General features: G+C 32.5%; 4 protein-coding genes and 2 long non-coding RNA genes across 6 annotated transcripts; 4 read left to right on the top strand and 2 right to left on the bottom strand.

Moving 5' to 3' along the window:
* Positions 1 to 22,691: 22,691 nt before the first annotated feature.
* Positions 22,692 to 24,471, top strand: LOC112422465 (uncharacterized). The gene is made up of 4 exons (XR_005646738.1): positions 22,692 to 23,212; positions 23,407 to 23,568; positions 23,844 to 24,008; positions 24,105 to 24,471. It is a non-coding gene; the product is annotated as an uncharacterized lncRNA (long non-coding RNA).
* Positions 24,472 to 26,614: 2,143 nt separating this feature from the next.
* LOC11443706 (uncharacterized) lies at positions 26,615 to 30,124 on the bottom strand. Its single transcript, XM_024785598.2, has 2 exons — positions 29,944 to 30,124; positions 26,615 to 27,083 (listed from the first exon to the last, which is right to left on the bottom strand). The coding sequence occupies exons 1-2, from the start codon at positions 30,033 to 30,035 to the stop codon at positions 26,879 to 26,881; spliced, it is 297 nt and encodes a 98-aa protein (XP_024641366.1). The 5' UTR covers positions 30,036 to 30,124; the 3' UTR covers positions 26,615 to 26,878.
* Positions 30,125 to 31,009: 885 nt separating this feature from the next.
* LOC25496570 (glycine-rich cell wall structural protein 1) lies at positions 31,010 to 36,824 on the top strand. The gene is made up of 3 exons (XM_013596956.3): positions 31,010 to 31,275; positions 34,615 to 34,789; positions 36,285 to 36,824. Exons 1-3 carry the CDS (start codon positions 31,140 to 31,142, stop codon positions 36,376 to 36,378), a joined length of 405 nt encoding a protein of 134 aa, XP_013452410.1. The 5' UTR covers positions 31,010 to 31,139; the 3' UTR covers positions 36,379 to 36,824.
* Positions 36,825 to 37,433: 609 nt separating this feature from the next.
* LOC25496571 (chlorophyll a-b binding protein CP26, chloroplastic) lies at positions 37,434 to 40,956 on the top strand. Its single transcript, XM_013596957.3, has 6 exons — positions 37,434 to 37,732; positions 38,467 to 38,551; positions 38,668 to 38,718; positions 39,380 to 39,500; positions 39,925 to 40,059; positions 40,575 to 40,956. The coding sequence occupies exons 1-6, from the start codon at positions 37,516 to 37,518 to the stop codon at positions 40,833 to 40,835; spliced, it is 870 nt and encodes a 289-aa protein (XP_013452411.1). The 5' UTR covers positions 37,434 to 37,515; the 3' UTR covers positions 40,836 to 40,956.
* Positions 40,957 to 41,512: 556 nt separating this feature from the next.
* On the bottom strand, positions 41,513 to 46,034 carry LOC25496572 (WPP domain-associated protein). Its single transcript, XM_024786484.2, has 5 exons — positions 45,552 to 46,034; positions 45,324 to 45,512; positions 42,911 to 44,703; positions 42,486 to 42,612; positions 41,513 to 41,843 (listed from the first exon to the last, which is right to left on the bottom strand). The coding sequence occupies exons 1-5, from the start codon at positions 46,032 to 46,034 to the stop codon at positions 41,694 to 41,696; spliced, it is 2,742 nt and encodes a 913-aa protein (XP_024642252.1). The 3' UTR covers positions 41,513 to 41,693.
* Positions 46,035 to 51,797: 5,763 nt separating this feature from the next.
* On the top strand, positions 51,798 to 52,948 carry LOC120576149 (uncharacterized). Its single transcript, XR_005642248.1, has 3 exons — positions 51,798 to 51,882; positions 51,963 to 52,068; positions 52,563 to 52,948. It is a non-coding gene; the product is annotated as an uncharacterized lncRNA (long non-coding RNA).
* Positions 52,949 to 72,089: the final 19,141 nt, after the last annotated feature.

Raw genomic sequence — 72,089 nt, 5'->3', positions numbered from 1 at the left:
AGGACCCAAAAAACATTTTTGGGAAGAAAGTAGAGGGTGAAAATACTCTTTCTTTTGAAGTTAATCAATAAGACTACGTAATACTATTTCTTTCAAGTTTGCTGAAGTTAATCAACAAGACTACATAATATCTTGTTAGATGATTTTTTATTGTTTGTCAACTATCAAATAGAGCAATTGATTAATGATACATGGACCTCAATTCATAATATGAACTATATATGTATCTGGTTGATCATTGGAAAACAAAAAATTAATGAAAAACTATAATTGTGATTGTATTTATAATTGTGATTATTGTTTAGCGTTCAATGTTTTGGTTCTATGTGGAGTGGACGACCGTAATATATAAATGAGACATCTTTATTAATGTTTTTTCTAGATTCGGTATCTGAACCAACGACAAATATAACTTAAAACTAAAGAACATAAGACTCTTAAAAGCTCCAAACTTGCACCATTTTGATTAAGTTTAAATAATACAATGTGGTTGTTTCATATTCTACATTTGAGGGAATTTATTTCCAGGACTGTTTGGATATTTGTTGTCTGGCTATTTCCTAACTTCTAGTTGGAAACTGATTCGATTATTGTATAGTTTGCATTCAAGTCCCTGTATTTGCTTAGACATATGAACTTCATTCTTTCTAATATCTTTAGAGAAGGAAATTGTTTTGCTGATAAATTAGCAAATTTTGGATTATCTACCAACTCTTAAGTATGAATGAATGACGTACCATCTCAATGTAAAATAGACTATGTCAGAAATAGAATAGGCTTACATTGTTTTAGATTTGTAAACTCTTGAAAGGTTTTTGGTTTATGTCCTCTTTCTTTTTGTTGTTTCGTTTTGGTGGTATATATAGGTGATGCTCCATGCATAATCAAATTATAAAAAAAAAAAAAAATCCTCTTTTCTCAATTTTTTTATATGTATGGGTTTAATATCTAAGTAATATTTTTTGTATAATTTATAAGTCATTTTATAAACCTCACTAAGTTCAATTAGTAATTGTTATATTATTTTGGTCAGTATTTAAAAAAAATTAAGTTAGGTTTAAAAATATTTATTTAATTTGTGATTATTTAAGAAATATAATATTTGAAATTTATTTGAAAAACCAATTGCAAAATGAAGGGTCAGAACCACGAAACAAAAATTCAAATTGATGAGTTAGTTACAATATATTTGTATGTCAAACACCCATTTTTCAATGAAATTTCCCATTCTCTTATTGCAACAACTGAGGTACAGTTGTTCTCTTTTCCATCTTCCTTTTTTTTCTTATAAGTATAAAAATGGAGTTGTCGCGTCCTAACCGAAGTTCATTAAAATAGGGAAAAAATCGAAAAACCCCTTTAAAAAGAAAAAATGGCCCTTAAAAGCTAAATTTTAGATTCATAAGCTGTTTATGCTTAGAGAAGGATTTAGCACCCTACAACATTTGTTAAAAATGGTTATCTCTAATTAATTGTGCAAGATTTATTAACTTTAAAAATATTTATTTCTCGTTTTTATTAAATGGGAATAAAAATTAAACTGTAAATTAAAACATTGTTTTTTAAATGAAGAGACAAATAAGTTTTTTTCATTATTTTTTTTTTTTGAAGGAAGTTTTTTTCATTATTGTGCTTGACAAAAGTGGTTTCTCATTTTCATTTGTCAAAAATAAAAGTGGTTTCTTTCTCTTACGTGTCTCCTGTTGCAATTGAGAATTCAAGTTATTTAGAATAAAATACTTATGTGTTGGTTGATTTTAAAGAAAAAAAAATATTGTTTTGATAAATGTGATTAAAAGGGTTTTTTTTTATCAAATACAAAAATAAAATTGCAATAATGGGAGAATGCTCAACAAGGGTCTTTTCAAGACTTACATTTTACCGAATTTAAAACAAAATAGACTAACATATCGTGTTCCAAATCAGTGGACAAGTTCAACCTTCCCATTTATATTGTAACCATATAGACAAAAAACTCATTTTCGCGACAAGGGTCATTCCAATACTTCCTAATTACCGAATTTAAAAATAAATATTTTCAAATATCATGTTTTACATAAAGATTGAGGGACAAGTACAAACTTCTCATTTGTCAAACTTGTAGACTAAAATCTCATTTTGGCAACAAGGGTCATTCCAATACTTTCATTTTACCGAATTTAAACAAAATAGGTACAAATATCATGTTTCGCATCAAAGGACAAGTTCAACCTTCAAATTTATCAAATATTTAACCATATAGGACAAAATCTCATTTTCACGACAAAGGTCATTCCAATATTTTTATTTAACAGAATACAAACCAAATAGGTTCACATCATGTTTTAAATCACGAGACATGTTCAACCTTCCCATTTATCTAACTTTGTAACCATATAGGCTAAAATCACGTTTTCGCGACAAGGGTCATCCCAATACTTTATATTTACCGAATTTAAAACCAAATAGGTTCAAATATCTTGTTACTCATCAAAGAACATCGAGGGACAAATTCAACCTTCATATTTATCAAACTATTAACCATATAGAGTACAATTTCATTTTTCGCGACAAGGGTCTTTTCAAGACTTACATTTTACCGAATTTAAAACAAAATAGGCTAATATATCATGTTCCAAATCAGTGGACAAGTTCAACCTTCCCATTTATCAAACATTGTAACCATATAGACTAAAAACTCATTTTCGGGACAAGGGTCATTCCAATATTTATATTTAACCGAATACAAACCAAATAGGTTCACATCATGTTTTAAATCACGGGACACGTTCAACCTTCCCATTTATCTAACTTTGTAACCATATAGGCTAAAATCACGTTTTCGCGACAAGGCAATACTATATTAACCAAATTTAAAAGGAAATAGAAGTAAGATGGTAGCATGAGATTGTGTATTGACTATCGACAGTTGAACAAGGTGACAATAAAGAATAGGTATCCACTTCCGAGAATTGATGATTTGATGGATCAGTTAGTGGGTGCAAAAGTTTTCAGCAAGATAGATTTGAGATCTGGTTATCACCAGATTAAAGTAGAAGATGAAGATATGCAGAAGACAGCTTTCAGAACGCGTTATGGACATTATGAGTACAAAGTTATGCCTTTCGGTGTTACAAATGCACCTGGAGTATTTATGGAGTACATGAATCGCATCTTTCATGCATTTTTGGATCGGTTCGTGGTTGTTTTTATTGATGATATTTTGATTTACTCCAAGTCTAAAGAAGAACATGCTGAGCATTTGAAGCTGGTTTTGCAAGTGTTGAAAGAGAAGAAGCTTTATGCGAAATTGTCTAAGTGTGAATTCTGGTTGAAAGAAGTGAGCTTTCTTGGACATGTTATTTCTGGTAGTGGTATTGCAGTAGATCCGTCTAAAGTTGAAGCGGTATTGCAATGGGAGACTCCTAAGTCGGTTACTGAGATTAGAAGCTTCTTGGGATTGGCTGGCTATTACAGAAGATTTATAGAAGGATTTTCCAAGTTAGCACTTCCGCTAACGCAGTTGACTTGTAAAGGTAAAGCCTTTGTGTGGGATGTTCAATGTGAGAACAGTTTCAGCGAATTGAAGAAGCGACTAACGACAGCTCCGGTTTTGACTTTGCCAAAGTCAGATGAACCTTTTGTGGTATATTGTGATGCGTCCAAGCTGTGTTTAGGTGGTGTGCTTATGCAAGATGGAAAAGTAGTAGCTTATGCTTCGAGATAGTTGAGAATTCATGAGAAGAATTACCCTACGCACGATTTAGAGTTGGCTGCTGTAGTCTTTGTATTGAAGATATGGAGACATTACTGAAGGTGAGAAAAACACAAGAATGGGGGGTTGAATTGTGTTTTCTTTTTCTCAAGATAAATTCTTCTTCTGAGATCACTTCAGAAGCTGTTTGAAAACGCTTCTGATGTGATGACACTTCAGAAGCAATTGACTTGCTTCTGATGTGCAGTTCAGAATAGGATAAGCAGCGGAATAAAACAGAGTAAGAGAGAAGAAAGAAAGACACAGGCAATTATACTGGTTCCTTCCACAAACCGGAAGTAGTCCAGTCCCCCTTGCACTTCCAAGGAGAGTTTCACTAAGTTTAATCACAACTGATTACAACTGCTCAATACTACACCTAGTATGAGACTTCAAACTGCTCAAGCACGCAGGCAAGAGACTTCATTTGCTCAAGTACTAAAGCAAGAGACTTCCTATGCTCAAGCACTAAAGCAAGAGACTTCTATTCAAACAGAATTACACAGAAAATTGTTTGAGTTTGAACACTTGAAATACAATCAGTGGTGTTCACAATACAATGCAAATGAAAGACTCTCTAGACTTAAGAATTTCTAAGATATATCAAATGAACACAGAAATTCTAAGTGCTTTTATGTGAAACAAAATTGGCAGAGTTTGGGCGCTTTTTACTTGTTGTCTCTTATTTGATCTTCAAGTCTTCACTCCTTTATATAGAGGTGTGAAAGAGTCGTTGAGATCTTTAAGCACGTCAATAGAGTCTTTGTGAAACCTTGATCAATCACCAATGATCTTTTGCCTGATTTGGATGTTGTCCTATGAAGGATCACGTTCAAATCCATTCCTATCTTGAAGGAACATTGCTGCAGGCAGAGCTGTTTTTCTTGTCTTGTAGCGTAGACAAAAACAGAGTAGTGGAGGTAGTGGTTGTACACTTTGTACTTTGTCAACTCTCTTTGAAGGACAAGCATCCAATGCTTTTCAAATGAACCGTTGCCACCTTTCCTTTAGTCTTTCACTATCTTAGAAGAGGTTGAATCCAATAAACAACTATTTGAAACTTTAGGTTGCATCTTCTGATGTACTGTACGTAGCTTCTGGTGATACATAGCTTCTGATGAACTTGCTTCTGATGAACTTTGCTTCTGATGACGTCATCACTTCAGAGGCACTTTGTCTTCAGGAGCACTTCATAACTTCAGACGCAGTTCTCTTCAGATGCTTTAGGCTTCTCTTTATGTTTATATTCTTGCTCTTTATTTGTTCTTTCAGGATCAATTTATGATATCATATTTTGTGTATAGTCCTGTATACTTTGAACAAATATTAGCGTATCCAATTGACAATTTTTAATACTTTGTTATCTTCAAAACTATTAAGGGTTATTATTGCTAAACACATTTTGTTCCAACAATTACTTGTATGGTTCGAGATTTGAGGTGTTTAGTGATCATAAGAGTTTGAAGTATCTGTTCGATCAGAAGGAATTGAATATGAGGCAGCGTAGATGGCTTGAATTGCTGAAGGACTATGATTTTGAGTTGAGCTATCATCCGGGTAAAGCTAATGTTGTTGCAGATGCTTTGAGTAGGAAGACCTTACATATGTTCGCTATGATGGTAAAGGAGTTCGAGTTGCTTGAACAGTTCAGAGATTTGAGTTTAGTTTGTGAAATGTCATCTGAAAGTGTGAAGCTAGGAATGCTGAAGATTGATAATGAATTTCTGAAGAGTATTAAAGAAGCGCAAAAGGTTGATGTTAAGTTTGTGGACTTGTTGGTTGCTAGTAATCAGACTGAAGGCAGTGATTTTAAAATCGATGATCAAGGTGTGTTGAGGTTTCGAGGTAGGATTTTTATTCCAGACGATGATGAGATGAAGAAAATGATTCTTGAAGAGAGTCATAGAAGTAACTTGAGTATTCATCCGGGAGCTACGAAGATGTATCATGATCTAAAGAAGTTATTTTGGTGGTCCGGATTGAAACGCGACGTTGCACAGTTTGTGTATTCTTGTTTGATTTGTCAGAAATCGAAGGTTGAGCATCAGAAACCTGCTGGTATGATGGTGTCTTTAGATGTGCCAGAATGGAAATGGGATAGTATATCCATGGATTTTGTGACGAGTTTGCCGAATACTCCTAAAGGGAATGACGCGATTTGGGTGATTGTTGATAGATTGACGAAGTCGGCTCATTTTCTTCCGATTAATATTAGTTATCCTGTTTCTCAGTTGGCAGAGATCTATATTCGTGATATTGTGAAGTTGCATGGTGTTCCTTCGAGCATTGTGTCAGATAGAGATCCAAGATTTACTTCTAGATTTTGGAAAAGTTTGCAAGAGGCTTTAGACTTTAGGTTCTAAGTTGAGGTTGAGGTTCTAAGTTTAGGTTCTAGATTTACTTCTGGTTTTATATGATTTTATGAGGAGTTGTGACTTATTTTATTGTTTAATAAAATAAGATTTGAAAATAAAATAAATATTGAGTTTAGGGGCTGTTTTGAGATTTTAGAGAGTTTTGGGGGAGAAAGAGAAATAAGATAAGATAATTGGAGGAAATATAAATAGGGAAACCAAGTTTAGAAAAAACATTGTACGTACGATCAGTTTTTGGAGAAAAGGGAGAAAAAGCCAAGAGAAGGGAGAAGACCTAGGAAATCTGCGATTTCATTCTATAAGGTAAGGGTGAGACTAACTTTGCAATTCTATTAAGTCTGTGAATCAACGGTTACATTTAACATGAATTAGGATGAGTTTAAGAGGAATCGGAAATTAGGTCAAATTGGTAGAATTGATGATTAATCGGTGAAAACTTGTTAGAATGATGTAGAAATTGTTCCTAGACCTTAGATAATGATTAAGATGAATTTCGGAATCAAGATTAGGCTTTAAACCATGAGCGTTGATGATTTTTAGGTGGAACTGCACTTCTGCCCGTAGCGACATTCATCGCTCGCCTCCTGAGCTATGATTCTCGCCACGGCGAGTGATGAACTTCATCGCTCGCCACGCAAGTAACTTTTCCCCGCCTCGCGAGTTGCACGTCGCAGCTCGCCATAGCGAGCAGATGAACTTGCCTAGTGAGCTTGACCAAAGAGCATCCAAGATTTCGTAATTTTGACTTTTGAGTTGAACCTTAGATGCTTTTGAGTGCCTGAACATGTCTAATAATGATTAGGAAAGAATGTAGGATGAGATTGAACCTGGAATGAAACTTGTGGGATTCTGACCTGAACTCGCCACGGCGAGCAAAGGCTCTCACCTCGCGAGTGACCCAGAAACAGAGTGCCTTGTTAGATTTTGCGACCTTTGTTGCACGAGTTGTCGAGAGTTGAACCTTGGGATAACATTAAGACTTAATGATGATGTTAATTATAATCTGTGAAGCTGTTTAAGATGTGTTGATGTTGATTATGATGTGATATAACGTTTTATGCATTACTTGAAGAATGTTTGAATATTAAAGATGTTGATAAATTGCAATTGATATTATTATGTCATGTTGTTTTTGTATACTGCCTATGTTGTTGTTGTTATTTAACTAAGCTGCATGAGTTGGTCTAAGTTGATGAAGATGATGATGTTCCAAATTATTGGATTAATATAAGAGGTTGTTGAATTAAGATGTTTAAGAGGTCGAGTCCATGCATTAGCATTTCATTGTTGGGGGCTTGACGCCCTGGAGCTTTGTACTCACCACGTTGGAGCTTTAGCTCAAATTAGCGATGGGGGCTTGATGCCCTGGAAGTATATTAATACTCAAATAGCGATGGGGGCTTGATGCCCTGTATTGGTACCACATGCATATAAGAGGTCTAAGTTGCATAGTTGCATTGTCGAGTCGAAAATGATAAGTTGTGAAGTTGTGATTATTATGAATGAAGTGATTTATGATATATTATTATCAATGATGAATAATAAGATGTTTTTACGTTGTTAAATATAATTGTTGAATTATATTCTTAATATTATTGTTTTGTGAAATCTCACCCCTTCTGCTTGGAAATGTTGCTCTTCGTATGAGTAACTTGCAGGTGATCCCGAGTAGGTTGTTGTTTTTGCTGTCGTAAGTGGCCTTCCTCACTGAGTCTTAGGTTGCTCTGATACGTAACGGGATGGGGTCTTTGATTGCATGCTTCTATTCCTTTACGTATTGACTTTTTGAATTATGATTAAGTGATTGAATTGAATTTATGATGTGTTTTGATGAGACATGCGTGCCAAGACTTTATTTAATGATGATGAACTTATCCGCTGTGAGTTTTGATATAACTATGTTGAAAGATAATTTGTTAATTATCTCATATATGATTTTAAGAAGTGTGATATCCTGTTTCATGATGTTTTACTCTAATATTCGAAATGAAATTTTTATGTTGGGAAAAGGGGGTGTTACAACAAGGGTCATCTCATTACTTTCTATTTACTGAATTTAAAACAAAATAGGGTCAAATACTATGTTAAGCATCAAAGGACATCAAGGGACAAATTCAACGGTCATAAAGGCACATTGTCATACTTCCAATTTACCGAATTTAGAATTAACTATGCTTAAACATCAAGTTTCACATCAACTGACATCGAGCGGCAAGTTCAACCTTCCCATTTATCAAACTTCTAACTATCTACGCTAAAATCCAATTTTTGCGTCAAGGGCAGATTTTGTTAATGATCCAAAAGACAATTTAAACATTATAATAGAAAACAAAACTCATACTTCCAATTTATAGTTTAAAATCATCTATGCTCAAATATCACATTTTTGTGTCAAGTGTCATCGATTCAAAATATAAACTTTCCTATTTATCAAATTTATAATAAACTAGGTTTAAATCATTTTCGGGTTGAGGATCATTGAGACACGTTCTCATACTTCCAGATTACCGAAATCCAAACAAACTCGGCTTAAAATCATGTTTTGCATCAAGGGACATGGAGGTAAATATCATTTTTGTAACCACATAGGCTAAAATCTCATTTTCGCGACAAGGGTCATTTCGATACTTTCATTTTACAAAATTTAAAAGCAGATAGGTTCAAATATCAAGTTTTCAATCAAAGGACATCAAGGGACAACTTCAACCTTCATATTTATCAAATCTAAATTGTAACTATATAGGCTAAAATCTCGTTTTCGCGACAAGGAACATTCCAATACTTTCATTTTACCGAATACGAAACCAAATAGGTTCACATATCATGCTTCGCATCAGGGGACATGTTCAACCTTCATATTTATGAAACTTCTAACAATATAAGCTAAAATCTCGTTTTTACGACAAGGATCATCTCATTACTTTCTATTTATCGAATTTAAAACCAAATAGGTTCAAATATTATGTTACACATCAAAGGACATCGAAGGACAAATTCAACCTTCATATTTATCAAACATCTAACCATATAGGCTAATATCTCATTTTTGCGATAAAGGTCATTCCAATACTTTCATTTTACCGAATACAAAACCAAATAGGTTCACATATCATATTTCTCATCAAGGGACATCGAGGGACAAGTTCAACCTTTATCAAACTTCAAACCATATAGGCTAAAATCTCATTTTCGCATCATGTTTCACATCAAGGGACAAGTTCAAACTTCCCATTTACCAAACTTGTAGGCATATAGACCAAAATCACGTTTTTGCGACAAGGGTCATTCCAATACTTTCATTTTACCGAATACAAAACCAAATAGGTTCACATATCATATTTCGCATCAAGGGACATCGAGGGACAAGTTCAACCTTTATCAAACTTCAAACCATATAGGCTAAAATCTCATTTTCGCATCGTGTTTCACATCTAGGAACAAGTTCAAACTTCCCATTTACCAAACTTGTAGGCATATAGACCAAAATCTCATTTTTGCGACAAGGGTCATTCCAATACTTTCATTTTACCGAATATAAAACCAAATAGGTTCACATATCATATTTCGCATCAAGGGACATCGAGGGACAAGTTCAACCTTTATCAAACTTCAAACCATATAGGCTAAAATCTCATTTGCGCATCATGTTTCACATCAAGGGACAAGTTCAAACTTCCTAGTTACCAAATTTGTAGGCATATAGACCAAAATCTCATTTTTGCGACAAGGGTCATTCCAATAAGATCTAATGTCTCACTTAAGACCCTCATTTTTAAGTGAGATCCATATTTTTTTAATATTAAAATTTAAATGTAATGATATAAATTTATTTACGGTTGATTAACGAGTCTCATTTTAAAAAATTGTGTGAAATGTTGAGTTGAAGTGATCGAGTGTTTACTAAGTATTACTATAAAAAATTTATAAATGAGTGTCGTGTACACGTAATACCAATTTAATTCAGTACACAAAAATGGACGTCTCTCTGTTGTGGATGTTCTAAGTATATTTAATTCACTATTGTTTATTTAAAAAAGCACTTCACTGTTTTGTTTATGAATAACATTACTTTTTTTTTTCTCCTACAAAAAATAACAGTACTTTGCAATGTGTATTTTTTTATCTGTCCGATTCTAAGATAAATTTATTTTTTTTTAAGTTTTTTTTTTCTGGCACAATCCTAAGATAAATTTATTTTTTTATTAATTAAGAGTACATTGGAAGAAAAAAAATGTTGAAGCTTATATTTATATTAGAAATCGTAACTATTGTCTCTAAGAAAAAATTGTCCGTAAATAAGAGTATTATTTTAGTTTGCTAGATACAGTTGCTAGACCCACTTAAAAACATGTCACATGATTGACTCAAAAAAAAAAAAATTTGCAACATGTTCGTTTTCAAAAAGCAAAATCAATTACGGTTGTAATATTCAAGTGTGTCAAGTAGTCTTAAGTCGATGGTTGTTATTCATGCGTCCATGATGGACAAATTCAAGCATAGTTCCATTCTAAACGTCGACCAAAGGTATATCTTAACGAAGAGGAAAAAGTAAGTCTTTTTAAAAACAAAATATTATATTTATTGGAGGTTCTTTTTCTGTTCACCAATTAGATACTCAGAAGTCATATCTACACCTAACTTTTTTAAATTTTTAATTTGTATAGCACATATATGGAAAGAATACATTTTTAGAAAAATGTATAACCCATGTGCAATCTTTAAACATATTCATTCAAACCACTAACTTTTTTCTTTCTCAATGCTTTTAGAAAGAGCTGGTTATGCTTATCTTACAATAGAAAAAGAGGTATTAGATGGAAAAAGAAAACTTATGTGCTTTTGTTTCATAGTTTCTACTCTTAGCTGCTTGCATAATTATTGCTTCTTATAGCTCCCCAAACTCGACCATATCAACTGCTAACAAACAAACAAACCAAAAAAATGTTAAATATTAAAACAAAACTAAAATTAATTGAAACAAGCACCTTACGATAAAACTCATCCTAGATATTTCTATGTGGAGTCTTCCTACAGTAGTATAAATAAGGCTCATCATCAAGTGTGTAGGATAGTCAAGCATTGAAGCATTCAAATAAAAATATATTTCTTTGAGAATATTAGAGAATTTCTCTATTTTCTCTACCTTTCATTTTGTCCCTGAGCAAGAATTGACACCAAAGCTGGTTACGATACCTCGGAGTCGAGTTTTAGCGAAAAAATCAACGGAAAGTGAGTTTTCAAGTGAGCAAGGAGTTGCATGTGGAAAACTTCACTTTGCAGCCATTTTGTTCGCGAAACTAACACTGTCATTTTGTTTGGGAAGTGAAGAAAACCCTTGGTTAACAAGTCTTCACCACCAACAAAACCACCACTCACCACCACAATCTTCACTAAATAGTTTGTTGAACTACCATCGTTAAAATGCCACCTCGAAGACAAAATGAAAGAAGTTTGCAAGAGATGGAGATGGAAGAAATGAGGCGACAAATTCAACAACTGCAAGAGACCATCAATGCCCAACAAGCCCTTTTGGAAGCACAACGAATAAGATTTGATGATGGCTCTGGTAGTGACTCTTCATCATCTAGAAGCATTCGCTCACACCGACGTCAACTTCGGATGAATGATATCAAAATAGACATAGCCTTAGATTGTGTGAATCGTAAAGTAGTCACCATCTTTAATGGGGAGATACATGATATTTTTGAAGAAGAAAAAGAAGAAATTCAAGAATCGTTTGAAGGAGGGTCGTTGGGAGAACGAATTTACGATGAATAATATGTTGGTGCTGACATTTGTGAAGTGTTTTGAAGAAGAGGGAAATATATATCCAATATATGATGATGAACATGGTCCCGATGACATTCATGAAGTCTTTGACAAAGAGGAGCATGACAAACCAATATATGATGAAGAATATATTCTTGTTGAATATGGTAAATCTTGGGAGGTTAAAAAAAGCTTGCAAACAACAGCAGCCAAAGAAGAACCATGGCTAGGATATGATATCTTTCAAACTCATTGCACCTCTCAAGACATGGCTTGTAACGACATCATCGATAGCACAAGATGTGAAAACATTGCATCAAACTATATAATAATTCCTATTATCGCATAGAATGTTGAATTATTTGCCATTATGACAGCAGGTTTGCTTTGCATTTAATGCTTGATGATAAGTGAGACTTAAAAGCTATTTTTTTTCGCAAAGGAATGCAAATGCAGACTAACATAAAGTAAAAACACTTTTCAACTTTCAAACATATCTCTATAAACAATCTCCATAAATAGTGGAAGACGCCTTGCTTTGAAGCATTGGTGTCCAACTGCATTTGTGGTGAGTTTCTCCATTCTATTAAAAAGATTCCAGTTTTTCTTTCTTTAAAGCATTATTTTTCTATACAATCTGTCAAAAAAAGAAGAAAACTTTTACTTAAAATACTTAATTCATATGAACATGTTTATAACTAAATCTGCTGAGAACAAAAATTTCTCAACATGGGCTAAATCTGCATTTATATTGTTGTATGTAAATGTTAAAACTGTTGATTCAATTGCTCCTACAATGAAATTTGTACTAAACATGTTCAATTGTTTGAATGAACTGCATGTACCATGAAAGATTAGATATGAGCTCTTACCAAGAAATGAATTGCTCTTTCTACGACTTACAAATATGAAAGAATCGGTGAGATTGTTTACAACTTCTAACTACAATATTTAACGTATTTAACATAAGCGTTAGAGCCTCTCATAGTTGATCATGTACACAACTTAAATTGAAATTCAAATTCAAGAAATTAAAGTTTAAAGTTCGATTTTTTTCTCTATAAATCACTAAATTATACAAAACTTAAAACTCAAAAGAGTAGTGGATAACATGATTTAGTCCACCCAAATAAACAAGATTTAGTCGCCAATTTATTCATAGCCTGGATTAAATGTCAAACAGAAGGGTATGGAAGCCAACTATTAAACAAAGAGACAAACTATTCAAGAAGAAAACACAAGCATTAAATGCCTTGTAGCAAATATGAACATATTTAAAAGAAAACAGTCTAACGTATCACTAAAATAGAATTTCATGTTTCAATGTTAAATTCCAAGAGGAGATTAGAGTTTAAGATTGAAATTGGGAATGTGTGATAAATACATAAATGAGTAACCAAATAAATTAGAATAAGGATAAAGGTCTCATAAAATTTTGAAGATTAATTTTTTTGAAAACTGTCCACAAAAGAAGAATCATTTTTTAAACAAAATAACATTTTATTTAATATAGGGTTAATTATAAAATAAAATTGAACACTATTTATAACTCTTAACTACCATGTAATGGTTTTTAATTTAGGTTCATAAATTCCTACATGGATTTATTCCTTCAATCTAAAACCAAACAATCCCATAAAGATCTAAGATTAACAAATTCAAACCCTTTTCTTATTAATCCATAAGACAAGATAGCACGTTAAGCATCAACAATGTATCGATCTGAGATTTTATTAGAAAAAGCTAGCAAGGGGACAGAATCACGTGTCAATTTGAGAAACGGAAAAAGACGTCAATTATTTTAATGGATATTGACATTATCGAAATGCACATGTCTATTGTTGTTGCATCAAAAGATGACAAAAAGAAGAAATGCATCATATGATGGTTGGATTCAATTTGCATTTGATAACGTTTTGCATAAGGGAGACAAAATTTGTTGCAGTCTTCAGTTTGCTTTGAATAACTTATTTATTGAGATATCTATAACAACTTCGTAGAGTTGGAATAAAAATTAAAATATTAGGCGTTTTAGTGGATGTTTGTCTATCGTTTTTATGCTTACTTTTTAACTTAAAGTATTATGCAATATAAATAGAAGTTGGTGTAACATGTCCTTTGTTTTTTTAGCTTGCTTGGAAGACTTGTCGGTTATTGGGATAAATCTTTTACAACTTTTAGCGAGTTTAACGTGTTTGTGTGTTGTTATGGTTTTTTATCTTCACACAACTACTATTAATCAATGATATTTATCATGAATTGACGACAACAATAAATAACCTAATTATGACATAATTTTTACCACGTTATGAATTAGTTTGTCATTGTCGTTTTCAACTTTAATTAAAAATTAATTTCGCATTTGTAATCAAACTAAGGACATATGCAAGTGCTCCGAGCCGTGCGTTGCACAGGTGAGGACACTAGTTACTAAACAATCAAAACCAAAATGAAGCAGGTACCAAAACAAAGAGGAAAAACAGAACACAAAAAACTGCAGACTTATAACAATTGCCACAGCCGCAGGTAGTGCCAAAACTAATTCCTCAATACAGTGATTAAACAAACAGCAACAAGCAAAATTCAAGAGGACAAGCAAAACTCACAAGGTGCTAGCAATTTAACAAAGATATTACATCAAATACGCACCACAAAGCAAGCTTACCTTTACTATAGATGTTTACAAATAGGCTGTGTTTGGTAACACAAAAAAGCTAGCTTATAGTTTGTTGGATTAGCTTATAAGCTCGTTAGATGAAAATGTGACGTGTTTGGTAACAAGCTTTTTTTATGAGCTTATAGCGTTTTTTGAAAAGCTATTTCAAGTAGCTTTTTAGCTTATAGCTGGTAGCTTTTTATATTTTCTTCCAACTTTAACCCTATTAATTTAAATTAATTATTTTTTTAATTAAACAACTACTCATGTTCATCTTTATAACCGCTCCATTTTTTCCCTTAAAAAAAATGCCAAGTAGTTTTTTTTAAGGAGCACTTTATATATATATATATATATATATATATATATATATATATATATATATTAAGGAAATGCTTTATACCTTGTAATAATTAACCTGCCGTACACCACACAAAAAATAACTAGCCTATTTTTTTAAAGGAAAAAATAACTAGTCTTTTTGTATGTTATAAAATTTTATATATTCTAACTCACTATTTGTTTCCACCTTTCTCTTAATTTTGGGATACATTAAGTAGAGATCAAAATTGTCGGTGATTTTTTTTTTTTTTAGGATTAAAGGTCGAAGAATTTTTTTATGGAGACTAAGACCAAAAGTTTGAATATTTATAGGGACCAAAAACATATTTAACTATAAATAAAAATATTAAAAAATAAATACATTATAAAAAAAATGTGTGTGTCTATATGTATATTAAAAAAAAAAACATGTTCTTTTATGTCATTTTATACTTATCAGCCACTTCAACAGCTAATTTTATCAAATACATTATTTTTAATAAGCAGGCTTTTCAGCTATAAGCTATCAGCTAGCTTATAGCTTATTTTTACCAAACAGAACCATAGTATCCCAGTTGATGATATATCAAACATTATTTCTCGTGGCAACAATAATATTCACCAAACAGCCGCTCCTTATAATCTCCCAGATTTTACAAAAACACTTGCATCACCGAAGGAATTATAAGCATCATCACCACATAAAGACACAAAATAATCCACTGTCATAACTATTCAAGAATAACATAAAATTAAGATTTATATGAAACCAAATCCATTGATGGAAACAAATTTGAAAACCAGAACAAGCGTTTTAGAGTTACATATAAATCTTAAATAAGTACAAAGTATCATTAGATTGACTACAAATATTAAAATAAGCTAAAAAACAATAATAGGATATCCTATAATCTAAAGAAAAGCCAAGTAGCCAATGTGAGGTAACTTCCATTGCATCATGACTGTGATCTTGTTGAAAATCGCTATTATTTTCCGATAATTTCCTGCGCACAGTTGTAACAATCCCTCCTTTGAACAAACAATCTCTTGACCAATTATCATACCATTTGTTCTTGATTTACCCATGCGAAAGCTAAAACCTATACTATACTCTTGGCATATCTTACGTAGTAATTCTTTACATCTTCAATTGATGCAAAGTCCATTCCTTCAAAGGGCTCTGAGGGGATCTCTGATGATAGTCTATCATTGAGAGGATCTGCATCGAGAGCAATTTCAAGGATATTGTCGTCACAGCCAGGCATAGTGGTATTTTCATGCATATCTGTCATCTCTTGATCTACTAGCAGTACACACAATCATGTTATGTAAAAGTGTAATGACATCAGAATTCTTACCTACCAACATATCTATAATTAAAATAGCGGTTTCACTTGAAAAGAGAGAAAATAAAAACCACATAATATGCCATTATAAATGTGTATTATACTTGCACAGAATAACAATCACGCCACATGTTATAAATATCAACAAGAAAAATATTCTACTTAAATAACTAAGAAAAACCAGTAGAATAGAGTTTCAAAGAATTGATAAGACTTTGTACATAAACAATTCTAACTTGAATCGCTTCAAATATCTAAAAGCTTACCGAAAAGGCGGAAACCCGTAGAATAAAGGTGCAGAGAATTGCTGAGCCTTTTGGAGTAAAGTCCTTAATGATAATACAAAGGTTGCAGTTGCCAAATAAAGATCATAACCGTAACTGTAGAGGAAGGGCGTGTGAGATATGATGTTAAGCAACAACCAAGGACGTGATAAAGATGATTTTTGAGGTTTTATTTTATTTTTTATTCAATTAATTTCATTAAACTGATGTGGCAGAATGCTGCAATACTATTGGATGAGTGTGTAAAGAGTCTAAAAAAAATAAGGACCTTAATTGTTAAGCATCAAAGGACATCGAGGGACAAATTCAACAGTCATAAAGGCACATTGTCATACTTCCAATTTACCGAATTTAGAATTAACTATGCTTAAACATCAAGTTTCACATCAACTGACATCGAGCGACAAGCTCAACCTTCCTATTTATCAAACTTCTAACTATCTACGTTAAAATTCAATATTTTCCGTCAAGGGCAGATTTTGTTAATGATCCAAAAGACAATTTAAACATTATAATAGAAAACAAAACTCATACTTCCAATTTATAGTTTAAAAACGTCTATGCTCAAATATCACATTTTTGTGTCAAGTGTCATCGATTCAAAATATAAACTTTCCTATTTATCAAATTTATAATAAACTAGGTTTAAATCATTTTCGGGTTGAGGATCATTGAGACACGTTCTCTGTAACGCCCACTTTCGTTTAATCGTTTATTTAATCGAGTTTAGGCAATTATATTATAATTATATAGTATATGCATGATTTTGTTATGTTTTGGTGATTCACGATGAATTTAGTGATTTGATTGATGACGTGATAAGTTATGAGTTTTGGAGGATTTGATTATGATATGAGATTTATTTTATTGTTAAATAGAATAAAGATTTGAAAATAATATAAAATATTTAGTTGAGGGCTGTTTTGATATTTTAGATAGTTTTGGGGGTGAAAGTGAGATAAGATAAGTAATTAGGAAGAGATATAAATAGGAGAAGACCTAATATTTTAGAAACTCATTGTACGTGAAAACTTTTGAAAAAGGGAGAAAAGCTTAGAAGGGAGAAGAGCATAGAGAGGGCTGCGATTTCTTCATAACCAGGTAAGGGTGAGACTAATAATTCAATAATGTTAATTACTGTAATTCTGATGATTAGTTGACAAAGTTAGGATTGATTTAGAGAAGTTTTGGAATTAGGTCAAAACCCTAAAAATTGATGATCAAACGGTAAAACTTGTTAGATTGATGAAAGAACCGTCCTTTAACCTTAGAATATGTTTAGGATGAATTCTGGAATCAAAACCACGCTTTGAACCATGTTGTGTGATGGATTTTTGAGAAAAACCCTAGTCTGCCCGTGCTTCTGTTCATCACTCGCCACGGCGAGGGATGATCCTCGCCTCGCGAGTGATGAACTTCATCGCTCGCCACGCGAGCCCCCCTTCCCTTCGCCTCGCGAGTTGTTTGGTGCAACTCGCCATGGCGAGCAACCCTTCCTCGCCTCGCGAGCTTAGGCAGAGTGCATGTCATATTTCGTGTTTCGACCTTTTTAGTTGAATCTTGTATGCCTTTGAGTACCTGAACATACCTAGTATTGATTAGGAATGAATGTAGGATCAGAGGGAACCCAGAACAACCTTAGTTTGGGAGTTGAGTGGTACTCGCCATGGCGAGTAAGTACTCTCGCCTCGCGAGTACAACCAGGATGAATTTGTTTATGTGTTTATGCGATCTGTGTCGCACTTGTTGATCAAGAGTGAACCCCTAACTGGTAATGAGACCTAGTGATGTCGTTTAATGCAGACTGTAGAGTTGTCTAAGTTATATTAATATTAATTGAATATGAACTATTGCATTGTATATTCATGCAAGATAAGAAGATGTGATAATGATACAAATTATGTGCTTGATATAACGATATCATCTTGTTATGTGACCTGTTTATGCTGCTTCCATTATTTAACTAAGTGCATAATTATATGATGAAGTTTAGCTCCAAATTATTGGATGCATGTTGATAAGTGATTACGATGTTTTGTTCATATGTGTCCATGCATAGCATATCATTGAGCTTAGTCCTCACCACGAATATTAGGAGTTTTGTCCTCCGCACGTTTTATAGGAGCTTTGTCCTCCGCACGATTAAAGTATATTAATACTTATGATGACGATTGGTACCACATGCATATAAGGAGTCTAGGAGCATTGTCACATTGTCATGATTAAGATGCCTTGTTGGTAATGAATGAATATGTGATTACGTGATAAGTGTTTATTGATTATGTTACGTTGTTCATAATGAATTGGATATATGATTACGTGATAACTGTTTAGCATTTATGCAAAGTTAATAATGGAATGATTATGATGTTAATGTTAATTATGATTCAAATGACTTTGATTAGCATTATTTTGTTATGAAATCTCACCCCTTCTGCTTGAAAATGTTGTCCTTCGTATGGGTAACTTGCAGGTGATCGTGCTTAGTGTGCAGTTGCTTCTGTGAGTGGCCTTGCCTCACTGTGTCGTCTAGGTCGCTCTGATACGTAACGGGATGGGGTTTATGTTTATGCATGCTTCATTCTCTTACGTGACTATTATGTTATTTTTATAATGTTATGGATTACAATATGAACATGTTTGATGGGGCCTGCGTGCCAAAACGTTTTATGAATTATGACTATGATATAATTTCCGCTGCAATGTTTAAGATATTGGTTAAAATTATTATTTAACTGTTTTGGATTATGTTTTATGTGATATCCCGTTGATTATGATGCTTACTCTAATAAATGTTTTTAAGAATTTTTATGTTGGGAAAACGGAGTGTTACATTCTCATACTTCCAGATTACCAAAATCCAAATAAACTCGGCTTAAAAATCATGTTTCGCATCAAGGGACATAGAAGTACAAGTTCAAACTTCTCATTTATCATTTTTGTAACCACATAGGCTAAAATCTCATTTTCCCGACAAGGGTCATTTCGATACTTTCATTTTACCAAATTTAAAACCAGATAGGTTCAAATATCATGTTTTCAATCAAAGGACATCAAGGGACAACTTCAACCTTCATATTTATCAAATTAAAATTGTAACTAGGCTTAAATATGTATTTGATCCCTGCAATTAGGGATCGTTTAAAAATTGGTTCCTGTATTCGCTAATCCTTGCAAACCAGCCTTGCAATCATTAATCATTTAAAATTTCGTCCATGAGTCCAGTTAATAACTGCCACGTCATCAAATTAGCAAAATGGCATGGGAATGGACAAAAATGCCCTTACCCATTTCTTCTTCTTCCCTTCCCTTATTCTTTTCTAAAACCCAGTCCATGTTTCAAGCTTCACATTTTTTTTTTTTCGAAAATAAAATTCCTCCTTCTTTGAGATTGTCACAAAAATTCTGCTCAATTCTTTAATAAAGTAATGAAGTAATTTTGTTTTCTTCAACAAAACAACACCGCATCACACCAAGTTGTTACACATCAAACAAACCCAAAGCACAAAACACAAATGAAATAACTTAGATCCACAAGCCAATAGCCTCTTTATTATCAGAGCCATATTGCCAACACTACTATCGTTCCTCTTCTGTATCGCCTTTTGCTTTATGGGTGATCCATTAACCGTCCAATCTCCGACGAGCGCTTTTGAATGGATCTGGACGTTGATTTTGATTCGTGCGGTTTTTCCGGCAAGTTCATGGTGGGAGGGGTTGAGGAGGTTACCGCCGACAGTGAAAAAGATTACGTAGTTTAAAAAGGTTACCCCCACTTTCCTTCATCACGATGATGACACTCATCACCACCGTTTTCACCACTCACCACCACCGCGGAGTTGCTACGAGAACAAGGTGCACTGTTAACTTTCTGGGTCACCGGAGTTCCGGTGATGAAGTTGTTAGGCAACATGAAAGAAGGATTGGGATTTAGAGAAGAAGAAGAAGAAGAAATGGGTAACAAGATGAGAAGAGAAGGGAAGGGAAGGACATTTTTATCCATTCCCATGTCATTTTGCTAATTTAATGACGTGGCAGTAATTAACTGGGTTCAGGGACGAAATTTTAAATGATTAACGATTGCAAGGCTGGTTTGCAAGGATTAGTGAATACAGGGATCAATTTTTAAACGACCCATAATTGCAGGAATTAAATACATATTTAAGCCTTGCAACTATATAGGCTAAAATCTCGTTTTCGCGACAAGGAACATTCCAATACTTTCATTTTACCGAATACGAAATCAAATAGGTTCACATATCATGTTTCGCATCAAGGGACATGTTCAACCTTCATATTTATGAAACTTGTAACAATATAAGCTAAAATCTCGTTTTTGCGACAAGGATCATCTCATTACTTTCTATTTATCAAATTTAAAACCAAATAGGTTCAAATATTATGTTACACATCAAAGGACATCGAGGGACAAATTCAACCTTCATATTTATCAAACATCTAACCATATAGGCTAAAATCTCATTTTTGCGACAAGGGTCATTCCAATACTTTCATTTTACCGAATACAAAACCAAATAGGTTCACATATCATATTTCGCATCAAGGGACATCGAGGGACAAGTTCAACCTTTATCAAACATCAAACCATATAGGCTAAAATCTCATTTTTCGCATCATGTTTCACATTAAGGGACAAGTTCAAACTTCCCATTTATCAAACTTGTAGGCATATAGACCAAAATCTCGTTTTCGCGACAAGTGTCATTCCAATACTTTCATTTTACCGAATACAAAAACAAATAGGTTCACATATTATGTTTCGCATCAAGGGACATCAAGAGACAAGTTCAAACTTCCGATTTATCAAACTTGTAGGCATATATACCAAAAACTCATTTTCACGACAAGGGTCATTCCAATACTTTCATTTTTTCGAATTTAAAACAAAATAGGTTCACATACCATGTTTCAAATCAAGGGACAAGTTCAATCTTTCAATTTAACAAAACATGTAACCATTCTTGTTTTCGGGACAAGGGTCATTCCAATAATTTCTAATTACCGAATTTAAAACCAAATATGTTCAAATATCATGGTTCACATAATGATTAAGGGACAAGTACAAACATCTCATTTATCAAACTTGTAACCTTTCAGGCTAAAATCTCTTTTTTACCAAATTTAAAACCAAATAGGTTCAAATATATGTTTTCAATCAAAGGACATCAAGGGACAAGTTCAACCTTCATATTTATCAAATCAAAATTATAACCATATAGGCTAAAATCTGGTTTTCGCGACAAAGAACGTTCCTATACTTTCATTTTACCGAATACGAAACCAAATAGGTTCACATATCATGTTTCGCATAAAGGGACATGCTCAACCTTCATATTTATCAAACTTGTAACCATATAAGCTAAAACCTCGTTTTTGCGATAAGGATCATCCCATTACTTTCAGTTTACCAAATTTAAAACCAAATAGGTCAAATATTATGTTACGCATCAAAGGACATCGAGGGACAAATTCAAACTTCATACTTATCAAACTTCTAACCATATAGACTACAATCTCATTTTTCGCGACAAGGGTCATTTCACGACTTTCATTTTACCGAATTTAAAACAAAATAGGCTCAAATATAATATTTCAAATTAAGGGACAAGTTCAATCTTCCATTTATCAGCTTGGGCTAAATACATTAGTTGGGCTTCAACACAAAGCAGATCAGTTCAGCTAATATGCAAAACAAGAATCAGAAACAAATATGGAAAGTCCTAAAATGTTGGAACATCTTTAGGATCGTCCAAAACAATAACAAATATTTCTTAAAATATAAATATTACTTTAGAAATATTCCACAGCTGATTCTGTAAAGATATGTGCGTTGCTTGATCAATAAGATAAGGAAATATTGTTTCCTTAAACAATAAAGGGCGCGCGTAAAAGTAGGCATGAACCCAGACACACTGAACCGTTCCAGGATCTTGGAACATCACATCCAACATCTTATAGAGATGCCTAAACACATGTTGGAACATTGATTTCAACTTACACACATAAGGATATTTGTTTTAGCAATAATGCAGACAATACAAATACCCAACAGTCTCTAAATCATGTTGGCTACGCAATCTTCTCCTTGAGTTACATTGTCCCATTTACAAAGCCACCATGGTTTATTGTTGCGACAACGCCAGTGCAATATATCTCTATGGTAACCCGGTCCAACATCAAAAAACAAAACATATTGAGTTGGATATTCATTTCGTTCGCGAAAAGGTGGCTCGTGGCCAAATCCGAGTTCTGCACGTACCATCACGATATCAAATTGCAGATATTTTCACAACTGGTCTTCCCTTGATATTGTTCCAAGATTTCCGTGACAGCCTAAACATTATCAATTATGTTTATTGTATATTCATTAGACATTATTATTTGACTTGTCAAATATGTAATTATATTGAATAGGCATTATTGAATATTCATTAGGCATTATTAGTTTCTATATTAGAATCAGAAACAATTGTATATGTATAATTCTCATCATCAATTATAATCAGGGAATTACATTCTTACAGGGTTTTCTGCGATGATTATCCCTCAATTCTCATCTTAGGGTTTGTGGTTTCAGTTAATATTTTCTCCATTCATATTGCGTTCATGGTGATTTGCGAAGATTTCATCTGGTTTTCTAACCTTGGTAATGTGATTCACCTTCATTGATGCTTGTTGATGGGGACTGAGCTTTGAATTCTGCTAAGGTTTTGTTTCAATTTGTTCTACTTTTTTTTTTGAACCACAATGATATTGTGAGATTATTAAATTTGATAATTATGATGCTTGCTTAAGGTGTTATTGTGTTGAGTATGAAGTGTTTGATGATTTTACTAAATGAAATTTGACTATGTTTTTCAATTTTTTGCCTAATTTGAATGTCATTGTGTTGCGTATGAAGTGTTTGATAATTTGACTCAAGAGAAGATGCACGGAAGATGCACTTTACAAGAGAACCCAGACTAGCAATCACTTGTACGGAACCTCCTCAACTGTCATCTTCCCCTCTTTTTGCGCCGTCGCTCGCCATTTCTTCCTCTCTGTTGATCGAGTTCAACTTCAAGTATGTATTTTTTTTTTTCATTTCTGGTTTTCTTTTGGAGACCAAATCTATTATTATCAATTTCTAAGATTGTTGTGGCATAGAAAATCGAATTAAAATGAATTAAAATCAAGGTTTATTGTGTTTAGAATTTTGATTGGAAGTGTAGTTTGGTGTTTAGATTATCATGTATGTATTTAAACTTGACACACGTATTCTCATGTAATTTGGTGATTGTATTCTCATGCATATGTTTAGATTCAATAAGTGCTTAGTATTTTTATAATAATTTATAGGAATAAGAAGCAAAATTATGACCCTATCAATTTTGAAACACTTGAAGAGGATGATGAAGATTGGGTGTTGGAGGATTCACCACCATTCTTAACTTTTGAAGATTTGGAAGCACTACGCAAAGATCTTTCTACTATGACAATCCAATCTATTTCAAATGAGATTTGGTATGATGTTAGTTATTGTGATTACATTTTCTTTATTTAAAATTATTACTATATAAGTTAGTTGTGAATAATATCTCTAAATCAATGTTATTGTAGATCAATTTAATTTGGATGAAGATGTTGCAGCTGGAGAAACCATGGAACAGCAGCATACTGATAGCATAATAATCTACGAATTAAACATGGTATAGCTCTAGCATTAGTCCTACAAGATCGAAGTGTATCAGAGTAGGAGATAAAACGGGGTTTTAAATGCATAATTGTGTCGACATATTTCTTCGACCATCATATAACTTTCACCCTCCAAACCATAACCGTAAAGTTTCTCTTTCGTAGGAAAAACTAATAGATTACCATTCATAACCATAAACCCTCTAACATTAGGATTTGTCTCATTCAATCCCAATGCTCTTACTCTCACTTTTAATACCTTTTTCCACAAACCTGACTCACAGTCTTTTGAAAATCAAACAGTGAAAACAAAATTTCTTAATTTCACCAAACAAATAGAACTATTGGAACTACTCTTTTTGCCCCAATTGAATATGCCCATGTTACACATAATATGACAACCTTTTACAACTTCCCTTGGCAACTTAAGCATAGTTGAGATTCTCATTCTCTAGATTATAAGACATTACATATGGCTTATAAAAAGGACTAGATTTTGCAAAGTCAGAAGCGCAATTTGAGATAAAATGAAGACATCCCTTGTGAAATACAGGCATGTCAAATTTCATGTTCGAAAAACTATTTTTCATTGTTGTCCACACACCTTCTTTGTTGTGATAAACACTACATGTATAAGAAGTTGGTGACCACACACCTGAGTTTTCCAAAAGAAACACCTTGTAGTCATCTAAATAGCAATCTAACATGAGGTTTATATCAGCAAAACTATGATTTCTTTGAAATGACTCAGGGGTAGGAAGTGAAGACCAGGACTTTGTAACTGGATTACATATTACAATTTCAATCGAATCATGATCATTAATGGTGTGACCAACAACTAGATCATTACTATAAGCTAAGACACAAACTGAAATTTTAAAAGTCATTAAAATCATTCAAAGTCTTTTAAAATCCATAAGACTTTTTATATTAAAATCATTCAAAGTCTTTTATACTACTAGACCATTACTAGAAGCTAAGACACAAACTGAAGTCTTAAAAGACGATGCTTTGAGTTTCCTATCAAATTCAGTTTGTGTCTTAGCTTCTAGTAATGGTCTAGTTGTTGGTCACACCATTAATGATCATGATTTGATTGAGTTTGGAAAATGTAATCCAGTTACAAAGTCTTGGTCTTCACTTCCCACCCGTTAGTCATTTCAAAGAAACCATAGTTTTGCTGATATAAACCTCATTTTAGATTGCTCTTTAGATGACTACAAGATGTTTCTTTTGAAAACTCAGGTGTGTGGTCACTAACTTCTTATACATGTGGTGTTTATCACAGCAAAGAAGGTGTGTGGACAACAATGAAAAAATAGTTGTTCACCTGGTGGTAGGAACATGGAATTTGACATGCATGTATTTCACAAGGGATGTCTTCATTTTATCTCAGATTGCACTTCTTACTTTGCAAAATCTAGGCCTTTTTATAAGCCATATATAATGTCTTATAATCTAGAGAATGGAATCTCAACTATGCTTAGGTTGCCAAGGGAAGCTGTAAAAGGTTGTCATATTATGTGTAACATGGGCATATTCAACTGGGGGGTAAAAAGAGAAGTTTCAATAGTTCTATTTGTTTGGTGAAATTAAGAAATTATGTTTTCACTGTTTGGTTTTTAAAAGACTATGAGTCAGGTTCGTGGAAAAAGGTATTGACAGTGAGGGTAAGAGCATTGAGATTGAATGAGACAAATCCTAATGTTAGAGGGTTTATGTTTATGAATGGTAATCTCTTAGTTTTTGCTATGGAAGAGAAACTTTAAAGTTATGGTTTGGAGGGTGAAAATTTTATGATGGTCGAATAAATATGTCGACACAATTATGCATTTAAACTCCGTTTTATCTCCTACTCTGATACACTTCGATCTTGTGGAACTAATACTAGAGCTATGCCTTGTTAGGAATTGATGTTGCTGCAAAATTGGATGGAGTCCAAATCATAAACCGTTGCAATTACATATGGTGCCATGTTTAATTCATAGATAATTGTTGAAACCATTGTACAATAATATCCTAAAGATAACAAATTTAATAACTATTTACTACTGTTTATAAATGACAAATATGTTTTGTAAAAAAAATGACAAATATGAATTCATACATATAAACAACTTCAGCACCCAAATTTATCAGGAGCTGCACATGATATAACTCATAATATGAATTGTCAAATTATCATCGAACAAATAAAATTTGTGACACTGAGCGAGTCCAATTCTGCTGGAGTCTTGGCTATACATGTTAATCTCTACGATATGTCAGTTCATTGGTAACAATTCAAGTTTCATCACAGATAGTTGTAATTTTCTAAAATGACTATTAGTGCATGTTTGATATTAGACTGGGTTAGTCAGAATCATAATGATTCATCATGATTATGATAAACCTTCCATAATACCAAAAACACTTTTAATTGTAGATATATATATTTTTTAAATACAACATACGCGCTAACGTTTCCGTGAACCTACCTTAGTTAGTATGAACAAGTGCTGAGGCTCGAACCTTGAACACCCCACTTATTCACCTTAAAAATGATAGATCTGTAAAGAAATTGACACAAGAATAATGTATTAATGTGTGATACATTCTAAACAAAATAACATAGTTGAAGTAACGCACATATGCCAAGTCAGATCATGAAAGTCCTACTATTTCATTCATTAGGGGAAACATTATGCCACATTTAAGAATTATTCAAAGAGATAGTGCTTGTTCACAGCAACAGACACATCCCAAGTACAACTCATCCCTTTAGGAAACACAACCAAGTCACCAGCACCAAATTCAACTGACTCATTTGCTCCATTTGGTGTTACCTTAACTTCTCCTTCTAGAAGATAACATGTCTCTTTGGAATCATAAGTCCATGGGAATTTGCTTGGAGGACAACCCCATCTGTTACATCAGCCACCACTTAGAGAAAAATAATTTTATGAAGAGAGAAAAGTAAGAAGAGTAACATGCAAAAAAATAGAGTAAATGTATAATTTTATACCATTAAAATAAAACAAGAAAATGTACATTTTACTAGTTTATTCATCACTCTTGCTTGATTAGTATTATTAAATACACTTTGTTATCCATAATAATACAAGGTAAAATGAGTTTAAACTACACGTTGAAAAAAAACCATTGAACCTCTTCTGCAATAGATTTTGAGAGGTAGCAAAACACTTTCACCAAGAGATTTTGAACTAATAAACCATAATGAGCACATGAGTAAGTTATTAATTGTATATTATACCTCTAAACATGTATGGAGTACTGAGATAGACACGAGAATAACACTAACATGTAGACACCGATAATAATAGTGATTGAGTGTAATCACATGCATCAATGTCTTGCAGGTGTCAAACATTAACACGTCTCAAACACCAGACATACCTTCAATATCATTAAAAACAATAAAAAATAGACATAACTTCAATAAAACATACCGGTGGTAGTTGACTTGTTTATCATAATATAGTTCCTGATTTAGTTTAAAATCCTAGGAGAACATTTTGAGAAGAGAAGTGTTTAAAACACTATACTATTCTGATACTATTATCATCTTTATCATCAACTATTAGTGGAACAAAATACTTGTTAACTATCAAATAACATTAACTTTTTTCCTCATTGGATGATATTTAGAAATTGGATCAGCAGCCAAGTCAAATTGAGGACAAATTAATATGACGATTCTTGCCGTGTATTCTTATGTCTGTTATATTTGCATTGACAAATTAGTATGATACATAATGCAATCAAGACAGAATTATATTTGCATTGAAATTATATCATTTGTTACTCAATGTTGAATATATGCAGATTCTAAAATAAGTATCATTTCGATCAAATGCTTTGATCAATCAGACTATTTAAGTGGTTCCAATACCTTTTTGTTTTGGTAGGCATTTTCGCAAATTTATCAACCAAATGAGTTTGCGGTTTGCTCAATCAGACTGTTCAAACACCATCACAACGGCGATGGCTCACTTAAATCTAAAGTTTCAATACAAAGTCTTATCACTAAATGCACGCATCTAAGAGAGTGAGAAACTTGAAGTTTGCTTTGCCTATGTTGTCAAAACAAACATTAGTCATATTACATAGAAATATCATAAACAACTACAACTCAAGTGTTTAGTTTTCAATCTTAACTCCACAAATTGAGAAAATAAGAAGGCAGAGATTGAGCTATGCTCGAGTAAGCGTATTTTGTAAAATTATTGTATTTTAAAAGCAGGTCTGATATAAAACCTGGAGAGAAAAAAAATTCAACTTTTAATCTGTTTTAGTCAAATCAAAGTTGAAGGCAAACACAATTCTAATTTCAAAATAACCAAACGTCGAGATATTTACCAAAATCACATTCGACACGAGAAAACTCAAGTTTGACACTCGTTATTGTGTATCCAAACATGCAATATGGTGTTAAGAAAGAGTCTAATCAATTCTTATTTTTGAAAGAAGGGACTGTGCAATGATTCAATATGTTCACATGATAATATTGCCCTTAAACTTTAGCAAGTAAGCCTATGTTTGGTTCCACGGCCGACACCCCGGAATGCCATCTGGTTTGTGACTACAAATTAGTTATGTTTGGCTTCCGGTCCTAAAATTGATTCTAGCCTCAAGCTCAATTATACTCTAAAGGTTAGATTTCTAGATTTGGTGGTGATAAAATATCAATTCTCAAATTAATTAAAAGTGAAAGATACTTTACACACTCAAAAACAATTTTGATCCAAACATAAATTTGTAAAAATCATTGTGAATGTATCTAAAACATAAATCACTTTACATTCAACTTCCTCGTAATCAAAATAAATTTTACAAATCAATTCATTCAAAACCAATTTTCATCACTGCAGAATCAAGCACACACAAAGTTATGAAAAACACATACCGGTCTGTCTCATAGGTCATTCTTAAAAGTTTAGCAACAGAATGAAACCAACCTCACAAAAATATAGCTTGAATTTTCAGTTGTTTCAAAATCTATAATATCATAAACTAACTAAATAGTAAGCATCCAAAATGTTTTTTTGTTGTACGTAGACAAAGTGGTTAGCATCACCTAAAAACTCACACACAACAACAGATAATGTCCAACCTAACAATCTTGACATTGTCAGTTGAATTAGGCCTTACAGACAACATCCAAAACGTTTTTTTTTTTTTTTAAAAAAAAAAAAAAATTGTGTTTAATGTTCATAAAGCTAGTATCTTTCTATGCTTGACAATCCAATTCAAAAAGATTACTTGTGAAGATTAAATGTTTATAAGTGGGGAGGCAATCCTCACATCACAAACCGGTTTGTGGGGTTATGTTAGGCCTAACGACAAATTCTATGATTGTATCAGAGCCTCTCCAAGATCTATTGGATCACCTACTATCAGGTATCCGGGGCCACACCATTTATATCCAAACAACAATCTCAATAGTGTTAAATAAATGTTTATAAGTGGGGCAACCCTCACCTCTCAAGTCGGTTTTGTGAGGTTGTGTTAAACTTAACCACATATTCTAAGATCAACCAAAAACATACCAGAGTCGAGAGAGTGTTGCTAGCATTACTCTCTTTTAAACATAGTAAAGCTCGTTTTTTTAGTGAAAAAACAACAAAATCTAGGTACACAAATTCACATCAAATCAAATGATAGTAAAGCTCATTTTTTTAGTGAAAAAACAACAAAATCTTCAACAAAAAAAAAATACAAAATTAATGTAAAATGTGTAGAAGAAAGAGAATAGAGGATATACTTGGACCATTGCCTAACACCAAGTTGAGTGAGTTTTTCTTCAGAAGGGTTTTTTTCAATCTTGATGCCCAGTTTCTCTGTCACGTTACTCATACTTTCTTCTCTTAATCAAGTAAAATTAAGGAGATGAAGGAAGCGTTTTGGTTTGATGGTTAAAACTGAGAATCTTCGAGAGGGTGAACTGAAGAACATAAAAAGTTTAAGTGTGAAGACCATTTTGTCCTTTCAAAAAAATAAACATATTTTACCATCTTTTATACATTTTCTTTTAAATAAAACGAAAACACAAGATTAATTTTATGCAGTCACTAGAAATAGTTTATCATTTTTTTGAGAGAATGCATGTAGTTTATCATAAAGACCACAAAATCTAAAATATAAATTTTTGCTTATAATAATGAATGGAGAATGTATATGTAGGGTACAATTTTTTTTTTAAATCACAAAAAATATACTTTACGTATTTGTGAAAACATTTTATGCCGAAGGGACATACAAATTAACTCCTTTGATAAAAGATGAATGTTATTTGAACAACCATTTTACTTGATAATTTGTAAGACAATTAAAATATACAAAAAAATGTAGAAGTATTAACATAAATATTAAAGCAATAGAGAGAAAAAATAAAATCACAATATACGTACGTATAGAAGAGAAAGTTATCATAAAATTTTTCATAAAATAGTTGTTACTCCCTCCGTCCCTTAATAAATGACCTAGTTGACAATATGCATTATTGACTTGATATACTTTGACCATACTTTTCTACTAATTCACAAAGATAAATAATATCATGTAAGATGTTGTTGGATTCGTCTCGATGAGTATTTTTAAAATATTAAATTTTTATAATTTTTTTTAGTAGAGAATTGAAGATATTAAAGATAAAACATATGCATTGGTATGTATGTCAGAGGCAACTAGGTCATTTATTTAGGGACGGAGGAAGTAATTATTATTTCTCTAACACGACTCACAAAAAACATATATTACCATTAAAAAACCATGAAATATTTATTTTGACTAGGAGTATATAGTTGTAAATGCCACACGACTTATGAGTATTTGGTACTGTGGCAGTGTCCCAATCAAACCAATCAAACAAGAGAACTTTTCTCACAAAAGGGTCATCGAAAATTTGAAACTTTCGTTGATTACCTTAAAAAACAAACAGAGAAATTGAAAGAAAGAAAGATGAGAAACGGTGATGATGAGAAGGGTTTGCTGTGGAAGCTTCCGGTGTTGAAATCCAACAATTTAGGGAAAGTGGGACCTGGATTCGGTATTGGTGCTGGCTGTGGCCTTGGTTTTGGCATCGGTCTTCTTGGAGGTACACTTCAATTCTAGTAATCATTGAAAGTTTCATGTTTTCAATGACCTTTTTGTTAAAAAAGTTTTCTTGTTTGATTATAGTTGGTTTTAGTGATGAATGAAAGTTTCAATTTTTCAATGACCCTTTTGTATGAAATTCTTGTTTGGTATAGTTCATTATAGTAATCAAAGAAAGTTTTAATTTTTGAAGGACCCTTTTGTTAGACTAGGAAGGAAGCATTGACACTGATACCGCACACAACACTCACACTGACATGTCGACACCATTACTAGTTTAAGCAAATGACATAATTGAATGTAATCATAAGTGTCGACATGTATAATGTCTGTGTTCGCCGGCTTCGATCAGAAGTGCCGGTGCTCCAGAGTTGCTAGCAAATTGATTATAGTTCAATTTTTCAATGACCCTTTTGTGTGAATAAATTTTTTTGTTTGATTATAGTTTGTTTTAGTGATGAATGAAAGTTTCAATTTTTCAATGTTCCTTTTGTATGAAAACTTTTCTTGTTTGATTATAAGCTTCAATTTTTCACTGACCCTTTTGTTAGAAAAGTTTCATTGTTTGATAATTATAGTTGATTCTAGTGATGAATGAAAGTTTCGATATTTCTACACCCTTTTGTAAGAAAAGTTTTCATGTTTGGTTATCCTTAACTCTAGTAATCAAAGAAAAATCCCTCAAAAAAAAAAGTATTCAAAGAAAGTTTCATTTTTTCAATGATCCTTTTGTTAGACTTTGAAGCACATACATCACATAGGACAGCACCAACATTGACATGTTGACACCATTAGTAATTTAAGAGAGTGACATAATTGAATGCAATCACAAGTGTTGGTGTCTGACACGGAAACATGTTGGATAGTGGACACACCTTCAATTAGAAGTGCCGACACTTAAGAGTTGTTAGAAAAGTTTTATGGTTTGATTATCGTTGTTTCTAGCAATCAACGAATGTTTCAAATTTTCAATGACTCTTTTGTTAGAAAAGTTTATTGTTTGATTATAGTTGGTTCTAGTGATCAAAGTTTCAATTTTTCAATGACCCTTTTGAAAGAAAAGTTTAATTGTTTGGTTATTGTTTAATTATAGTAATGAACGGAAGTGTCAATTTTTCAATGACCCTTTTGTCAGACTAAGAAGCACTGACACTGACACCACATACGACACACCGACATGTTGACACCATTAGTAATTTGAGAAAATGACATAATCAAATGTAATCACAAGTTTCGGTGATGTGTTGGAGTCGGACACACCTTTGATCAAAAGTGTCGGTGCTTCAGAGTTTTTAGAAAAAATTTCTTGTTTGATTATAGTTAATTCTATTTTGTAAAAGAAGTTTTTTTGATTGATTATAGTTTTTTTTTTTTTTTTTTTGAGGGATTGTTTGATTATAGTTTATTCTAGTAATCAATTAAAGTTTCAATTTTTCAATGACCCATTTGTTAGAAAAATTTTGCTTTATCATAGTTCATTCTAGTAATCAATTAAAGTTTCAAATTTTCAATGACCCTTTTGCTGTAAGAAAAGTTCTTGTTTGATTATAAATATGCATTATGTAGTATTTGTTTTGTTGGTTGAGTAGAATGGATAGTTGATTTGACTGTTACAGTGCTGAAAGAAAGATTGAGATATAGATATGTAGTTTAGCTATTGATTGATTGATTGAGTGATACTGTTGAGTTTTAAGTGTGTTGAATGCTTTACCCCAATGCTTATTTGCTTGAATATGGTATGGCTATTGCTTAGTTGTTTAATAGTTCTATTTAGTTAGATCAGTGTTGTCAAAGATTGGTCTTGGTGGATTGCAGTGGTGGATGTTTTGACAACTGCCATGGCCAATTTAGGAAGGATTGCAGAGCCATGACTTTTATGGCGGATATTTTGCTTTCCGCCATTGCCCATCATCCACATTTCATAACACTGATTTAAATTGGGGCGAGTCATATAATCATGTAGATCAGTGTTGTGAATTTTGTGTTTTTGACGGGGGTTTGACAAGCCGTAATATGTGAAATTGTGTGAATTTGGGGTTTCCCTGATTGATTAAGATTCCACGCATTAAATGTGCTAAACTATAATGTCACATTTCTATTGCTTGAATATGGCATGGCTATTGCTTATTTGATAGTTCTTTTTAGTTTGGGAGAGGGAGTAAAATTGGGGGAAGTTGATTGTCTTCAGTTATGCTATCACTCTGTTGAGGATTTGTGCATGTTATGACTGTGTTTCTAACTGGTTTTGGAAAGTTCGATTGTGAGCCTTCCTTAAGTGGAGGAATGAACGAAATGACGTGACTGCGTGAATGTGGGGGGTACCCTGACAATAGGGAATCATGTCCGAAATTGGGAGATAATTATTTTTTATTGATGAATCAATCAATAGGCAGTTATAACATTTTGGGGTAATGGGGGCAGTTTTGATTGTGAGTTTGCTGGTTTTATTGGAAAATTTGTCCTTGAAATGGTGTATATGCGTCCTTGCCTTGTTCTGGTTTGAAGGTTATTAAGTGTTGGCAATGCAAGTTATGTAATGTAAGAAATTTCGTGAGGATATTTTCAGTGAAATCTATGTTAGTCTTTGCTTGGTGTCTTTTTGTTCCCTCTTAAACAAAAGAAAGTCTTGGATCCTATGTATCTGTCTTCACTTTTCATAAATGTCATCTTGAAATTTCATTTGTACTTACAGTAGTTAATAATAGTATCATTCAATTCATATCTCAATCTGCATCAAAGGAAGAGGCAATCAATACTGTTTACAAGTTGAATCTTAAATCAGTTTTGTACCTGAATCGTTGGATAAGTTCTGATTATCTCTGTTGAATAGCATGAATTGCGATTATGATGTGAATCCCACAGTTTGATTCTGTCATGGCCAGGTTCTGCAACCCAGTTTCAAAAAGGCCTTTTAGGGGTTTTTTTTTGCAATTATTTTTCTTAAATGTGACAAACAGAAAATATCTCTAAATACTTCCATACAAGTCTGCAATGAATCAACAGGCCAGCAAGGTGAATGACTCTAATTATGATGAATTGAAACACAACAGTTCATATATTTTGAACGTGTTTCACTCTTTTTGCGTGCTAAGCTTTGAACATATCTTGTGATTTTTAATTTGTCCATCAATTTTGAATTGTGATGCTATGTTTGGTTTGTCTATTTGCTTTGTTGTGATAAACCTTATTACTACGTTAGAATGTTTAATATTTGCTATGCACATAGTATCAAGTTATACTTAGATACTACGACAAATATTTTAAACTGTGTTCTATCTCTATGGATATTTTGTAGTGTTTGCTTGAGAAATTCTCATGCAAAATACTTTAATGATTTCAGGAGTGGGTTTTGGCCCTGGAATTCCTGGCTTACAAGTTGGTTTTGGGTTTGGTGCTGGATGTGGTGTTGGCTTAGGATTTGGTTATGGCGTGGGAAAGGGAATTGCACAAGATGAGTATAGAAGGTACTCAAATGTTGGAAATCCTTTTCGTGGTTCTGGAAGAATTATTAATGAGTAAGTAAATTGCCTCCCTTTCCTTATTTTTTATGCCTTTTCTTAATGTGAATAAGCTCATTTGGTTGCTTCCAACAAACCTTTCTATTTTGTTTGTTGGTCCTTCTACTTTCTTTGTTTGGATAAACCACTTAATTAAGCGTTTATGTTAGTTTATATGTATAAGCTATTTCTATGTCAAAAGAAAATAAAGTCAATTTTAAATTTCTTTAAATTTAATACAATTGATATCTTTAAATTTCTAGAAACATTCATTTGTACAATTATTTTGGTTTAGTTTGCTGCTCAATGGATGTGGTTAGATTCATATTTAGTTATTAAAGTTGAGACCAACGAATTATATATTTTTTTGAAATACCAGCGAATTATATTTAAAAATTATGAGATGGCCATTTATAAATTTTAATGTATCCGTTGTGGTTTAGTCGTTGCATCGAGAAACCTGAAGATCTCATGATTTTATGTAATTAGAGACTGAAACATGCAGGTTCAACTTACCTCCATATAGCATTCCTCCATCTACTCCTTTCCAATGCATGGATAAATGATACGTGGCAAATATAAATCCAAAGGTTGATATTAAAAGGTTAAAACAGAGGCCATTTCATCTAATTCCTCTCATCATCTTCTTCGTTGATACAACAATATACCCATCTAGTTTCTTCCTCTCCCTTTTCCTTTCGCCGGCGCCGGCGACGGCGCCGCCCTTCTCGGTTCATCCCATTGGCAGGGATCTTCCTCCCTTTTTCTATACACACCACCGCGCACAACCCCACATCTCCGTCGTTATCGTTCTCCCGACGGCGTGACGGTGACTGTTCTATCTTCTTCCTCTCGTCGTTTCCATGGCTATGTTTATTTCAAATCTGGAAAAACATCAAGAATAGACCGTGTTATCTTACTTTTGAAATCATTTTTTGTTTTTGTTTTATGAAATCATGTGGGCTATGATGTGTTTGTGGGAAGATTGAGAATAGACTGTGAATTTTCAATTTGTCCTTGATTTGTAAATCGTGATTTGGAGTCTGATAACGAAGCGGTGGCGCCGGAAAGAGGAAGCTACGCCGGCGATGGAAGAAGCGACGACGGGGATGATTAGTGGAAGAAGAACTGTTTGCGAGAAAGAGAAGAGAAGACACACACACTTTTCTTTTTTAATTTTATTAAACAGTACTTATTTTTCACCTTTTAATATCAACCTTTGGATTTATATTTGCCACATGTCATTTATCCATGCATTGGAAAGGAGTAAATGGAGGAATGCTAAATGGAGTTAAGTTGAACTCGAAACATGCCATACGGATTCTGTACAATGCATATGCATTTGGTAAATTAGAAAGCTAGAAACAGTTGGCATGTAAACGACTGTTCAGTTATCATATAGAGTGTAACAAACACCAGAACCTACAGATATATTTGTAGCTACAATAGTTTTGTTGTGTGAAAATTCCAACTCATTTTTAACATTAATTGTAACATGTTGTGTTATTTTCAGGGATGATATTACTGCACTTGTGGATGACATAGTCATAAATACTAAAAAGCTTATCAAGGCAACATCAAAAGAAATCGACAAGTGGAGAAGATGATGGAGTAGACCATTAATTTTTTCATGTACAATTGTATTTAACTAATATCTTCGCCAGTAATTTCTACCAAATCATGTGGCGGCAACATAGTTGGGATTCTTCTAGAGATAAATCTTCTATATCTAAATTTGATAAAAGCCGTAACATTGATAATTTTTTAGGGTTTTTTAATCAAACTTTGACATGTCCCTGTTCAAGAAATCAACAAAAAGGTGAATTTGAGTATGGAAGAACAACCACTGCCATATCTGTTTGATTTCAAGTTGGAAGCACTTGAAATGGTGATGATACCGTCTTGAAAATATGTGGTGTGCGAGTTAAAAAAAATGTCGAAGTCATTATAGTCTGTGAATCAGAATTGTTGAATGAAAATTGGATGATTTTCATGTTACAAGTTCATCTGTTTATGAATCCGAGGTAAAAACATCATGGTCACTTAATCAAAATCTGTCCGTTCATATTGAGTTTATATTTGAATTTTGATTTGATGAAGCTAAAATTTGAACCGTCGATCTTGATATAACAATCAAAATATTTTACTGCAGGAACTATAAGGTATTTTGACTGCAAACAACTATAATCCATGAGAATTCAAGTTTTCTAACTGTAGTAATTGTTCCATTTATTGAGAGTGTTCATGTGACTTTTTCAACTTATTTGACAGTACAATACAAGTCCACTATTAGAATGGTCCCAACAGAATATACAAACTAAAAAGTCCTTTTTACCACAACTGTAAATAATGAAATGTTACTATAACTATGTGGTAGCCATTATTTCAACCAAATTGAAAGAAAATTAAAAAAACAAGAACCTGAAATGAATGGCAGAAATAATTCCAAGAAACAGATAAAACATGTTATCCAAACACAAGCAATCAACCAACACAGAATCTAACCACATCAGCAGCATCCTCTCATCACATGTATCATAGATCAACCAATCAAATGCATACATTGGATTACACATCTTTAATCTAAACCAATCAATGACCATGATCATGAATCTGACGTGGCATGTCTACATCCACTAACCATGCATCATATAGTAACTACCTCTCTATCTTTCATATTGTGAATTCAGCAACAAATTAATTCATCAAAGCTTAGTTTGAGTTGAAGATTCCTAAAACCAACCATGGCTTCCATTGCTGCTTCTACTGCAGCTGCTTCACTTGGAATGTCTGAAATGCTTGGAAATCCAGTTAAATTCAGTGGTGCAACTAGGTCTGTTCCTTCATCTTCAACTCCATCTACCTTCAAAACTGTTGCTCTTTTCTCCAGGAAGAAAGCAGCACCTCCACCAAAGCAGAAAGTGGCTACTCCGGCCAGCGAGGAACTCGCCAAGTGGTATGGTAAGTCATAATCAATGTTCTGTTGTGTGTGTTTAAGCATTTGTTCTTTAACTATGTATAAGGTTCTCTAAGGTATAGCGTTTTATTTAGTAAACAAATATGATTCATGTTTCTATTTATATTATGTTCTTATCATCACTTTACATTTCTACTATATCTTAACAAGGTTTTAAATTGTGGTCGCTTCACGATCCTTAGTATTGTATTGAATTTTAAAAATAGCATATAAATACTAAAATGAACTTGGTACATGTTTGGATTAGTGGTGAATTTGGTGGAATCACAATCTGTCACTGTGTTTTGGCTAAAACTACAATATGAAACTTCAAGGAAATCAGAGCACCACCTTGATTTTGTGAAACTTACGGTCAATCCCACCATGCAAGTAGAAAGAGTGTCTGTTTGGTTCCGCGATGACGAAATTGACTTTGTAAAATTGATTTTAGTAGTAAAATGATATATGTTTGGGTATGTTGACGTGAAAGTGAGTTGAACCGTAAATTTGAATGTAAAAATCACATTTGGAGGCAAAAACTACAATTCTTAACTTCACGTTAAAAACAATTTTTGAGGCAAAATTAATTATAACTTTCAAACGTATCAAAATCGATTATCTGTCTTTAGAATCATTATTAGCTCTCTCGAATGTGAATCTAAACATGCACTACTGAGTAATTGAAATTTGAAAACTATAGTTGCTAAAACTTATCGTTGTTTTTATAATTTGATGGCAGGTCCTGACAGAAGGATCTTCTTGCCAGACGGTCTCTTGGACAGATCTGAGATCCCTGAGTACTTGACTGGAGAAGTCCCTGGAGAGTATGTGACTTCTACTTTGGAACTCCTTTAACTCATTTTCTCAATCAAACTACTCAACTTTTTTATTGAAATTTTGGTTCTTCTTTTGCTTAACATGTTTATGTGTGTCTATGCAGCTACGGTTATGATCCTTTTGGTCTAAGCAAGAAGCCCGAAGACTTTGCCAAGTATGTCTAAATCTTACCACATACACAGATACATACATACATACACACATCTATATACGTTTATATAAACACGCATATATAAATGACTTAAATACACTTTTGATCTCCTTATTTTCGTTGATTAACGATTTTGGTCTCTATATTTCTAGATCGAAGAATATAGTCATCAAATTTTTAAATTTCAGAAATTTTCTCTACCACTGCATTTTAGGTTTATTTTTTGCTGATGTGTCGGTGAACAATGAGCTGTCAAGTCACGATGACAATGTATATTTTTGGAAAATCTGATTTTTTTTTTTTTTTTTAGGGTTTTCCAATTTTTTTTTTTAAAACAGTACTTTAATGTATGGAAAATAAAATAATAAAATTTAATTCACATATGCGATGCCACATCACCCTGTGACTTGTTAGCTTATTATTAAACTTGACATATCAGCAAAAATAAGTCTCAACTTCAGTGGTGCAGAAAATTTATGAAATTTTAACAACTAGGTTTAGAAATTGAAGGACTAAAATCGTGAATCAACAAAAATAGGACTAAAAGTGCATTTAATCTTCTATATGTATATATGTGTGTGCGCGCGCTCGCACTCCTATTATATGCTTATGTTACGTTAATTGTGTGGCAATTTTATGGTGAATGATTGATGGACTAATGCAGATATCAAGGATATGAGTTGATTCATGCCAGATGGGCAATGCTTGGTGCTGCTGGATTCATCATTCCCGAGGCCTTCAACAAATATGGAGCCAACTGTGGTCCTGAAGCAGTTTGGTTCAAGGTATGCAAGCTCCAACAGAACCGTCGCAATGTCAACTTTATTAATTCATTATTTATGCATGTCACTTAACAGAGGAATTTCAATACAATAAAACACTTATGACATCGTTTAATTTATGCAGTTGACCCTACATAGTAGAATAAGACTCGGTTTATTCAAACTTTGTAATTAGGTTTTTATATTAGGCCGAGGCTCTATCTTTAATCTATGTGGAACTTGGTTTTCCAATACAATGATACCATATTATGTTTTTATATTGAGTCTAACTCATCCTAACAGAACCGACTTGTAGATGCCATTCTTTATAAACTCTAACGATTCTCCATCTTCAATCAACGTAGAACTTGGTTTTTCCAATATTTTTTATTGCATTGTTTACATTATAAGTCAATTTAATTTAATTTTCTTTTTGAAACGAATGTAGACTGGAGCTCTTCTTCTTGACGGGGGTACGTTGAACTACTTCGGAAAGCCAATCCCCATCAATCTTATTGTTGCTGTTGTTGCTGAGGTTGTTCTCTTGGGAGGTGCTGAGTACTACAGAATTACCAATGGATTGGTATGTATATTTCTTTCCTACCATTGTTATTAGAATTTAACTACTATACACTAACAATGCAAAAGCCATTTTACACAAAAAAAAAAAAAAAATCATATCTCACTATGTAGATATCTCTGTCCGGTTTTACGGATTGATTTTATAACACGATATCATGATGATCAAATGTATTTTGCGCTGACAATATATTGTTATTAAACTCTTTTTACTAAAGGAAAGTTATTATTTATCCAAATGAACCATTTTAGAGCCTTTTTGATTTGACTTATTTGAGCTTAACTACTAAAAGAAGCACCTGCGGGAGTGTTTGGGGTTAGTTTATGAAAACAGTGTTAGGAACATGTCCGTAAGCTGTTTTCAGCTTACTTCCAAAGCTCTCTATGATAGTTTATGAAAACAATTTAAAGCTTATACGAAAACAATTTGACTTTATTTTATCTTTTGATCTAGAAATAGCTTATACATAATCACTTATACATTACAATGACTTACAAATTGTCACCTATATCTTTCAGGAATTGGAAGACAAGTTTCACCCAGGTGGTCCATTCGATCCATTAGGGCTAGCAAATGATCCAGACCAAGCTGCAATTCTTAAAGTGAAGGAAATTAAGAATGGTAGACTTGCTATGTTTGCCATGCTTGGTTTCTTCATCCAAGCTTATGTGACAGGAGAAGGTCCAGTTGAGAACTTAGCAAAGCATCTCAGTGATCCTTTCGGAAACAACTTGCTCACCGTCATTTCTGGAAATGTTGAGAGGGTTCCAACTCTGTGAGGAGTCAATCATTTTCATGCTTTTTATCCAATCTTGAATGTGTACAATACATCTCACTTGACATTATTAAGGCATTTTGCTTTATTTAATGGAAGCCAACTCACTCTTGAATTTTAGTGCATGCATAGTCTGGTTCATAATTTAAGCTTTGCATTCTTGAACTTATTCCACTTTTATGCATGAAATTAACTAATTTTATACAACAAAACCTAACTGGAAATAAATTTAACACTGAGAAATGATTTTTCGACACTAACATTTTGATGTCAAATACACTGTATTATTTGATTTGAGTATTTTTGAGATGTGTTATAGCAACCCGGTTCAAAAGTAAAACATACGAAAGCAACACAGAACTAAGAACACAAATGTTTAACCTCAGAGTTCGGCCAATTGTGTCTACCTCTTCAATGGCAGTGCGACTACAATATTTTTCTAAACACATATAGTGTGTGTCACATACAGGCCGATGGACACATTTCAAACAATTTAAACACATTTCAAGTCCTCGATCGGAGGCTTTTGTCGCGGCATGTTACTAAATGATGGAAGAGATAGGAACACCATGCTATTAGTATCCATAACATTTGAATTTAGTTGCATAATTCAAAATGTAAATTCCATATCTGAATGTCCCCGTGAGCTTAGCTCACTTGGTTAGGTATAATGTATATTATATGCAGGGGTCGGGGTTCCAATTTGTTTAAGTAACCATACTCTTAGCCTGAACAGCTCCACCAACCATTTCTGTTTTTATCAACTCCAAAAAGTTAAAGACCTGTTGAGGGTTAGAACAATTAAATGAAAATATATAAAAACTGAAAAATATGGTGTTCCAAATTAAGAAACTTAAGTTATTCAATAAAAATGATATATGAGGGACAAACAAAAAAGTGAACTTTTCACCTCAAAGTGCTGCTGCAATGCTGGTGCATGGTGATGAAGGGTTACATATATCTTCTCAATTAATGTCAAGAGAGCATCCACTTGATCACCAAGAAGATCAACCTATATTTCAATAAACAATTTTTAGTTTTATGCATCTTTATATAGAGAAACAGCAGTTTTATATACCGCGAAGCATGCATTCGCGAAGTGATCGTGGACAAAAAATGACCAATAAGTTGTTATTGGGCGGAATACATGGGATGTTGCTGAAATTATGGGAGTCAAATTGTGATTATCCAATCAAAACACAGCAGTTTTGCTCTCGGGATAAATTCGTGATGAATGGTTCGCATTAAGTAGCATTTTCCATAGAGAAATTGCATCCATTTGAGATGTGTCAGATTTGTGATGTTCAAATAACATTACACTTTCAAATGACATAAAAAATTTAAAGAGAGTAATTAACCAATATAACGTGAAATTTAGTAATTTTTTATGACTAGTTAGTAACTACCAACCTACGTACTTTAGAAATAGAAATAACGATAACAATCTGACACACATTCGATATTGAAGATACTTTCTGATACATACCAGAAAGTATCCAATATTATTCCGTATCCTTCTTAGAAACATCTTCGATATGTCTTACTAATTAAAAAATCATTTATCATTCAAATAAGATATATATTACTACAAAATTCTATGAGCAGGTTAGTACTAAGTTACTAACTATATATTATGTAAGATTATGCTACAAACCTCAGCTTCAGCATTTTGGAGATTCTGACATCTTCTAATGAAGGCCTTTTGGTACAATAACTCTTTTCTTCTCATACAATCAACCATCTTAATAACCGGATCCACACAACATTTCATCTTTTGCAACCTGTATGCATATTTTTCAAAAAATAAAATAAGGACCATGCATTAAGTAGTATCAATACTAAAAGTATTAGTTGAAATGTCTGCTGCCACAGTCCCACACTTTCACGCAGTCGGCAAATCGATAATCGTTGAATTGAGACCAGACTATCCATATTTCAACCTCGGTATTTTAGAGTTAAAAAAATAATCAAAATCTGCTTGCTTTCTGCACCGTCTAATCTTGACTCAACAACCTCCGATGTACTGACTGCACGAACGCGTCGAATTGTGACAACATACTATCCAAATCCAACACATACCTCAAAGTAAACATCTCCAATTTCTGGTATACTGTTGCCTCAAATTCTTCAAATATTGGAGATTCAAAAGAAGACAACTTCAATTGTTCTTGTTCATGAGCAAACATTTGCTGATGAAAACTTTCCGAGTCACGTATACTATGTCCTAAGCTAGTTCCCAACTCCTTCAGAAGTGCTTTGCTTATACCTAATTGTTGCAAAACATTTTCTACCTTACTTGTTAGTGAAGAAAAGGTTTGTTCCTCACCAGTTAACAAATCTTCAAATATTTCGTGCTCATGTAGGTCACCGCGTTCCGAACCTAAGTCGAGTTGTTTGCTATGTTCTTTGATCTCAGAATGTGCACTTAGCATTAGATTCTCCTCTGCTTCAAAACAACTAAGTAGAGACTCTAGCAATATAATTGTCAAGTTCTCTTGTCCTTGAACTTTTTGCACTTGATTTAGTATCATAGTAGAGAAATTTTCTTGTATTTTGGTGTTTTTTCTATGATAAATTGAATCATAGCTTGAAATATTTACAAAATAACTCAATGTTTCTTCAAACACAATTTGATCTATTTGTTCTCTTATTATGTTGTCAACTTTGCAACTTGTCATCATTTTGTTGAATTCTTCAATAGTCTTCTTAAATACAAGCATGGATATATCTTCTTGTAGGGTTCCTTCTATTTCATCTCCCAAAGCTTCCTTTGCTAAGACATCTTGATTTGAATTCATATATTTAATTGTCTCAAAGAAGACAAGAAAATTTGTGTCTTCTCTAATTTTCCTTTTGATTTTATTTCTCTCAATGCTTTCACTCAACTCATTCATCATTTCTTTTAAGTAACCTTTTTGTACATGCTCTTGCATTAGCTTCTCCAAGTCAATCTCATATTCTTGTGATGATAACTTTGTCCTTTCTTCCAACACAATATGATCTAATTTTTCTCTTATTGTACACTCAAATTTGAAATTTTCCATCAATTTGTTCATTTCTTCATTACTCCTTCTAATTACAAGCATGCATATATCTTCCTCTATGATTGCTTGTATTTCATTTTCAAAATGTTCCTTAGCTAAGAGAAATTCTTGATTGGAATTGATATCCTTAATTGTCTCCAAGAAGACAATAAAATTTATGTCTTCTCTAATTTTCCTTTTGATTACATTTCTCTCACTGCTTTCATTCAACTCATTCATCATTTCTTTTAAGTAGCATTTATGTACTTGCTCTTGTATTACCTTTCCCAAGTCAATCTCATATTCTTGTGATGATAACTTCTTCCTTGGAAGTGTTTCCTTTTCATGAATAGCTTTTTGGTTGAAAAGAGATTCACCTTGTTTCTCATTCCTTTTTATAAGATTATCCAATTTCTCAATTGCAATTTGGATATTTTCTTGTATGATGCTTAGTTCCTTTCTTTTCTTGGACGATGACGCCTTTTTCTCTTGTAATATTCGATTCTTAATCCGATTCAATTCTTCGTTCTTTTGTTGAATAATAGATTCATGATTTTTGATCATCTTAGCAACTAAGCTTCTATTTTCATTCTCTTCCTCTTCTTGTAACTCTACTTCCATATGATCTCTATCTTCTGCATTTTGAGGAGATCGATGAAATGTTTCATGAGTTCTTTCTTCCGATGAAGATTTTGTCGGAGAAGAAAGGGCCGAAGAATCAGATTCCTCAGGAAACACTTCATGCATAGTCACAAGTTCATTCTTTAAACTTGTAACCTCATTCATCAATGTTGACCAATGCTCTTGCCAACATTTGTGAACATGATTCTCATTCCTTCTAGCTTCTACCTTGTTGAAGTTGAGAGATTTTAGATAAAGGAAAGTAATAAAATACTAGTTGAGAGATAGATAAAGGGAAGTAGTAAAATATTAAAGGCATTAAATATTATTGATAATAATATACTTCTGGCTTAATATCAAGCACTAAATACTAATGTCTATTTACATTGTACATATAGTTGAGTAAAAAAAATATATATAGTGCACATGGACTCAATTCTAAATCAAGAAGAAATCATAATAATTAGAGTTTAATTTGTTTGTATACATTGCCAATGAAAACAAGTTTACATTTTCAGCAAATCATAATGATTCATATGTGTGATCATAAAAGTAAATATGATTAAAGCCATTTTTTTTAACGATCTAACAATTATCATTGTTTGACAATATAAAAAGTATTTACACTAACGGTGTATATGAATTAGTTTATATGTCTTTGTGGGCTTAATTCAATTGGTAGGGACATTGTCTAATATATGCAGAATCTGACGTTCAGACCTCGAGCATCCCTTAAGAGATGAATTTCTAGCCACTTGTTAGTATTTACTTAACCAAAATAATATAAAGATGTTGTAATTATATTTTATAACATTCAAACATACCTCAATCCCCTAAAAAAAACATACCTCAATATTCTCTTGGAACTCCCTCATGAAACTGGTAATTAATATAGAAATCATATCTTTTTCAATTTTCAACTGCCATTGCCTCTCTTTTGGCCTCATCTCACATGAAAAAAGAGCACTTTGCATCTTACCAAAAGCAAGGTCCATAGTTTGCTTTAATACATCAATATCTGAACCCATCTCTTCAATCTTTTTTGTGTCAATGACAATATTATGTGATTGTGGTACAACATTTTCCACTACGTCATGTTGTGGTTCAAGTCTTTGTTTAATATTCAACATTTGTTGATCCATACTACTCCTCAACTCACATAAATTACCATCACTCTTTACTTTTACGTAACTAGTTGTTTGGTTTTTCTTCAATCTTTGTGACAACTCTCTATCCTTCTCTAAAATAATCGATTCCGATTCCTCGAGACGTCCTTGAAGGCGATCTTTTATTTCTCGTAGGTCATCAAGTAGTTTTTCATGATTGCTTTCGAGAAAACTACTTTCCGTCTCGGCATGAACAATGGTTAGACAACCTTCAAGTTGCATCACTGCCAATTCATAGAATTTTGATATCTCATTCAACCTTTCAAGGACTCCTGTTTTTGTCTTCATTTTCTCTTGAGCTTTGTTCATGGCACGATGAACTATAGACATCATTGTTGAATCTGCTAATGACACTTCAAATCTTCCATCCATGCATCCAAAAATCTCATCCATTATTATGAAAAAAATACAATAATGATGTTAAATGCTACAAAAAAAAATTGTAAGTTATTTAGAATGCGAGTTAGATTTGACATTTTCACATCTTTCAAAAAAAAAAAAATTGATATTTCCTCTAAAATTGGATATTTGAATTGATCTTTTCAATAACTTTTTTGGGTAAGCATGTCTCTAGGCATTCTTTGCGGAAATTATGTGACATTTGAAATTCGTATAGTTATAACTTATGTGGCACATTTAAGAATCATTTTAACAAATAAAAAATGTTTCCCTTTCAAAAAGAAAAAACAAATAAAAAATGTTTCAAAATAGTTTTATTTTAATTTCTCAATATAACATTAATTATATTATCCTATCTTCAGATTATTACATTTTATTATACATTTCCATTAATTATTATTACTAATAATTAATAAAGATAATTTTGTAAAACTCTAATACTATTTCATAAATCAAGATTTTCTAAAAAGAGTAAAATGTAAAGTGAAAAATCAAGATTATTATTATAACAAACTTTTTTTTTTTTTTTGAAGAAGCTAAACTAACCCACCCAAATTAACTCCCAAATCTCAAATCAATACCACTAGGTCAACCCAGATGGGTTGTTATTATCATAACAAACTTAAGATTTGTTATGACGTACATGCGATATCTACATTTATTTTGTTAATTAAAAGGATACATGCACCAAGAGAAAGAAACATTCTATTTTGATAAAATTTTCACTTTACTCAATCAAATATCGACCAAAACATCAAAGTGTCTGCATTTATATCACTCTTTTTGTGGAGCATCGTTATCGTCCGCCATCGTATGTCACAAATTCTTGCCGCCGCCTCAAATCCACTTCAGGTCGATTTAAAAAGAAAAATTGGCTGAAAATCATCAAGGCCTCTGTAACGTGCATAAGAAGTCGGTTATACAAATTAGTCCCGGTATGATTAATGGTTCCCAACTGCAGGCCAAACAGAATGCAAGGTTCATTTAATTGAAACAAATACTTAAAGGAAGAAGATGACTCCCTGTTCAAAGTGTCATCATGTACACCCACCTCTAGATATTTGTTCATTACTTGTGGGTTTTCTTGCGGTTATTACTTCATAAAGGACTTTTCCTACAAATCTTAATTTTGCAGGAATATCTGCAAATTATATTACTTTTAGTTAATGCTTTACATTTGGAAGAAATTTAGAATTCATTTTTGAATTTTCCTGCGGCTTTACATGCGATGTTAGACACAGTAAACAATTTTGCAACAAAATCCTCATGTTTAGTAAACCGCTTGAAAATTTTGCAGGTATTCCTACAGATTTTCTTACGGACACACATGTTAGGTTTCCTATGATTTGGTTTAAATTTTTTTTTTTTTTTCTTCATGAAATTTAAAGAATGGTAAGATTTTAGCTTTCTTTATTTTTTTTTGTAAAAGATTTTAGATTTTGAATATGTACCCTTTTTTTTGGTACAAAAGAGGGCAAAAATCCAGAAGGAGAAAAAAAAACTAAACAACTAAACGAACATTCCTAGGCATGCAAGCCCCGGAAATATCATCAAATAGGAGACTGGTATACTAGGAGGGGTCTCCAAAACAAAAAACAAAAAAAATCGAAGAATCCATGGTAAGATTGAAATTAGCAAGCCAATCTTCACTTCTATATATTGCCTTCTCGCCAAGTATAATGAACCTCAACGTGCCAACTACGATCTAGTAGATTCCTGATACGCCGAATCAACAAAGGGATCGTCCCGTTAATCTTGCAATTATTTGTAACCATGTTAATAGCAATTTTGAATATTCCTTAACAAAAAAAACTATTTTGAATATGTACCTTTTTTTTTTGTATAATTTTGAATTTGAATCTTAAGTTACAACATGTGTAAATGAAAGTTTCAATCAACTTTTGTCGATTCGAGTTGACTTTTTTTTTAGTTTAGTTTATACAAAGTTATGTAAAAATGTTTTGCATTATCAACACATTGCATCCATTCAGCCAAGTGGTTTGACTCAATTTAATAATGAGGTACCCCTATGATGAATCGTTCGAGGAAACAAAGTTCAATTTCTTATGGTACCTACTTCTCGAACGAACTCAGGATTACTAGCGCTCCCTTTTCCGGTGGTTTAACACCAATAAAAATTATGCATCCATATGTATAAAAAATTTCCCATAAAAAAATACGTATAATTTTATTCTTTTGAAATTTTGTCCGAATAACTTATTGAGAGTTTTAATCAACTTGACTGTAAAATTATTTGTGTTCGAGTTTCATGGTTAGTTTAGAATAAGAAAGTTCTCCCTCCGTCCTTACATGTAAGCACTATTTGTCTCTAATAAAAGGGTGCTTACATGTCCCGGAAGGAGTAATAGAGAAAAGGATTATGCTTGTTACCACAAAAAGTTAATCAACAAAAATAAACAATATCACAAAACCCAACCATGTTTTCCGCCAAACATTAATTTTATTTTTTTTGTTTTAAAAAAAAAAAAGAAGAAGAAGAAGAAGGAGATTGATATGGAACAATGTTATTTCATGCTTTTCGTAGAAATCCCTTTGTGGGATTTAGCATTACTCTAGATAAAATTATGAGCTAAGATAAGAGACATAAAAGGAAAAAAATTATATGTAAAAAAGAAAGGATAAATTTGGACATCTTAATGTTTTGTTTTTTATATGTATATGTATTAAATATTCTTTTGAGAGAGTACATGTATTAAATACGTGCCTAAAAATGAAGAAAAAAAATAATATATGCCTAAAAAATGACGTATAAAAAGTATGTACGACCTCTTCAATAAAAAAGTATGAACGACAAAAAAAATTGGATTGTTTCTTTTTAGGCAAAATAGAACTAGACCATTTTTAAAAGGAGTTATAATTATTTTTGTATATGTAACAGTCCGTCAATGTACGATGATTTTAAAATAGTATTTGATTGTGAATTTGAACTTTGTTAAAATAGTCAATTAATACTATCATTAACTTTTGGGTTAAATAAATTTTTAGTCCCTATAAATATTCACAGTTTTGTTTTTAGTCCCTACAAAATAAAATCACACTTGTTAGTCCCTGTGACATTTTCCTTAAGCATTTTAGGGACCAAAACTGTTGATGAAAATTTTTGATAGAGACTAAAAGTGCTGATGCAAAAATTTATAGGGACTAAAAATGCTGATAGAAAATTTTATAGGAACTAAAAAGTTTGATTTTATTTTGTAGGGACTAAAAACAAAACTTTGAATATTTATAGGGATTAAAAACTTAATTAACCCTTCACTTTTTGCATATAGAAATTTTTGGTGGTGTCTGAAGTTCTACATTGTCCTTGCATATATAAATCGATATCACTAAATAAGTACCTTATTTGAACATAAGAAAATATTTTATTAACAGAGTGTACTGATAGGTTTATTTTGAGATTTTGATGTATTGACGGTTAGGATTTAGATTTAGGGTTTAAGGTATCACCCCTATAAATATGTCAAAACTTCTCAGCCATCCAGCCTTCCTATTCACGATCACAGCCATATCTCTTTCTCTCCGTTGCGTCGAGTAATCTCCATCCTCCACCTTGTCGTCAATCCAGCAAAGCCTGTTGTTATCGTCCCCGTCCTTTTGATCAACGTACCTCTCATTTCGCTGATCCACATAATGGATTTCAAGGTGGTGTTACTTTCTGTTTCAGTTTCTCATTTCTAGGGTTTGCGTTTTGTTTCTTTGATTTAAATTTTTCATTCAATTTCATGAAGGTTTTACAGATAGCGTTTTGTTTCACATTTATTTATTGCCTTGCGTTTTGTTTCACATGTATATAACTGATGATAATTGATAATCGATTCTTGTAGTATTTGCTTTTTTTTGACCTAATGAAGTAAAAATGCTGCGAAAAGGTAAGTATTGTAATAGTGGCATAAAATTAACTACTAATTATCTATCAGTGAATTAATTCTGAATCAGCATAGTTCTATTGGGAACGTATAAGAAAAATTATTTTGTTTTATTAGCATCATCATTATTCAATTTCCTTGCTATGTTTTATTTTGCTTTATTTCAATGCCTAATAATTTGAGATACATTGATCCTAATAGACGCCAATATGATCGTTGTGTGTTTGGCCCTTTATGTCGCTTGCTAAGTGTGGGTTATTATACTTTGAGATACTCTTTCTTTCCGAAATTATTAACAACCTCACTTATGTTATTTCTCATGTAGTTTTGCAAGGGGGAGTGTATTAGTCCATGTCTCTGAAATCTTTCAAACAAGAGGTTTTCATCAATAATGTCTACAATCATCTTGGTCATCGTTTCGTCAGCATTGTATGTTTCATCTTTATCAACTTGTTTTTACTTTGGTTTATTATACTCACAAAAATCAATGAGAAAAAACACTCTTAAATATAATAATTTTTCCTTTTATTTTATCTTCTCGAATTTTAGCTTAAAAGAAACATGACGGTGATGATTTAGAAGGACAAACGAATAAACTTGTCACCATTTAAATGTTTTATCTAGATAAAGACATGAAATATCCTTTTAATAAAGTTAAATTGTATTAAACTTTTTCATCATATTATCATATATGTATACAAAAATAAAAGTATATTTAGGCAAGTTTAATATGATGAAAAAGCATAATACAATTTACCTTTATTAGAAGGATATTTCATACCTTTGTCCATATAAAATTTTCAAATGGTGACAAGTTTTATATGTTTGTATTTTTGAATTATCACCATCGTGTTTATAATTCAGGTAAAAAAATAAAATGAAAAAATATAATATTTAAGAATCATTTTCTCATTGATTTATCTGATGTATCATTAACCAAAGTACATTGCAGATGAATCGATGGTCAAGATGATTGTAGATAATATTGTTCGAAACTTCCTCTTGTTTAAAAGATTTCGGAGACATGACTAATATTCCTCCTTACATAACTGCTTGCGGAATAACATAAGCAAAATCGTTCAAAATTTATCAATTAAAGAGAATCTCAAAGTAAAATAACAAATGCTCAATATCGAATATAAAAGTTCAAAAATTCATCGAGTTCGCTGAGGCACGGGTGTCAGAACAATATGCGTACAACAAAAACGCACACGACTAAAATCATTATCTTCAAAGGTTTGTTCTATATGATGGTAGTGCTATTTTAAATGTTATTAGGTTCGCTGTATTTTCTTTGTTTTGATTTTGTAAAGACTATATATTATTTGATTAACTTTTTGTTTTTTTTTTATGGTTTTGAGATTCTATTGGTTGATTTCTACTGGTTTCCTCCTCTTCTGGATTGTAATTGAAGATACTTATCTTGTGTCCTCAGGCTTTGCAGGAAGTAGCTGCAGTAGTAGCAGGTAGATAAGAGATACATATTGAACCTAATAGATGCCAATATGACCTTCAACTTGGTATGAAAAGTACTTATTTCCTATTACTTATAGACATAAATAGAGTTGTGTTTATTTTTATATCGTGTGTGTTAAACTAAAGTTTGTTGCGGATTTACCTGCGAGTATGTTTGCTGGAAACGTCCTTACGGGCAAGAAAACTCCTTATACACTAAGCAAATGTTTCCTGCAGATATGTATACATTTCATGCGGATTCACTTTTCCAATGGATCATAAAATCTCCAGGAAACAATTACCCACGAAGGTATTAACTAAGAATCCAAAACATAAGGTATTCTCTTTATTTGTGAAATTATTAACGGACTCACTTATATTATTTCGTAGGCAGATATCTACATGGGGAGTATTAGTCCATGTCTTCGAAATCATTCAAACAAGAGGAAGTTTCCAACAATAATGTCTACAATCATCTTGACCATTGTTTCATCTGCAATGTATGTTTTTTTTTTTTTTCAACTTGCTTACTTTGGTTAATGAAACCTCAGATAAATCAACGACAAAAAAAAACTTTTAGTTTAAAGCAAACACGATGGTGACAATTCAGAAGTACAAGCTGATAAAACTTGTCACTATTCAGAAGTTTTATTTGGACAAAGACATGGAATATCCTTTTAATAAAGGTAGATTATATTGTGATTTTCTCCATATTATCTTATTAAACTTGTCTCCATATAATTTTTTTTTTCATGCATATATGAACATATTATGAATTTGTTTATGTTTATTTATTAATAAGAAAATTCCTCAAGGTTTGCATACCCTTTAGCTTCCATCTATGTCAGCTTTCTTCCCGAGAGTATTTTACACCAAAGCATTGTTACAGGATAATGTAAACCAAGTGCAAAATGTATTAAAAATCTATAGGTTGTAGATATTAGTCTGACTGTTTTTGCTGGATAGTTTTGTTGTTGTAGAATTATGTTTTGGAAGATGCTATGTTGCTATCCGCGGCTGTCTATTTTTTCTTAGTTTTGGGGTTTCTGTTTTGTGTCAAGTGACAACAATTGTGTGGGGATGTGCTTGTTCTTTGTGTTGTTATCCATTTTGGTTTTATTGTTTTCGGTTGATGCCACTAATATACAGTGTTTTCATCCTCTTGTATGTTCTCTTGCAGTCTTATACTTCTTGTGCAAGCATTGCTGTCTCTAAATGATATTTTGCTTATTAAAAAAAAGGTACACATCTAGGCAAATTTTGCCTATTTTTTCTTAGTAGCTATGTTTTTTTTAATTAAAAAAAGTCGCTATGTTGTATTCTATGCATATATAAGAAAAAATTAGAAAGATAAGGAATGTTAATCACAATTTATATGAACTAAAAGATCATAGAATTTAAGTTTACAAAATATTGCTCAGATTTTGAAAATCTCAAATCTTCGTCCCAAAGAAATTGTCCTTCAAAATGCCGACCAATAACATCTAAGAGAACTGAAACACTAAAATGTAACAAGACCAGAGTTAGGAATTATAGAATTGATTTACACATCCTTGCCAATAAAGATTGCATATACACATCCTTGCCAATAAAGATTGCATACAAGAGCTTAGTGACAAAGTAAATAAAAAGTAATTTTAAAAGTAGGTGTGTCTTTTCCTACACATCATTTATTTTATTTGTAATTTTATTTGTATTACACAACACATAATTATGCTTCTACAATTGAAAATTGTTTTCAAATTCTATTTTTTCCGCATTTCCGACATAAGTTTGATTTTGAATCAATAGTCAATCTTAAAGGAAGATATGTCTGCAATAGAAAAAGTCTATGAGAAAATTGAGTTTCATTCCACTCCATTATCTAGAATAAAGTGTGTCATAAAAAATAGAGGAAACGAAATTGATGAATACATTAAACGTGATAAGAAAATAGCCACCGCTGGTGGTGGTGGTTTCGACAAGGATGAGGCAGATGAAGACATGAAAATGAGAGAAAATGATGGTGGTTCTACTAAGAAAGAATATACTAAAGTGGAAGGTGATGTTGATAAGAGTGTGATTTTGAGTGAAATTATTCGATTTGATACTGATGTGGGTTTGATTGGGCTAAACAAGTGAACAATGAATTTTGATGATTGTTTGTTTAAGGTTAAAGAACCTAAAGTGAAGCGTTAGCGACACAATGAAAACAACTTTACAAAGAACTTTGACGAACTTTTAAGTGATTTTTCATATCATAGTGTGTGTGTCGAGTCACAAAGCGTGTGAATGAAGGAACTGGGAAATCAGTTGGACCCAAAAATTTGAAAGTGGGGGTTTCTTCTTTTCTTGGAAAGATAATTAAATATATAAATGAAGCTAAAGATATTGAAGTTGAGGTTGGTTTGTTACTTTAAAAGGTCTTTAATGTTGATCATGACAATTGTATGAAGGATATTGAAGTACCAAAATAGCCTCAACTTTAATCTTTTAAACTTCAACTATATGTTCCCCGCTAGTGCCTTTGGAGGGAGGTAAATGTAATTACCTTTGTAAGTGCTCTTTGAGCCCGAAGGTCTTCCCTGCCTTGGACTGGGGCACCATCCCTTCACCCTAAAATTTTTGTAACCAAAAAATAACTTCAGCTATATGTTCAAAGATCTTTTCAAGACATGAAGAACCCTCCGCTTTCACATTTTCGGGTCCAATAGGTGTTCCAATTCCTTCTTACACACTCTTTGTGACTCAACACACTTCCACTATGATATGCAAATTGACTTAAAAGTTCATCAAAGTTCTTTGTTGAGTTGTTTCATCGTTTCGTCGACGTTTCACTTTAGACTCTCCAATCTTAAAATGTTAATCATCGAAATTCTATGCACACTTGTTCAGCCCATCCAAACTCACGTCAACATCAAATCGAATCATTTCACTTAATATCACACTCAAATCAACATCACCTTCCACTTCAGCAGATCATTTATGTGCAAAAAGACTATCTTTTGTTCTTATTTTCCCATCTTCATCCACCTCATTCTTGTCGCAGCCACCACCACCAGCCGTGGTTATTTTCTTAGCACGTTTATTGCATTCATCAATTTTTCCCCTCTATTTTTGATGGCACACTTTGTTCCAGATAAGGGAGTTGAATGAGAATGAGACTCTTCATTCTCTTAGAAGCTTTTTCTATTTCAAGCAAATTTTTCTTTTAGATTGTACGCTTATTCATAGTCAAATTTATTCTTGAAACACGGAAAAAATAGAATTCGGAAACAATCTTTAATTATAGAAACATAATAAAGTGTTGTATACGACAAATAAAGTTACAAATAAAAGTCAATGATGTGTAGGTAAATTCACACATACTTTTAAAATAACTTTTTGTTTACCTTGTCACTAAGCTCTTGTTTGAAATCCTAACCAATGATGTGTAAATCAGTTTTGTAATTCCTAACTCTGGTGTCTTGTTACATTTGAGTGTTTCAGGCCTCTTAGATGGTGTTGGTTGACATTTTGAAGGACAATTAGTTTGGGATTAAGATTTGAGATTTACAAAATCAGACCAATCTTTTGTACATTTAAATTATATGATCTTCTTTTAGTTCATAAGTACTATGATTAACATTCCTTAATTTGTTTAAATTTGGTTATATATGCATAGAATAAAATAGAGCTACTTTGAAAGTGATCCTAATTTGTGTATATGTTTCCTTTTTTTGTGAAACAACAAAATATTATTTAGAGACGCTTGCACAAGAAGCACAAACGTTCAAGAAAACATACAAGAGACAACATGCACTGTAAACAGGTGGCACCAACATCAAACAATAAAGTCAAACGAGCAGCAACAAAAAGAACGAGAGCAGCCCCACACAACTCCCGTCATTGGGCACAAAACAGAACCCCTAAAACTAAAACTAAGAAAAATAGATAGTCGGATAGCCACAGAACAACAATTGAAACAAAATTCTACAATAGCAAACTGTCAATGAAAAAACAGTCTATCGAACGAACACTCCATGTAACAACGTTTTGGTGTAAAATACTGGTTGGAAACAAAGTTGATATGGATGAAATCTAAAGTGTATGCAAACTTTGAGGACCTTCCTTATTCATGTAACATGAATAAACATAAACAAGATCATAATATGATCATATATGTATACAAACCTAAAATTATATGGAGACACGTTTGATATATGGTGAATAAACACAATACAATTTACCTTTAGTAGAATGATATTTCATGCCTTTGTGTAACACATTCTTTAACTAACTTACCAATGGACATGCTGAGCTTTCAGGAGCCATGTGTGCTATTGAGCTAGCCAACACTTACCAATGGACAAACCTCTGGCTGGAAACTGATTCAGAGTTGGTAGTTAAGGCTTTCAAAAACAATGCTATTATTCCTTGGCATTTACTTAATAGATGGTTGAATTGTATGCAAGTAATTAGTAGAATGAATTTTTTGGTATCTCATATATTTAGATAAGGTAATGAATGTGCAGACTCTTTGGCTAGTCTAGGTGCTAATGTTGCTAATCCCACTGTTTGGTATGAACCTCCTTTGTGTATAAGGTCATATCTTGGTAGGAATAGATTAGGCTTGCCTAATTTTAAGTTTGGGTGGCATTTAGGGTAGGTAGGAGGAATACTTTCCCACCATAGGAAAGTCCACTTGTAGTGGACAGGTGGCAGTCTTAACAGGTCAGAACTAAAAAAATAATAAAATCAGTTAGCTTATTTTAATACATTGCTTCTACACCTCCCATTTGCTTTATGTTCCTGTTATGCACCTGCATTTACTTGGACATTCAATTCACCCTTATACCCTTTTTTCTCTCGTTTTTTTTTTTTTTTTAAAGTTAGCAACAATGTTTATTTTATTTGTGTAAAACATAGAACAACCATTGTTCTTCAACAACAAAGCCACAATCATCATAAATTGTAGATCCTGGTTTCATCTAGCACAACCCAGTATGAAAATGTGCTGTAATTTTATTTCCTAGGTTCAATCATCTCTTCCCCATTTATTTTCTCTTCCCCATTTAAGAATGAGATTTAATGTATCATGTTTGTTCTTGCTGTTATTTGAGACAATTTATCACAACTCCATGTTGTAGTCCAATCCATTTAGTTTCTCCATCTTAATGTTGTTGCTTAATTGATTATTATTTTTTGTTGAATCTTATTTTTTTCGTTTTTTTTTCTGGATTCGTAATATCCAGGCTTTCATGGTGTTCATGAAGTTCATCCATGCTGTTCATCTTCTTCTGATTTACTTTTTAATTTTTTATACAAACATTAAAATATATATTTTAATAATTATAGAAAATATTATTAAAGAAAAGATCTTGTCAAGATAATTTACGGAAGAAACTTTACACAAGCCATCATTGTGCAAAGGACATAATCTGACCTTTTTAAAAAATTGTGAATTCCAACACTAAAATGCAATAAAATGTTCAAGTATTCGAAAAATAATTTTCTTTTTAATTTTCTTTTAAATTAATATGGTTGATAAAAAAAGTATTCGAAAATGTTTTTTTTTATAAAATGTTTTTAAAAATAAAATATTAATTTTAAAAAATAAATAAATACAATAAAATATTTTTTTTAAAAAAAAGAAGACATATTTTCACTTCAACGCATGAGCTATAAATACCAAAAAATAGATGTCTCTATTGTGAATGTTCTTGCTAAACAAAAATAATATTTTTTTCAATTTTATCAATCATTATTAATTTAAAAAATGTAATTAACAATGTTTTCAATTATACCAAAAAATAATTGATGTTTGCATTCACAACCTTAACTTTGAAAAACTGGATCTCAACTATTAACACTGCATTTTTCAATTGCAATTTAAAACTTTAAAGAGCTTAACCATTTTTTTTAAACGAGCCTTTTAATTAACGGAAAAAATTTGATTAAACAAGTGGTTTAAAGAAATTTAGTAAATTAATTAAGGTTGGTTGGTTGGAAATTATTTATGTAGCCCATTATTAGCAGAAAAAAAAATTTATGGCCCAAAATCAAACACATAAAGCCCATGTTAAGCCCAGATTGAATTATAATAAAAAAGTATTATTTGTGGGGTCATCATTTTTGTTAAAGGTATTGTTCCAAAAAGTTGTCAACAGGTTGCAGGTAAAAATATTGAGTGGATCTGAACCATTCATTTAAAATAATAATATATCAATGGTAGAAAATGAAACTTTGTCATGGTAGGAAAGTATTCCTCCTACCCACCCTAAATGCCACCTTAAGTTTGTGTCCCATTAGAGAGGTTTGGTTTGACCCCCCTCTTTTTTTTTTTTTTTGTTACTGATTCACACTCCTATTTATATATATTTTTGGTAGGTTAGCACTTTACTACCTACTTTTCAAAAAAAAAAAAAAAACTTAACTTAATTAAATAAAATCATTTTTTTTCTTTATGAATTTTTGTAAAATTTCAGCATGACCTATTTTAAAAAGTTCAGCCTATGTATATTAGCAAATGATCTTATGTTGTGTTATAAGTGTGTTATGACCCAAATATAGCATCAAGCCCATACATTATGGTATGGGAATGTTTCTCTCTAAGCCCCCAATATCTTTAAAGCTCCTAAATACACATTCGATAGTTATCTTTCGGATGTGTATTTAGTTTAAAAATTATCTCTAACGATTGGATGTATATTAAGGAGTCTCTCTTGATAAGTCATACATATTTCTAGAAGAACTTTGATAGATTCTATTATATATGATATGATATGATAAGGAGAAACAAATGAGTTATATATAATTGTTCACACTTTTAATTAAGGTTCATATTTCTTATTTCTAACCAACTTGTTATATCTTAGTCACAAAAATATTCAACTCTTTATGTCTCTGTATATGTTCACTCTTGATAGATTCTATTACTGTATATGTTCTTCAATTAGTTTGTTTGATAAATTAGTCGGATAAGAGTTAATTTTTCTAATATAATATAATAGTCATTTAAAAAATAATGTGCGGACCAAACATTTGAAACTTTGGACTAACTTTTCATGATTTTTTTTTTGTTTGTGCAACTTTTCTTCTAGACTTATATTCATTCTGTTTTTTTGGTTAGAAAACATAAAAAAAAAAAAAAAAAAAAAAAAAAAAAAAAAAAAAAAGATATAAGAACTCCATTTTTAGCATGGTATTTAGGAAAAGTGTTCAACAATCTAATGATGGAACGAATAAAGGTCCAAGTAATATATATTTTTACTGAATTTGGATACTTGGTCCATCACCATCATTTCCAGCTTTATGCTTCGAATCTTGGTTTTTTTCCCTTTATTTTTTTATCCTTTCTTTTTCACACTTTTTCTTATGGGGCAATATGTGAATGTAAATCCAAGCTTTCCACATATTCTATCAAAAAGAGATGCTCATGTTGATGTTGACCTAAGCAAAAGCACCCTTCTCTTAAGAGAGGTGTAAATCGTTATTTTGGTCCCTACATCGATGAGACGATATCGATATAGTTCTTGAATATAATAAAATTGAAAAAATATTTTCGAGTTTGTATTTCATCAATAATTTTACAGATTAAATAATTAAAAAAAACATATCGGAATTAATGAAAAACAAATTTGATGATCAAACTGACTTAAAAAAACATAAATCGACGAATATTTTTTGTAATTTTGATATATTTAAATACTATAATGATAATGACACTTGACACATTCAAGTAACAAAATGACGGTTTTCTCCCTAAAAGAGTCACTTTGTTTAAGTGGTATGCATATGCAACAATCCACACATGCAATGCAATGTCCAAAGGAAAACTTCCAAATAAACTTTCTCATATTAAGACAACTCTATGTCATGCACTTTGTCATGTTACAAAAAATCTGCAGCACTATAGAATTGAATCAGAGGTGACCATAAATATTTACCTGGTATCCAAAGTTATACCTAATTAAAATTCACATGGATAGACAAAAATGAAATTGCAATGGGACAATTATAGTGTTGGTGGTACCATCATTTTGAATTTATTTGTTTGTTTTCTCCCTTGTTTGTTGGTGGTAGCACATTTTACTACCCAACATAATGAGAGAATGGTGGGGAATAATTTTTAGCCACATGACTTTAAAATCAAATCCTTTTTTATTTTTTGAGATATTTAAAATCCAATCCAAGTTTTCTATGATTATAATCTCCATCATTATTTGGTCATCTAATTTTATTTTATTTTTTAACATCGGGTATCCTCCGTGTGCGCAATTTCTGAGACTAATCCTTCGAGTTTTTTGGTACTCAAATAGACGGAAAATTCTACCTAAGAGATTTAATGTTGTTGCATATCTAGGGATGACAATTGGACTCAGATCCAATGGGCATCCACAAAAAATACCCACAATGGGTAGGGTAAAACCCTGCTTTTATGGGTCTGGGCACGGGTGCGGGTAATAAACACAAAATAAAATGGGTATGGGCACGGGTAAGGGTACTATACTGCCCAGACCCGCAACCCCGCATATACATATTTATATAATATCATAAATTATTTATTTATTTTTTATGTATAATTAATTTATTTATTTAACTATTTAAGCCTAAACCTAAACTTAAACCATACAACTGCTTAATACAATAACAACTCCATCATGTTCGTGTATAATTTTTTAGGGATATTTTGGATGTTTTCTATTTGACTAAATATAACGATTCATATTATTTTATGAGTTAATTTTGAAAAATTGGGATCGTAGTTTTATTTCATTTGTGATGTTTTTTTTTGTTTTTTCATAGTTAAAGTGCGGGTAATGGGTGCGGGTATGGGCACTTAGGTACCCATAGGGTATGGGGAAGGGGACTAAAGTTGTTGCCCACGAGGGTACGGACACGGGTACGGATATTTTTTATAAATGCGGATAGAGGGACGGGCACTGTAGTACCCTACCCATTGGGTGCCCATTGCCATCCCTATGCATATCTAAGACTGAATTTGAATTCGGGACATTGGTTAAGCTAAAAGTGATTCATGTTATCTCATCTAAGCGTTATCGGATATTTGGTAGCCAAATTTGGTTCCAAGATCATGGATACTAATCTATTTATTCAGCGTTCACAAAAAAGAAAGATATTAAGAGGTTTATATTAATACTGGTATAATTCACTTGTGATTAATGTTAAGCTGATCCCTCAAACAAATGTTAAGCTGATCGGACTCATTTAAGTGGACAAAAACTCTCCAAATGTAATATTTATTTACCCTCACTGATTACGTAAAAATTCATACCCTTCTTCTAAATTTACCAATATGTATGTACAAGAGAAAACACTGTTTTATCTAGCTTTATTCAACCCTAATCTAAACTTATTCACCCTAATTGAGGAAAACAGTTTTTTTTTCTCTCATCAGTACAAGAGTGATTTTTTATAAATCGTGAGGATGAAGAAGAAAAAAAAACTGTATTTCGAAATCACAACATGTGAGGTTTGGTTTTGATTTAAGTGTTGACTTTAGTTTTTTATTGATGTTAGAGGTAGTCCTCAGTTAGATGGTGTATATATTAGTGTTTTTATGTTCCGTCTATATACATCGTATTTGTTTTATCATTTTTCTTTGTCGATCTCTCTTCATCTTGTGCAGAGACTGCTATAATTTGTTCACTCTTAAACCTCACTTATACTCAAGTCTAATAATCTTGGATTGGTCCTGACTTTACTATATTTCTAATCTAAATCAAATTTTGTCCATATAACGAAAGTTAACATTTTTTGTTATACCGATGAAGTTAACACTGTTACATTAGTAAATGTGAAAAAAGATAAAGAAGAGAAAAACAACTTTTTTAAATATCTTGTCTTAAAGAGACATAATGGTCTAACAACCCTCTTTACATCGATGCCATGGAAAGCCTGTGAAAAAGTGATACATGGCACCTTGTGTCTATAAGAAAGAGATGCCTCTTGTAAAAAGTTGCAAACAAGAGTCACTGTTAGAAAAAACAAAATTAACGAGGAAAATTAGTGACGGAAAAAATAAAATTCTTTATAAGTTTTTTGGTCGCAAAATTTAGTGACGAAATTAGAGAGGGATTTTACGTTTTCCCTCACTAATTTTTGTTTTTTAGTAGTGAGTTTAGGGTAAAATTCTTCTCAAACCTTTTCAAAGTAAAAACTTACTTCTGTAAAATTAGCTGAGGATATGTCACTAAACTTGATGATATAACTAGCTAATTTTGTCTCCCTCACTCTAAATTTCTAATGTTAATTTATATTTTTTTTATATGAAATTCATTCTAATTTAATTATTTTATGAAATGAAATTTTTAGTTTAGTCTTTGAGGCTGTTTCAATATTATTTTCTAAATTAAATTAAAATCTTAAGAAATAAGTATAATTATTAAATTAACTTAAAAAATTGTTAAAATTAAAATATGAGTTACTACATCCTAACATACACCCAAAAATATATAAATAAGTACAAACATGTTCATTGTAAGGAGCTTCTTGACTTTAAGTACAAACATGACTTTATTAGGGTTGTCATTTTTGATATATTTTAGGCGAGTGGGAGTATCGGTAAAGAAGGAGACTCTTGTGAACTTTTTGATTGACCAACTAGATAAAAGATCCACACTTAGGCCTGCAGATATTATGGTGTACAGATGGGTAGGAGGAAAACATGCTATGTGAACTTGATCAGGGTTTCACCACTCGTGGGATTAGAGGTCTGAGCTTTTACAGTAGAACATACGGCCCTAAAGGTTGCATCAAACAAAGTGGCCAAATATATAGTTTATTTGTAACGTTTCAACCTTAATTTAATTTCAACATATAAATGGGAAAATGGGCAAAGAACAAACATGTCAAGGAAGTTGCAAATTGGTAGGATCAAAAGAACAAACAATATTCTATCTATTATCTTCCTTTTCAAGCTTGCTTCCTCAACCATAGCCACGCTTCATGCACAAGTTCACAGCCATTCCCCACCAATCTATGGTCTAATTTAATTTGGATAGGGCATGTCTAGGATTCCAACCTATATGGCAAATCCAAGGCCTCAAAAGAAGCATTTTGCAATATTTTAACTGGTGTGCCAAAATATCATTTTTTGAGTGATTATTATAATTATTCAAATATGATATTGAGTTAATCAATGCATATAGAAGTATGGTTTCCCCAATATATAATATGCAACTCACTAGACAATAGACATTATGCTCCAATCTCCAAAAGACTATAATCTAAGACAGCTATTCATGTAGGGGAATCAGTTCTTCATGCACAAAGACAAAGAAGAAAAGTGCAGGACCAGTTGGGATTTACCATATCTTTGAGTAAATAATTAATAATAAGTCCTTTAATTACTTTTTTTATGTACAAGGACATTTAATTACTTTATCAACCTCTTTTTGATACAATCTTTCTATATTTTTGTAAGTTCTAACCGAGTGTTAGTTGCATTAATGTGGACCTATGATTTGATTTACCAACTTGATTATTGTGTTTCTTTACAAGATTAAAAGGATATATCATATTGAGTTGATGATGATTTTAGCCTCGTCAGATTAATCACTGACTAACTTACATAACTTGAAGATGGTACATGAAAAAGCCACAATTATTGTTCAATTATTCCAATGATTTTATACAATACCTGTGTTTATTGAATTGTTTTTATATGAAAAAAATTGAACATTACTTCTCTTTTTCAAGATTGTTCATTCCCTTCATCTAGCGGAAATTAACTCACGCTCAACATTTTTCAGCGATAGTTAACTCACGGTGGCACTTTTAAGATTGGTTGACTCAACTTAAAAAGTGATTGAATCGAGCGTGAGTTAACTACCGTTGAAAAATGCCGAGCATAAGATAACTTCCGCTAGATCAAGGGAATGAGCAATTTTAAAATGAAGAAGTACAATTAAAAAAAAAAAATTGTGCATGGTCGGTCCACTTCTCTCGTTCATTTTTTGTGATATTTCTTATGACTATTTTTTAAATGAGTGTTTGAGTTTGAACTCACACCCTAATTTGTGAGGTGTAAATCTAATTCTTACTACTAACCAGAGGACCAATGTTCATTTAATTTGGCTTATTTGTGATATTTTAAATTAATCTCAACCACTTTGACATTCACCTAAAAAAAAGCATTTCATATTTGTCTTATTTTTACATTTTCAATTTTGTTTTGTATGTCCTGTGAAAACAGTATGTTCACTACTATTCAAATTTTAAGTTTTTCATATTTGTCTTATTGCTACATTTTCAATATCAATCTTGTTTTGTAAGCACTATGTACTACGCTATTTAAATTTAAGTTTAACTTATTAAAAGATTCAATGATTAAAAGATTCAATCCCTGCAATTATTTTAGAGCATGGAGCTGATAGGCCAAAGGAATAGAATAAAGAAAAATGTCCATAAATATTAATCATTTGGATGATATGGGGAAGGAGTGTGGATAATTTAAAATCAAGGAACCTTCCTAATCCAATATGTTAAACGACGTGTTAGATGGTGATTAGTGATTACTAATATTCAAATATGGACCACCTTGTCAAAGTTAATAATTTGTTTAATAAACTTTATAACCCAATAATGTTTGGATATCCATGATTTGAGCCTTTATCAGCTTAACAAGAGATTCATAATTTGAATATGTATGTATTAGTATAAAATCAAACTTTAAGAATCCAACAATGTTAAAATTGTCGAGGGAGTGTTGTTCCCGTCATATATTGTGATCTTATATCATATTTGTGAAAATAGTTTACGCATTTAAGGGTGAATGATAATGAATTTACACAAACAAAATCATTTTATAGATATTTAGTTTCTTTGAGTTAGCTCAATTGTGCTAATTTTCAAAAAAAATATTCCAAAGATGATATATATTTTTTCAAATGACTTCAATATTTTTTTTTAGACAAGGGAAATGGTTGGAGTCAGTTCAAGGTACTTGCATACCAGCTCAAAAGGCCGGATGAAGGCTATGGAGTTCGGATGAAGGTGGGAGGGGGCTAGTTCTAGCCGGTGAAAGACCTCTTTTTGGAAATTTAAAAACGGCGGTCGAAGTCTCAAATCCTTAAAAATCACCTTATACATGGGGATCATATTATCTAGGTAACGAAAGCCGATTATACTATTGATAGTAGGAAGGCACATTTTCCAATTTTCTCCCCCTCAAAAATCTACCTCAGTGAACGGAAGCTCGAGCGTCTGGGTCTAGGGGGCTTTATCTATACATATATTTACCTTTTTCTGAAGAAAAAAAAAATTATATTCAATGTATTGAAAATTAAATTATATGATTTTAAAAAAATATTTTATCTAATTTAGAATCCTTAGAAAATATTATAGATAAAAACTAAGCTCAATGGAAAAGCAGATAAACGGACAATAATTATTCATCTCTCTACTAGTATTAATAATGTAAACTAACTTAATTTGCATTTTTTTTTAAAGAACTAATTTAATTTGCATTAAAATTACTCAAACAAATTATAAAAAAATTAATCTTATTTATAATAAAGTGATGAAATATCCTTATAATTTTTCTTTTACAAAGAAACATCCTTAGATATTTGCCAAAAAATTAGTTATTTATATTGTGAGTCTAACGGTCAGCAAACTCCAAATAATAAATATAGATAGTACTATAAGCTGGATTTCAAATTTATTCAAAATATCTTTCAAAAAAAATTATTCAAAATAATATTTTTTTTTAATAACAGCAAATTAATGGAAACAGTATGTGTTGGGCAATGCAATAACTGTGATGTGGTGTCACTGGGTCAGGGTCATCAACCTCTTCTTCCTCAGAAGGGAAGGTCCATAAAAAGCAGTAAAAAAAGTACTTACAAACCTACTTTTTCAGGTTAACTTTGCTTTAGAATTTTGACTTGAATCAACTAAATTCCCATTTTTTACCTACGACCTGGAGTGGTTGCTGGACTATGAAACAAGTTCATGCAGATTTTCATTTTTCTTAGTTAATTAACAAAATAATTTAATCATTCAAAATAAAATCATTGAATTATTGTCCCCTAGAGCTTAATTCAGTTGGCAGAGATATGCATTACTATATGCAGGGATTGGGGTTCGAACTCCAGACACCCAACTTATTGGTTTTGAAAAATGTGAATTCTAACCACTGAAATACTTATAAAAAAAAAAAATCATTGAATTATTCTTCCAATTTAAACATAAATACAAAGTAATAATTGATTATTTCAAATTTCAACTGATTTCATCATATTCAATTTTATAATTCTAAAAATAACTTTTTATTACTACTCAAATTTGAAATAGATTTTCATAAAAAATGACACAAAGAGAAGTGGTAGTTTAGAAGGTACAAATATATTAAAACAAAAAATACAATTATATTTTATCCTATCAAACCAATTATATTAGGTAAACTAATATTTTTCACATGTGAGTATTCCTAATTTTTACCAACTTAATTACTTTTACTTATTAAACAAATTATTAAAATCCTTAAAAAAATATTTAAATATATTATATGAGTCTACAATCAAAAACGAATCTTTAAAAAAAAAACTATTAAAAATGAATCATCCAAAATAACTATAGTTATGATTTTAAATGAAGCATACATTGACAATATTTTACTTAGGATTGAACTCTAAACTACTCTATATGTGTTTGGATCTGTTCCTGCACCATAAATTTTGTGTTTGAAGGCAAGTTGAACATGAAAATGGTGAAGCTACAAAAACATGCTTATGTGAAAATGTGAAAATTCAATGTCCGAAGACATATTGAACGGGTAAATGGTGAAGCTATAAAACAGGCTTGAATAAATTCATCGAGATTATGTAGAAACCACTGCTAAACCAAACAACTGCGAGACTTTTTTCTCCTCAAAATTCTAGAGTTTAAGATTTTTAAAAATAAAAAGTCAAAGAATTTGTTAACAAGTTGATGTGAGAATTTTTGGTTGAAATTAATTTTTGATATTTGAACAGATAGTGCAAGGACATGTTTGGGCTTATGAGGAACTACTGAATTAGACAACAGATAATTCCTGTCGATTTGAATTTTGAAAGACTTTGTAAAACGAGGGAATATTGTGGTACATGTTTTTGCTCCCAACAACTCACGTTGTATATTACCAGTAATGGGACCCACAAAAAACCAAACATTTAAATCACATCCGTTGGTTTCCTATTGCTTAGCTTACATTGCACTGTGACCTTGACACGTAATCACATTGATCAATTGGTAGTTATTTTTGGCGGTGGCAGGATTCTAACCCGAGACCTTACGTGTATTATGCATTGTCCATACCAACTGAGCTAAATTCATGAGAATTGACCAATTGGCAGCTGATAATGAACAAACCAACTGATTAAGTTAATTCTTTTTTGAATAACTGATTAAGTTAATTAAATCGCTAATTTCAATAAATATGTATGCGTTCCTAAAAAAAACTAAATATGTATGCGGTTTGGTTTGGTTTAGAAAAATCAATTCAAAAAAAACTTCCGATTCAAATGGCTTTCACAAAAGAACATCCAAATACATCTAATAAAATTTTGTTTTGTACGATTTTTTCTAATTGTTTTGATTTGGATCGTTTTGAGTTTGAACACACATAAGATCTAATAAACAAAAGCCCAATGAATTAACAAAATATGGTTTAGTTAGGTGAATACATTTTAGACCTACTCGCCCAAACCAATCATCACATCTCAGAATACCTACTCGCCAAAAATTATATAGCATCCAAGGGACCCATCATCGAGAACCCTATCCCATAAGCCGAGAATAATATGCCACCTAACATATAGTCCTATAAGCATTATATCGGATAACATAAACATAACATGATATGCACTCAGGTAGAACATGACAACAACTCCCCAAGATAGAAGAGAGCATTCAGAGGAGCATAGTAACGACTCCTCAAGATGAATGACCACAAGCAAACCCAATATAAGGGTGTTTGTTGATATCTATCTCTCTCTCTCTCACACACACACATACATATATATATAGACTCATTCACTTTTTATCCCATAAACCTATTGAGTGGTAATGGACTCAGGATTACTAGTATAAGGAAGGAAGTGTTCATGAAAAATAACATGTTTAGATACAAATATTTCTCTAGAATGAATATCAAGGAGATTGTAACCTTTATAGCCTGACTTGTATCCTAAGAAAACAATTTTTCTGACTCTAGTTTGAAGTTTAGTTTTATGAGACTATAGAGAAGAAGCATAGTACAAACAACTAAACACTTTAAAAGTAGAAATATCAGGTAATTTATTATAAAGTATATGATAAGGTGATTGAGTAAAGGTGTGGGAATTTTGTTGATAAGGAAAACAACATGTAAAATGGCATATGACCAAAAGATGAAGGAAGTTTGGATTGAAATAAAAGGGCTCTTCCAACATTCAAAATATGTTGGTGTTTTCTTTCTACTCAACAATTTTGTTGGGGAGTTTCTACACAAGACTTTTGGTGAATAATACCATGAGATTCATAAAAAGTAGGAATGAGAAATTCAGGTCCATTGTCTGATCTGACATACTTAGGAGTAACATAAAACTGATTTTGGCTCATTTTGATAAAAGATTGAACATGATGGAAACTTCAGCTTTGGATTTCAGTAAGATGATCCATAGAAACCTACTATGATCATCTACAATGGTTAAAAAGTATTTATGACTATGAATGGATGTAACAGATAATGGACTCTATATGTCAAGATGTAAAAGCTTAAAATTTGAAGAAGCATGTGAAATACTAGATTGAAAAGGTAGATGTTTCTATTTACACAATGACATATATCACACACAGATGTACAAAGAAGACATCTTACTCATTCTCTGATGAGCTAAGTGTCCTAGTCTAAAATGCCATATGGCTTTATTGGGAATGACATTACTTGAAGTGCAAGAAACTGAAGAAAAATTACAAGATTTATTAGCTTGACTAGAAAGAAAAGTAGCAGAATTAAAGGAAGAAGCATGAAACTTGTATAGGCCATCCACTTGACTAACCAAACCAATCATCTTCAGGGAGGTTTTTCCCCTATATGAGGCATTTATCAGGTAAGAATTGAACATTACAAGATAAAGAGTGACACAATTTTGCTACAGGAATGAGGTTCAATTTGAAAGAAGGAGAGTATAACACATTGGTGATATAAAAATAAGAACTAAAAGAAACATTACCAGCATGTTTAACAATGACAGAAGATCCATTGGGTAAATTGACATTAACAAATGGAATTTGATGAAATGTACTAAAAAGAACTAAATTGCAACAAATATGTTCATTGGCACCATAATCTATAAGCCAAAATGAATTAGAAGGTAAAGAACAAGTATTGGCATTGAATATACCTGTATAAGTAGATGAAGGAACAATGTAGTTGGAAGAGACTTGAGGGGAAACACTAATGTGATTAGTAGCAGTACTGGAAGAAGAGGTGGAGTTGAGTTAAGCAAATTTGCATGTTGTAACAAGGAGACAAGTTGATCTATCTTTTCTTGGGATAAACCAGTAATACCAGATGAATTGCTTGCATCAGAAGTTTCGCTAGAAGTAGCATTGGCTTGTGAATTGGGCTTGTTCACATTAGGAAAGTCATGCTTTTGATAAAAAAAAACAACATTGTGATTGTATTTGTTGCAAAAGGTGCAATACCTTGAAGAAGGTTTAATGTATGATCCTTTATCACGCCCTTAGGGCTTTCCTGCATCAGAAGCATTAACTAAGATGTTGGTTTCTTCAAGAGTTGGGATGGCAGGAACTGCAATATTGTTATTTCCTCTTTAAGAACCAAAGAAAACACCTTATTTAGAGAAGGTAATGGATCCATTAACAAAACTTGTGTATTGACAACAGAAAATTGCTCATTGAGTCCATTAAGAAATTGAATTAAATGGTCCTCAATTCTATAGGTTTTGGGAACTCTGAGGGCATCACATCTACACTAATGATGATAAGAACAATTTGGAAAAGGAAGATGAGAGTATAATTTCTGCCACAAAACTTTTATTTCAGTGAAATAATCCAAGTCTGATTTGGTACATTGTCTAAGAGTGTTAATTGAAGAACATAAATTTGCAATACGAATTCTATCAACTTTGGAGAAGCGTTCTTTGAGATCCTCCCAAACATCAAAATCATTATCATGAAAAACTATAGTCTGAGCAATTGAATAAGAAACTGAATTAATATTCCAAGAATGAATGAGATGATTACCCATTACCCATGCATTGTGATTAAGATCATCATGGTCAAGCACATATAAAGATCCATTGATGAAAGAAAGCTTGTTTATAGCACCCAAAACACATTGCATAGAGCGACTCCATACGAGGTAGTTAGAACCATTGAATTAGTGTTTACACAGTTATTTATAGCTAGCTAATGCTATACAATAACATACTATGGAATAACATCAGCATATAAGAACTAAATCTAAGGTACGCTAGGTTGCTTGAAGTCTAAGCTATCTTCTTTACTATTATCTTGTAATAATCATCAAATTGTAGTTCCTCCGATTACATTTATAAGCAAAACATAATTTTTTAGATTCATTTTTTGTTTTTGAAACGACAAATTTTATTAAACAACCAAATCCCTCTCAAGACGAACAGAGATCGGTGAAACTGAGAATACAAACAAAAGGCGCTGTATATAGGCGGAACACCTGGAAATAAACACACTAAAACACCCACGAGGACAACACCCATCAAACCCTAAAACACTTCACCACCTATAACAGACCCATTCACGAAAGCAACCACTGTAAAAACGATATCCAATACTACCCATCGTCACTACTCACCCCCAAAAAAAAAACACCCTTTAAAAACAAACTCCTAGTCTTGAACAACAAAGTTGAGCCACATTCGAAAAGCTCCTATCCGAAAGATCATTCAGCTTCCACTACCTCTCGACCTCCGATCCACCGAAAGAAACCATAAAAAGCCCAAAACCAAACTTAAGCCAAAGAACTAACTCCCGATCTCGAATCAAAAGTGATCGGCACACCAGTCTAAATGACCAAATCAGAAGGGCACCCCTCACCCCCGGTACACCAGAGAAAAACCAAATCACGCCAAACAAATTTGCAGCTAGACACCGAATCCCGATCTCAAAGCAAAAGTAACCGGCCCATCGGAAACCATCACACAAAAAGTAGGACAAACAACAAGATACGCGGTAGTGCAAACAACAAACAGATCAAACGGAAAAAGTACCGCTCAACGGGACCCGCTTCCTCCAAACACCCTAAACACCTTAACAATCCCAAAAAATGCATACAAGAACTAGTGACGACGAACAAGGACCCGAGTAACAAAGGCTACCTCCAAAAGAAATCACCCCCAACAAACACCCGCCTCCTCACATAAGCAACCCATCCAACCCCTTACAAAGCTCCGTCCGCAAATCGTTCCGACACCAACTCCTAGTCCAAAACAACCACGACCACCCATCAAAACCTTACCCAGACACCACACAAACAAAAAACAACATCGAAATAGTAAATAACGAAACACAGCGTCCTCGGGGGGACTGCCACCAAACAAGAAAAATCTGAGGCACCACGGCCTCTGACGCGAACAACCACGACCTCCACGATCCTTACGATAACAAACGATCCGGGAGTTCGTTGAAGGAGGATTAATCATGAATGAAATAGATGCCACCACACCTGCAGCTGTCGGAACCGGATCACACATATCGACACCACACATCCCCCTTCACACCACACGTCCGTCACCACCACCGACCACCCCGTCACCACTAACACTCCACCCGAACCACCCCGTCACCACTAACACGTCCGTCACCACCACCGACCACCCCGTCACCACTAACACTCCAAACAGCCGACACCCTTACCACCACCACGTCACCATTCAACACCACGACCACGACAGAGATGGTACGAAACCACAAACACAAAGAGATGGTAAACTACCCAATTGAAATTTGGTAGGTATTAAAGATGATGAAACACGTGAGCACCCCAAAAGTGATGACAAACAAATAAAAACCACCGAATAAGTGAAAAGCCAATCACACGTACATGATGCAATTAGCAAATGAAAGTGGTTATTGGTGAATAGGGCTATGATACATGGCCAACGAGTTCATAACCTTGAACATGTTAACTTACGTCACCAACGCACACAACACCACCACCTCAGTACCACCCCCACCGCCGCGCCTCACCACCTCTAAACGGATCTGTTGTAGATCTGCCACCACACAACCCTTACTCCCAGCCGTGACACCACCGAAGCACTAACCCATCACCACCACATCCACCCAAACCATGGTCTTCAGACCACCTCCACCGATCTAAAGCAGAAATGGATAGGAAAACAACCAGGACCAGATGCGAATTGAACTAGGAGCCGCAAACAAATAGACGTGAACAGAGCACCAGAAGGGAGGAGGACGGTGGTGCGGAGACGAAGTCTCATCACACCACCACCGTCGGAACACTACACGAGGTCAGTCGGATTTTTGGATTAAAGGAGGAAGAAGTTTGAAAAACTAGAGAGAGGTCAGAGAAAAAATTTATAGAGAGAGAAAGTGTTATTTTAATTTTTTAGGTTCATTGAATATTTAATGTATTTGGTCTATAATATAGACCAAATACATTAAATATTCAATGAACCAAAAATGTAAATTTTTGCATATAAATATGACCTAAAGTAGTATGTTTCTTTATAAG

Source organism: Medicago truncatula, chromosome 6 (genome assembly GCF_003473485.1).
Source record: "Medicago truncatula cultivar Jemalong A17 chromosome 6, MtrunA17r5.0-ANR, whole genome shotgun sequence".
Lineage (NCBI taxonomy): Eukaryota > Viridiplantae > Streptophyta > Magnoliopsida > Fabales > Fabaceae > Medicago > Medicago truncatula.
This window is presented reverse-complemented; position numbering and strand designations above follow the sequence as displayed.

Bases quoted from the DNA above. Each gene is read 5' to 3' on its own strand.
- LOC25496572 (XM_024786484.2), bottom strand. From the start codon at position 46,034: ATGGATGAGATTTTTGGATGCATGGATGGAAGATTTGAAGTGTCATTA. The intron at 44,704-45,323 runs GTATGTTTTTTT...AACTTCAACAAG, and splicing joins AGTTCCAAGAGAATATTGAG to GTAGAAGCTAGAAGGAATGA. The intron at 42,613-42,910 runs GTATGTGTTGGA...ATATGCATACAG, and splicing joins TTGGAGATGTTTACTTTGAG to GTTGCAAAAGATGAAATGTT.
- LOC11443706 (XM_024785598.2), bottom strand. From the start codon at position 30,035: ATGAGTAACGTGACAGAGAAACTGGGCATCAAGATTGAAAAAAACCCT. The intron at 27,084-29,943 runs GTATATCCTCTA...CTGATGTAACAG, and splicing joins GGTGTTAGGCAATGGTCCAA to ATGGGGTTGTCCTCCAAGCA.
- LOC25496570 (XM_013596956.3), top strand. From the start codon at position 31,140: ATGAGAAACGGTGATGATGAGAAGGGTTTGCTGTGGAAGCTTCCGGTG. The intron at 31,276-34,614 runs GTACACTTCAAT...TAATGATTTCAG, and splicing joins TGGCATCGGTCTTCTTGGAG to GAGTGGGTTTTGGCCCTGGA. The intron at 34,790-36,284 runs GTAAGTAAATTG...TGTTATTTTCAG, and splicing joins TCTGGAAGAATTATTAATGA to GGATGATATTACTGCACTTG.
- LOC25496571 (XM_013596957.3), top strand. From the start codon at position 37,516: ATGGCTTCCATTGCTGCTTCTACTGCAGCTGCTTCACTTGGAATGTCT. The intron at 37,733-38,466 runs GTAAGTCATAAT...ATTTGATGGCAG, and splicing joins GGAACTCGCCAAGTGGTATG to GTCCTGACAGAAGGATCTTC. The intron at 38,719-39,379 runs GTATGTCTAAAT...GGACTAATGCAG, and splicing joins AAGCCCGAAGACTTTGCCAA to ATATCAAGGATATGAGTTGA.